The 68239-nt window shown below is 44.4% G+C and overlaps 1 protein-coding gene across 1 annotated transcript; it reads right to left on the reverse strand.

The window, feature by feature from the left end:
- Nucleotides 1–21455: 21455 nt before the first annotated feature.
- On the reverse strand, nucleotides 21456–60405 carry LOC146809830 (uncharacterized). Its single transcript, XM_085614912.1, has 4 exons — nucleotides 60273–60405; nucleotides 25263–26401; nucleotides 24504–25214; nucleotides 21456–21461 (listed from the first exon to the last, which is right to left on the reverse strand). Exons 1-4 carry the CDS (start codon nucleotides 60403–60405, stop codon nucleotides 21456–21458), a joined length of 1989 nt encoding a protein of 662 aa, XP_085471038.1.
- Between the last annotated feature and the right edge of the window lie 7834 nt (nucleotides 60406–68239).

Consider the following 68239-nt stretch of genomic DNA (forward strand, 5'->3'; position numbering starts at 1 on the left):
GGGCACATAACAAAAAGGGGCACAGGACAAGAACGCAGATAAATAAATAAAAAACATAATTCGAAAGTGACACTACAATACCTTAAAATGACATAACCTAAAATAATGACAGACCCTTAGATGGGGTCAACACCTAAACTAAAGACGAAACCGATAACAAAATACAAATAGTGAACACAAAACATGGATAAATGTTAAAAATATTAAAAAGGTCAATTCCTAAAGGGATAGCTCGCGCCCCTTTCATACCACAGATGGTCCCTAGTGCTACACCTGAGAGGGAACTGGTCACATAAGAAGTAGATATAGACACGTCTTGTTATGCGTGTCCAAGGGAATGGTTAGCGTGTGGCCAAAAAATATAAAGAATAAGCGTTTATAATAAAAAGGCAAGCATGGGCCTCCCAAAGTGTACCTCAAGGGACTGTGTGTTCAGAGTCCATCGTGTACTGAAGGTTCTCCTATGTGTGCTCCGTGTTTGAGATCCAATTGCTAAAAGTAAGTGAGTCTAAGGCACATGCGCGGGGCGTCTGAAAGGATCATCTGAGAGCACTCCAGCTCCTATGTACAAGTGGACCCAAGTCAAGGCAGATCTGTTTAACAGTAAAGTGGCAGTTCTAATGCAGCGCTCTAGTAAAGGTGGTGGAGGGGACAGTGACACATGGTCACATTGAAAGCTGGTGCAGTCTGGGTGTGTTGACGCACAAGTAGGCGCTGTGTGTTGCAAAAAGGTGGTTGGCACACAGCTGTAATGAGATCCAGAATAAAAATCTCTTCCAGTGAAAAGATCACAAATACTACAAACAGAATCACCAAAGAGACAAGTATTAAAATAGTTGAAGGACACGTTTGGGGTCACCAAGTAGTAACGGGGTACAGAGGACATAACTGGTAGATCAAGACAGCGATGTTCAAAAATACATACCGTGTGTATGTGCTGAAGAGCTCAAGCAAGTACCGTAGTGACAAGGTCTCCTGTTAGGGAATGACCGTTTAGACAATGTGGGAGCGGCCACGGGTAGTATGGCGAATCCAAGTGCAAAGAGAGCCTCCTTGATAAGGGCCCAAGAGAAGGATCTGCCAAGGGAAGTAAAAAATGCAGTCAGCCACAATGGGGGTAACATAATGAAGTTCGCTCAACCCGAGAAGGGGTGGAGAGAGCTGGGTGTATAGAGGTAAAGGGAACCCTGATATGAAGCTGAGTAGGGTATAGCCAATGATAGAGCCGAAAAAGATATTGGCAGAGAATGAAACGGAGATGGGAGCAGATAAAACGATAAACAAGCATTGGCATAGCCAATAGGTCTCGCCTTTGGGACCTTATAAGTGTTTAGCCATGCAACAGTTGCATAACTAAATACTTATAAGGTCCCAAAAGCGAGACCTATTGGCTATGCAAAGCGGCCGTGTGGCCGCGAAAGTGAAAGTGATCGCGATCATGATCAAACATCAAAGCGGCCGTGGGGCCGCAAAACCGAAAGTAATTGCGGTAAAGCGCGGCACCCGCGTCCGCGCACATGTACTGTTGCTCTAGGCTGGCCTGGTAGCACTTTTTGGAGCCCTCTCAATAAGTCTCACCAGACCAGCGCATGCGCTGGGTCAGGCGAGACCTAAAAAACGAAAGGATAAAAAAGGGGGAGAGAGCTGTAAAACGGAAGGGGGGGTTGATGAAGCTCCACCTGCGGCTCTGGCAGTTTGAAAAGCCTCCTGCGAAGTGGAAAGGGGGATAGAGATTGCATGCACGGGCACACAAGTGGCGGTAAGAGAGAAACAGGGTGGAAGGCGTAAAATGCCGGCCATCGTGGTGCAAGGCGTGAGGTGCCAGACGTGTCACTGATGTAGAAACAAGGGCTATTGGAGATGAGAAAGTACTGAGAACTAGAAATGACAGAAAAGCGCTGGGCAAATGCCATGGACAAGTAATGTGCGGGCAAGTCGTGACCCCGACTGAGGCTGGCTCACCATGATGCATCCGAAAAGACCAGTGAATTGAAATGGGCTGAGCCAAATCCCCTCTATGTGTGTTTGGGTATTTATTGGTGTGAGAGAAAGAGATTTACGAGGTTTTATAGTTTTACTATGTGATCATGCCGAGACGGTAAACAGCTAAAACTATCTCTAAGCCAGTCCCAAATAGCAAGATGCACTGGCTTTGCCAATACTTATTTGCTTTTTGGCCTAAGGGAGAGCAGGAGAGAGCAGGAGAAAGGGCTATGAGAGACAGATGTGAGGGACATAAGGCGGGTCCTCAAAGTTCCTTGCTGAATTTTATTAAATGAAAGCAAGTAGAAATAGTCAGAGGACTTCATTACTGCCCATATTAAGGAGAGGAAAGGAATCACAACCTTAGTGTCATTCACAAACCATGTTTAAAGACATGCCTATTGAGGATGCATGACAAACCAAGAACAGTAATACTAAAACATGACTCTACGTATTAAGAAATCTAATTTTTCAATTATTATTGTACTAGATGATCCAACCCCCATTACCTGAAGGGAAATAATGTAGAGACCTCACCAATGACAGTAAAGCTCTCCTCTGCCAAATGGGAAACATATGTTTATTAATAACAAAAGGCATCCTTGCCTTGGACCGAGATCTTAGTCAGGCCACCATTGTTTATGTGTTATAGATAGCTCTGTCGCGATTATGTACAAAGCAAATAATCACATTTCCACAATGTATGTAGTAACCTTGTGCATGATGTGTCAAAGTATAATGATAGTGTTCTTGCAAAGTTGGTTTGTAAGCAAGTATAGTTTCCTAGAAACTACTCTGCCTGTCATGCTTGCAAATGTGTGGCAAAGTGTGTGAGAGTGAAGGCAACTTTATGAAGAGACCTGTGTAGATGTAAAAATGGCAGTGTTTCGTTCTAGAGCTAACTGAGACACATGACACCACTTAAGCTGGATGGACCACTTGATTGCTGGTTGAGCAGTAGAATACAGAAATTACTAATGAACAATGGGCTTCTCAAGCTTTTGGGCCCTGGTGACACTGAACCTGCTGCAGTATTGATGGCTATGCACCTAGCCTTCAAGTTTGATCAAAAACATTTATCTATACTCAATGTAAGACTTTGAACAATATTTTTGCCAGTGAAGCAATCCATTTTGAGCACTGTAACAGTAAAGTGTTTCCAATTACATTTGGTTACTTTGCCCTGAAAACCGTCCATTACACTGTTAATTCGAACGATTACAAAAGTAGCTAAGGTTTTACTTAAGGCAGCCAGCTGCTTCTGGGCTTCTTCTGGGCTTCCTTGAAGCAGGCAACAAAGACATAACAAGTTGGGGGGCGTGGCCAAGCCACCGACAAACCTGGCTGCGCGGCGTCAAAGCTCCGCCAGCCGATTCCAGACCAGTAGTGATATCCTCCACATATGCGGCATTAATTGACTGCATCTCGGCGCCATCGGATAGCAGCCTCAGTGGCACACACATCGATCCCACCAGACCGCGGCTTGGTGCTTCCTAGACTGGATTCCCAGCACTCTGGGGATCACAGGGCGGAGCGAGTGCCGGCCTGCACCGGTCTCCCTCTCCACGCAGCGCGGCTGAGGTGCAGACATGAACAGAGGCTGCCGCCCAACTGGGGTAAACGCCTACATCTGCGGTGAGTGCACCGGGCACGGGTCGTCTTCAGTTCTCTCCCCCCGCCGTCTCTCAGACATTGCAGTGGGGATCGGGGGGAGACGGGAGTAGATCCATCACTCCCATCACCCGGTTGCCCCCCTGTATGACCACGCATCCATCCGGCCTACGGCCGTCGGGCCCAACGCTCCGGCTATTGGCTGCGCCACCGACCTAGAGACTGCTACCACCACACCACATCACTCCACGGCGCGGCGGCCTGCTGCACCCTGGGACTCAATTGCCCCGTCACTGCCTGCACCCCGGATTATGCCTTCCCCTGGTCATCTGTATACTAGGGTAGTGGCCCCATCTTTCCTCTGCGTGACAGTTGAAGTCTAGACATCATTTCACCACTGACAGTGCCAACCATCGTTCTTCCTCTGCAAAGTGCCTCCCTCCCTCTATTAAAGTGCTCAGAGTAACGGCTCGCTTGCTCCATCTGTGCCCGGGGCCCTGTCTACGTTTCCCCCTTTTTTCACCTGCTGGTTGACTCTCCTGCCTTGTCTTCTACCTGCACGTGGTGCAGGCATTGAGCTGCTGCCTTCTCCCTCGTGTAGACATACAGTGGCATGGGCCGCAAGGACCCTGAACAAAGGACTCTCCCTTTCGAAAAGGTCAAGGAGAAAGATCAAGTGGGCGGCTCCAACATGGCGGAGGGTGACAAGGGTGCAGACCACATGGATGACCCGACTGCTCAGTCCCCCACACTGCTTCAGGAGATGAGGGCGGGCTTTCGGGCACTGGAAGGGTGAGTTGACACGTTGGGCAAACGTCTTGAGAGCATGGGGGCCAAAATTCAAGCACACGACAGGAGCCTGCATGTGGTTGAGACACGCATATCTGAGATTGAAGATGGCACTTCGCAGTCCCTCAAAAGATTGGACCGCGTGGAGCGCATCCTCAAAGACGTGGCAATTAAGAACGAGGACCTCGAAGAACGCAGTAGGCGCAACAACGTCCGTATTTTGGGGGTCCCGGAGACCACTGCTACTGGCCACCTTGACCTCTTTGTTGAAATCTTGCTTGCGGACATGTTTGGGAGGGAGTCCGTCAACCCGGGGTTTGTGGTGGAGCGCGCTCACCACACTCTGGGCCCTTGACCCAGTCCGGGCTGCCCCCCAAGGCCTATCATCGCCCTCATCATGCACTTTCGAGACCGTGATTCTGCACTGCGCCTCGCCAGGGAGCGTGGAGACACCACATGGCAGGGCTCTAAACTAGCACTCTAGCCGGACTTTACTCTCATGGTGCAAGAAACCTGCCAAAAATACAATTGGGTTAAGGCCACCCTCAGGAACCTAGGTCTGAGGTATGGCATGCTTTACCTGGCCAGGCTGTGAGTCGATGTCAATGGCCGGGCCCGTATTTTTAATACCCCTACCGAGGTGCAGGAATTCTGCTACACGTATAAAACAACAACAACCAGATGATTGCGGACGAGGCCAGATCCCCTCCTCCAGGCAGCGGTTCTAACGCAAGTATGAAACTTTTTTCAAGTGCAGGCACTAGCTGACTTTCCCATACTACACATTGGTACCATAGCTGGATTGGGATATTAACACTCATCACCACGTAATGTTTCAATTGGCTGGCCGACTTGCGTGGCGTTTCCACCCCTCTTGGTGTACAACTTTGGTTTGTTTCTAGCGATATGGATATACCGAGATAGGGTTCTTTCATTCCAGCTCAAAGTCTCTTGGTATATCATGTTTCGTTGTATGATCTGGGTTCGGCCTCTCTTTATTTATCAACGATTATTTATTTTGGTTATGGATGTCAAGACTTTCAGATGGCGCAGTTAGGTAATGTCTGTGGTCCCTCTGATTTGTCCCGGCTATCTTGGAATGTCAGGGGCCTTAATGACAATCACAAGAAAAGACATGTTGTTCAGTATTTGATACGTCACAACATCGACATTGCTTTTTTGCAGGAAACACACCTGTCCAAATCTGACTCCAACCGATTTGCCTCAAGCTGGGGCACACACAAATATTTTCCAGCTTCAGCAGTTATTCCTGTGGCGCGGCAATTATTATACACAAAAGGGTGCCCTTCAGTCTTCGCTCCACCATTGGGGATGATGAGGGCAGATACACAATTGCCACAGGCTCATTATTGGGTCACAGCATCGCTCTGGTGTGTGTCTATGCACCGAACACTTATTCCCCGGAATTTTTTTATTATTTACAGACACAACTTGCATAGTTAGACTCCGTCCCGCTGCTGATGGGGAGGGATCTCAATCTGCTTCTCAACCCTGCCATAGACAGCACCGCCAAATCTCCTAGCACTAAACCGCGCGCTTGCAGAACCCTGCTAGAGCTTTGTGACCAATTATCACTCTACTACATATGGCGCAAGCGCAACCCTTTCACCACTGAATACACGCATTAATCCAGCCACCATAACACTTGGACCAGGATAGACTATTGGCTTATTTCCCCTGGTATATCCTGTTGGTACCAAATCCATCGCCACCGTTCCGAGAACATACTCAGACCACTCCCCAGTTAAGCTTCTCCTTAGTGTGCCCAGACCCGATGGATATGAGCGACAATGGCGCATTCCTAGTCGAGCCCTCAATGAGGTGCACGAGGCCATAAAATAATACTTTACCATCAATACTGGCTCGGTTGACTCTTGGGCAGTCCTATGTGAGGGGTTCAAGGCATATATTAGGGGAGTCTGCATTGCAAACATGCCGGGGTACAGAAGGCTCTGCGAACTACACTCTCCCATCTGAAGCGAAACTTAATGGACATTGACAGCAACACAACAAACAGTCTTAACTCACAGACGGCTACACGCCGACTCGCCCTCCTCACCGAATACAGGGAGACTGCAGACCGTGAGATACTGTACTTAGGCAAATATCAAACCGCACGCCGTTATGGTGAGGGAGAGCGGCCAGGCCGAGTTCTGGTGCAGATGCTTCGCCCACCCATGCAGCAAAGCATACATCACAGAGTTGACATCCTCCACTGGCCAGACACTCACAGCCACCTCACAGATCCATGACAAACTCCTCGACTATTACACCTCTCTATACACCTCTAGAGTAGGGCACGATCCCACTGCACAAGAAGCATACCTATCCGAGATCACCTTGGTCTACCTAGAGAAGAATATGCAGGAATTCTTGGCTGAGCCGATCTCAGTGGACGATGTCATTAGTGCCATCGTGGCCCTTTGTGGATCCTCGGCCCCAGGCTTGGATGGCTTTACAGGGGATTTTTAAAAGATATACAAGGACCTACTGGTGCCTCAACTGATTGAGGTATATGCAGAAGCCCTTGAAAAACAAATCCTACCGCCTACCTTCCGCGAGGCTGTCATTATCCTCCTTCCCAAACCTGGTAGGGGCCCGTCTCTATGTGGGTCATATCGAACCCTGTGCTTACTAAATTTAGACTATAAAATCCTGGCCAAGATTCTCACTATGCGCTTGTCTCTCCTGATGGAATTCAATATTTCTCCGGCCAGATGTGGCTTTGTACCCCATCGTTCTACCTCATTAAACCTTAGGACGCTTTTCTTGATCCTTCATAGGATTAACCCTGAGATCCCAGCGGCCGCCATTTTGTTGGATACTGAAAAGATGTTCGACTCCCTAGCGTGGCCCTTTTTTGTGTCCATTATGCTCCACGTGGGGATGCCTAAGGGATTTATTGCCACCATTGATTTATTGTACAGCCGCCCCACAGCAAGACTTTGCCTGAACCGTACACTATCCCGACCCTGTTCTCTATCCCGAGGTACTCAACAAGGCTGTCCCCTGTCCCCATTATTGTTTTTCCTCGCCATGGACCCCTTAATACGGCATTTCCAGTAGAAACACTTACAGAGGGGGCTCCAATTCAACACTGGCCCTCTGTTGGTTCCACTTTATGCGGACAACACTATCCTTTATGTTAGGGAACCTGGCGTTAACCTGGAACCCCTTATAAGGGAATAATAATTTGATTTGGCCAACATTCTGGCCTGGGCATCAACGGGTGCAAGTCAGTTATCTTCCCCCTAACCTTGAGCACATTGCAGTGGGAATGTGAATTCCCCCTCGAATGGTGCACTGACTCCGTTAAGTATCTGGGCATTCATATACATTTGGACATGGCCCAAATCATCCGTCTAAATTATGGTCAAGCAATCAATGCCCTGGAGGCGCAGGTGGAGCGATGGCAGTGATTGCCACTATCCATCGCTGGTAGAGTAGAGATCATCAAGATGGTGGTGGCCCCCACATTTTTATATCTCTTCAACAACATCCCCATACCCCTCCCTAACAGTTTCTTATTAACATTGCGCTCACACCTTATCAGATTGGTTTGGGGAGGTAGACAGCCCGGGGTGCGCTGGCAAGTACTGACACTTCCGTATGAAAGAGGGGGGTTTGGGGTGCCTGACCTTCCGTTGTACTACTTAGTGGCTGAAAGCAAATATGCCTTTGCTTGGTTCCACCCAGATGCTAGGATCCCATATCTCCATTCCGAGGCAGATCTTGTACTGCCTGAGAAGCTATCCACGGTATTACCCAGGGGAGTACCCAGAGACCCCACCGACATTCAGATGGTCTCTACCACCAGCTAGGCGTGGGAAAAACTGAAGCGGGTCTCCGGCATGTCCACGTTCTACTCCTCGGTACTGCCCCTTCCCAATTCCCCTGGCTGCCGATCATGGGAGAGAGACTGGTGCAGCACACGTTAGCTAAATTTGCCATCACTAAAGTGGGGGACTTGTACCCTGGTGGGCATATCTTCTCTGTGGAGGACGAGCAATGCTTCCGTGATGCCACCTTCATGGATCACTTCGTTCTGGGGCGAATCCATTCGGCACTATGGTAATCTCTGCCTGGTTTTCCCATTGATCCGGATTCGTTCACCCCGCTGTCCATGATCATCGGGAGTCAGGATGGGATACATCTCATATCTAAACTATACAAGGCTAGCTCTGATATCATCCCAGTCAATGATGACAAGATTCGCAAAGACTGGGAAGTAGACTTAGGACACCCCATCACAGATGACCAATGGGCCAAGTGTTTCACAGCAACGAAGGAAGTCTCCCTAAATAGCCGGCATAAGCTGCTCCATTTTAAGTTTCGGCGTAGAACATACGTCACCCCAGCCAGGTCCCACAGGCTTGATCCTTCCAGACCACACAATTGTCGTAAATGCAATGCCCCATATGCTGGCTTTGCCCATCTTACGTGAACATGTCCGAAACTGCAGCCATACTGGGAAGCTGCACACAAAACACTAGGAGACATGACTGAACTGACCCTCATTTCCACTCCTGAGATTGCATTATTAGAATATGTGGTAACCTTCCCCAAAAGAAATCGGAGATTTGCCACCCTCAGTTTACTGCTGGCCAAAAGGGAAATCGCACTGCACTGGGGCCGCAAAACAGCTCCCACATTACAGGGTTGGCTGAACAGCCTAGCTTTCTGCAACACCAACAGTGAATTTAATCTACCATGTTACCTCGATCCTCCCACCCCAAAGACATTTGGCGGCCATTTCGGGCTTATACGGACGCAGGGCGTTGATCCACTGACTCTCAACTTGAACAAAGCATTGTCCCGACCGGGGTGGGAAAGTAGCCTTGTGCTTCACAAGCTCCTGTTTACAAATGCCTTCATGCAGACTCCTGAGTTTAGCTTTCTTGATTGTATGCATATTTCTGGATTTGTTCTCTTGGCGGGAAGGCTGGGTGGTGGGCTGTTGGAGGCAGCCTTTGTATGGTGCGATCATGCCACCGGGACTGTATTTGCAAACATTAACCATCGCTTCCATTTCCTTTTATTTCTTGACATTTTGGCTTTCCTATGGTCTGCTTTCTTTAACTATCCAGTTAAATGCAACAATGACAGTGAACACTCATGTTTGTATTGCAATAACGCACTAAAATGGTAAATAAAGTTTAAAAAAAGACAGAACAAGATATTAAGTGTACGTAAGTTGTTAATATCAACTACATTTACTACCAGGGTCGACTAACAGTACAGACGTAAAACGCAAAGACACATCAGACATGCAGAAGTGCACAGGGGAAACTTTCACTGTTCACCTTGCAGGTCAGACACCTGTTTTCATAATAAACTGCAAGTCCACATGACCCTAAATGTGCAGGTCAGAAGACATCGGTTATCACTACATTTTAGACATACATAATTTAAGTACCATGTTGTCTGTAGTGTCACCCTGAACATCAATGCTTTCACTAAAGATGCCATTCAAACCACCAACATGCCTTTAGGGAAACTGATCTCAGAAGGCAAGCCCAAGGAGGGGGCGAGCGCAAGGTGGAGCAGGAGCCTATTAACATGCAGTGAATGTAAACTTAAAAGGGACACTGAAATGATTATTATAGTGGTGAATGTTATTTTCCATATGTTTCAAATCGTACCTATGAATGTTAAAAAGAACTGTCGCATAAGGTAACATAGTTATGTAGTATCACATGGGTAGAGAGACAGGCTCCACACAAGGCCATCAACCAATAGAAGGTGTTTTCCAGACGTGCTCTTGGTATTACTAAACTCACTCTGTGCCTGGGATTGGAGCAGGGAGCACAAGAATCATGCATACAGTTGACCAAGGAGAGTTATTACAGTCTCTCTTCTGGGCTGCTGTCTCCCGCCAGGATTACCAGGAAGGGACATGGGTGAACTGCAGGAGGATTTGGGGCAGTGCAGTCTGACAGGGAATGAAAAGGGAAAGGGACAAAAGAAAAGCATGCACTGCAAGTCCATTTTCATTTATTTAAAGTGACAGTTGAAATATCTCAACCAATGCATACCAGACAGTGCGCATTTTTGGCCAGACCTACCAAATACCATGCATCAGGCGTTAGACTAACACATATCAGTGTGTTTGTCTGCATCACTGCACTGAAATGCAAACTCACGCATTATAGTGCCTTCTCCGCTGTCAAGCCAGAATGCTACTAAAGCACCATACTGACTGAAAGCTGGAGTGACAGCGCACGGTGCACACTGCTTCCGGCAGGCGTGGGGGCTGGCTCAAGTGCTTGCCACTCTAGCTGCGACACTGCTACAATGTATCACATAATAGAATTGACTCCACACAGCTCAGCATTACTGATAAATTCACTGACATCAGGAGCTAGTGTCTAATGGCTACTACAGAAACAGTGGCAGCCTGTTCAATGACGTCAGGAACCAGTGCCCTATGGCTACTAAGGAGACAGTGTCAGCCAGATGAGGTCAGGACATAGCTTTTTCAGACATACTTCAATAAGCGGGTCCTGCCAGCCACGGCGCAAGAGGGCAGCTGGCAATGGCAGCGCAGCTCGCCGCTGGTGGTAATCTAAATGATCCAGTGACCGGACCCAATCCCCAGCAGCCCAGAGCACACCAGTCATCTGTGCAGCTGAGCCTCAGAATCATGCCCAGTGTTGCCAAGGAGTCCCAGTCACTGGAGCCACCAGACCCGTATCGAATTGCCGCTTGCCTCACAAAGAAGTACCTTGAGTGACGTATCTCCTAGTTGCATCCTAATAAAAAATTGCATTTTTTTAAAGTTAGCAGCGGTCATGATCATCATTCTTCTATCCTCTGAACTGCCTGCCCTGAGTTACAGATGAACTCTGCAGTCACATTAAAGTCTGTCTGCTCACTATTGTTTTCAGCGTTACTAGTCAGTTGCACTAACTTATTTTGGGCCGGGGTGAGCCACTGTGCTGTGGCTCCAACTACTTTACTTTCAGCGCAGAGTTTCACTAAGTCAGCTGAGCCTGTAGTTCTCTGGCAGGCGGCAGCTGATGTGATCTGGTGCTGCTGTGGGCTGGGCAGGTAGCATTGCGCAGACCGGGGCGGACCGCTCAGCTCGGTAATGATTTTTATTAGGGTTCAACAAAACTAGTCCTTTTGAAATAATACAACCTGAGGCTTAATCAATGCGCCAGCTGTTGATTCTGCGAGTCAGCTGTCGACTCTCAGTAGATTAGGCAGAGATTCGTGTTGGGGCCTCATATATCCTGTTTGGTACAGACTTAGCCCAGGTCCCACATGGGACAGAGAGCGGCCTGGTGTCCAAACTGATGCTCTGCATTATTTGATTGAATGTCAGGGAGGAGCTAGAGGGGCCGAGTCAGTGTAGACTGCCAAAGGCTATGCCTCTGAAAAACATGTTTAATATCAAGGTTACACATTTGTTTAACAGTACGATCAGGTTCCAAGGGCACTAGGTTAGTATCCTTCCATTTCCGGGGCTTTGCAGCAGTTTCAAGATGTTCTTAGAGTTTCTCATTGCTCAAATGTCTGTAATTTCTGATATTTATATGTTTCCCTCCACTTCATTGCTTGGTTTTGCTCACAAGAAAGTGTCACTCATAGTCGTTGAATGTCATTCATAATTGCACTGAAATTATGAAAATGTCACACATAAGCAATCTGAAAGCATGCTTGCTATGTGGGGCACAGGCATGTTCATAGCGCTGCAGAAATGATTGTCTTCATATGAAAACAAAAAAACACAAGCATGCAATATGTAAAACAAACAGCTTTGCTAGCATGTAAAATGATTGGGTCAGCAGCCCAGGCGCACTAGGCCTGCACCACAGTGCGCTCCATTTTAGGCAGCTGTGCACATGATCAGGAAAATGTTGTCACTCAGAGTGCAAGGGAACCAATGGATGAAGAAGGCTGATCTCTTGACCTATGCTACATACTGTGGTGAGCAAAGCAAGATGTGAATGACACCTGAACTGACCAGTCAAAGAGGGTTGAATAAAAACCCCTTTATGTATGTATATATGAATGTATGTATTTTTCAAAGCATGAGGCTAAAAACCCCTCTACGTATGTATCTATGAATGTATGTATTTTTTAAAACATGAGGCTGGTGAGACAGCTAACGCGGTCTCTAAGTCAGACCTAAAATAAATCTTTACAGCAACATACATAGAAACTCCTGTTACTAAAACAGTGTAGGTGAGAATTTCTGGAGGCGGACTACTGCTCCAATAGCATTACATTGAAAAGCTGAACCTAGTTTTAGTCAGTGGCAAAGATGAGGCATGCTTATCTGGGCAACGTCTCAATGAAGGCAGGAACATGTGGAAGAGCAAAGCATTGCAACCTCTTTCCATAAGGTCTGAGCATTCAGGTCTGAGCATTCATGAGGCCACTAGCCTTTCTTGTGGACATTTCACAATTCTTTTTAAAACAGTGTTAATTCATCTCAGAGTGCTGCACTTATACACTTAACAGAGGTGTTGTGATTGGAAGTTTGATTCACTCAGCACACGCAAGACATTTTGTGTCTACATTGAGCACTCATTGAGAACATCTTTCTGTTCATGACCATATAATAAGAATGTGAGAATATTTGCACTGTATATTAGAACATCTATATGTGAAGCCATAGAGCCAAAATTGTCAGGCCAGCTGGAATGCCAGACTGTGCACAGTAATACTGACCTACCTCATGTTTTGCTAAGGGCTAAGTCTGATTGCTTATCTGTAATGTCTTATAAGCCAGGAATTATGGGATGCAATGCTCTCAGAAAAATGCCAATGGCTCAGGTTGATTCAAGTATTTCCATATAAAAGTTTCTTGGTGTTCAAGCCAGTCTCCCTAAGTTGGAGAACTTGCTATAATATAGGGACTCACAATGGGGGAGGGATAATTTTTTAATGTTATAGTAGACATGCTTTCAAAAAAATTTGAATTACCAGAATAACATACTGCTTACAATTTCTTGGGATGGCGAACTGCTCTGTAGCTGGAACACTTTTCAGAGTGCGCTGCTGGCCTGTGGCATCTGTTCACTAAGGAATCTGAAAAAATCTTGGTGTTGATACCAGTGATTTTACCAAATTTGGAAAAACCCATCTCTGTGAAGGGCGTGACTTATTGTTACCTTAGGGTATGAGTTATATTTATTTGAGATAGCCATACCTATAACTGGTGAATTTCTGTGTATTTTTTTGTTTAAAACATTATGTTGTTACTGACCATTTCACCTAACTATAACGTCACGTTACCCTTTGGGTTTTTTCAGTGAATATATATATATTTTCACTTAGTCTGTCATCCCTTGGAAGTTTTCAAGGGGGAAGGGCAAAGATATAAATATATATATATATATTCACTGAAAAAACCATAGGTTTCAGGGGCGTTATAGTTAGCTGGACATTTCCCTCGTACAAAACCCTAGAAATTCCCCTGTTATATTTAGTTCAGCTAACTATAACTCGCGCCCTCGCAATGCACTGCTGATGACGTCACATATTACATCACTCATGACATGGTCAGTGACATCACTGATGACATCACTGATGACATCTCCAATGACATCACTGATGACATCACTGATGACGTTATCCATTGAGTATGTGTTTCTGAACAGTTTTAATATGTTTAATATATATAGGGAAAGGCCTGTTGAAGAATAAGTGGGTGTACAAGTGTGTGAATGGGTGATTTTCTAGGTGCGTAACTGACTCTATCAGTGAGTCATTAAATGTATCTTACTGCAGACTAGTGACTAAACTGTGTGAATGTCTGTATCTGTCTGTCTGTTAGTGTATAAGTGGCTGCATGGTTTTGTGAATAGCTATATAAGTGTCTATATGGGTTATTGATTGGTTGTCTGAGTATCTGTATGGGTGCCTGAGAGTATGTGTGGGTGGGGTGTGTGTGACTGTGCATAGATGTATGAGTGGGTGATTCTATGGGTGCATGGTTTTAAGAGTGCAACTGTGATGGACTGTATGGTTGGGTGAGTGTATGTAAGGGTGTGTTAGTGATTGAATGTATATCTCAGTTGTACATGTGACAGTAACTACATATGTGAAACACAGTGTATATGTGTATAAGAGTATATAACTATCTATATGTGAGAGTGTGTGATTGCGGGACTGGCTGTATGGATGAGTGTGTGCTTGTACTAGAAATTGAATAAGAGTGTCAACATTTTTTAGTATTTTTATGAGTAAGTGAACTTGAGTGTGTTTAACTGTATAGGTGAGTCAATTGGACTGTGTTTAATTATTTGCACAACTGACTAGGTGTGTCAGTACCTCAATGGATGATTGGTAGTGTGTGAGTGTCTATATATGTGTATAAATGCATATGATAGTCTTGTACGGAGTGACTGTAAGTATGAGTGACTGTACAGGTGAGTGAGTGGAGGTGCATGTAGATCTAAGAGTCAATGAGTCGGTATGTAGTTATTGGTATTGGAGTATCTATGGTTTTCAAAATGGCCATCTGAAATTTTGAGTTGGTGTATCAACATTTATATTAGGGTGTGAGAAGGTGTACTAATTTATCACATAGATGACGTCATCAGTGATGTCATCAGTGATGTAATTTGAGATGTCATCAGTGATGTCATCAGTGATGTCACTGACCATCTCATGAGTGATGTAATATGTGACGTCATCAGCAGTGCATTGCGGGGGCGCGAGTTATAGTTAGCTGAACTAACTATAACAGGGGAATTTCTAGGGTTTTGTATGAGGGAAATGTCCAGCTAACTATAACGCCCCTGAAACCTATGTTTTTTTCAGTGAATTTCTAAGGTTTTTTAAATGCCAATTCCTAACTATAACGCCCCTGAAACCTTTGTTTTTTTCAGTGAATTTTAGGCCTGGGCAGCAAATTCCGTTCCGCTCGCGGAATTTGCGGAATTTCGGTAATTTCGCATTCCGCGGAGAACGCGAAATTGCCCAAAATTCTGCTTTCCGCGACTTCGCGAAATTTTTTGCTTGTTCGCATTCTCAAAATGCGTGTTCGCGAGATATTTCTCCCCGAGCACACAAACAGCAACTGTGAACAGGAAAAAAGCATCGCGAACAAGCATTTCCACGTGTTCGTGGAATTTCTGCATGTTCGCGGAGATTTTTTAACGTTTCGTGGAGATTTGCGTAACGCGATTACGCAAATTACGCCCACCCCTAGTGAATTTCAAAGGTTTTTTAAATGCAAATTCCTAACTATAACGTGCATGAAACCTATGGTTTTTTCAGTGAATTTGAAAGGATTTTTAAATGCTAATTCCTATCTTTAACTTATCTCTGAAGATATCATGTTTAATGATTTTGATTGGATTTCTATATTTTTCAAATTCTGTGTGTCAATTTCATTAATTATTTTTGTTTAAAAAAATACTTTTTTATCGCCATTTTTTAAACATATTTTTCAAATTAATCCTTTTAAAAATTTTAAAATATTATTTGAACTTAATGGGTTTTTCAAACATATTTTTTTATATTTTTCAAAATATTTTTTTAATAATGTACAAAACTTTATTTTAGATATATTTTTTTTCAATGTTTTTGGATCCGCGCACCCTATGCGCAGCGTTCACGATCCATACGCGATAGCATCCGCGCATGGTATGCGTTGGGTACGTGTTCAGTGCACGATCGCTATGCGACCTATACGCGACTCCCAGCCTATACGCGATACGTTCGAAGTACGTAACGCAACGTTTACGCGCTGCCGCGATGCGTCATATGCGTCTATGACGCGGTAGGTGCGCGAATCCCACGAAATATTTAACATTTAAAAAACATATATATATGTATTTTATGTGCATATTAATTAAAGACAAACTGTAAACTAGTCTTAAAACTAATACATTTTTACATCTGTAGAAAGAGCTTTTGCTTGGCCTCTGGGTCTAACTCGCACTATCTCTCAGGGACTGTTTTAGCTTTCAACAAAAATATGCACTGAACTGTTGGGATTTTTTACGCTGCTGTTCTTAATAATTGCTATAGCTGCTGTTCATTTTTAAACAAGTATTACCAATTTTGCACAGGTTTTTATGTTATTGGCATTAATTTGCACATTGCTTGTGGCACGTTAGGAAATCTTACCGGGAAGGTGCCTTCGTGCACTTCTCCCTGCTTCAAATCACCGACCATCGACGCAGGCGGACCCGGCTGTAGGCAGCTCCGCACCGCACCTGGGATCGACGTGTCAGATAGGGGGCGTAACCACTGGTAATAAATATGGCGCTGGGACGGCCGCGCAGCGGGCGCGCCAAAGGCGCGCCAAAGGCAAGCCCGTCTGCGCCCGTCCGCGCTCGATCCTCGCCCAGCGCCAGGACCCCTGCCCTTCGCCATTTGATTTGATTTAGCAGAGAGGAATTATTAGACCTGAATAACTCCACATGCAGGCCCCATGATTGGGATGTAACCCAGAGGGTCTCTGGGTTGACATCATGCCCCAAATGCGCTGTCCAGCCTTGGAACGATGTTTGGGAGGATGGACGGCAGCCTCCCGCCAACAGACGGGAGGACGGAGAATATATGACTGAGAGCATAGTAGTCCCCCTTATTCCTTCAGGCCATAGAGAAGTGAAACGCCTGATCCGACCATGGTCTCAGGTTACTGCGGAGAAACTACTCCCCATACTGGCCGCGTCACGCCCTGTCTACACCAATGATATCTCCGTGGCGTCAATGCGCTTTAACGATTGGTTGGAAGCTGCGATAGACAGGGTAGTCCCTCAGAAGCTGCTTGGATCCAGGAGAACTAAACCAAGCTCACCTTGGTATAGCATTGAGCTCAAGACCTTGAAGGCAATTTGCAGAAGGGCGGAGCGGTCCTGGAGAAAGGATTATAGTGCGGAGGGAAAATCACAGTATAATGCTTCCCTCGCAGCCTATAAGCAGGCAATAGTGGCAGCCAAGAGCGCCTATTTCTCGGCCAAGGAGCTGTTTAGGACCATAACAGTTCTGGCTAAACCGCCGCAGGAAAATAATTATCGTCCGGATCAAGAAACTTGCCAAAAGCTGGCAGCATATTTCCAAGAAAAAGTCCAGCTCATCTACGATGAGTTTAGTAGTAGGCCTTCCAGCACTGGGGGGAAAGAGCCAGCGCCAGAAGCAGATTCCTGGAACAACACGGGTCTCAGGGAGTTTACCCCAATCACGGCGGACGAAACTAGGAGGTTGATTATCTCAACAAACTCCGGATCTCCCTTAGATCCCTGCCCTCCATCAGTTTTTCACCTGGCCGTTGATGTAATAGCAGAAGAGCTGACCCAGGTAATTAATACAGCATTGCAATCCGGATGCTATCCCTCTTGCTGGAAGAGGGCTATAATTAAACCTTTATTAAAAAAAGTCACGTTAGACCCCCTGGTTTTAAAAAATTATCGACCAATTGCCGCCCTGCCTATGGGGGCCAAGATTCTGGAGAAAGATTTGAACCGTGCCCTTACGACACACTTGGCGGCCCACAACTTACTGGACTCTTCTCAGCATGGCTTTCGTGTACAGCACTCTACAGAGTCAGCACTCCTAATGGCAACTGAAAAGGTGCGGGCTATGGTAGACGGGGGAGGTCGTGCAGTCTTGGTGATGTTAGATCTCTCGGCTGCCTTCGACACCGTCAATCATAAGGTGTTGCTTCGAAGGCTTCAGGAGTTTGGCGTACAGGGGAGGGCATTGGCCCTACTAGCCTCCTTTTTGGAGGGTAGAGACCATAGCCTGTCCTGGGATGGTCTACAGTCGGACCCTTTCCACCTACCATGCGGGGTGCCACAGGGCTCCTCTTTATCACCAACACTCTTTAACATCTATGTAGCCCCTCTAGCCAAGCTCATCAAGGCACATGGCTTTACTATAATCTCCTACGCTGATGACTCACAGCTTATAGTCTCTGCTGGGCAAGAAACAAATGACTCAGCTACTAAGTTTCATAGCTGTATGTCAGAAATTATGAAATGGATGCGAGAGAATTTCCTCAAAATCAACACAGAGAAAACCGAGATAATTGAATTTGGCCCGGGAAAGCCCGCATGGAATAGCTCCTGGTGGCCGGCCGAGGCAGGCGAATGTCCCACCCCTGTACGCAAGGTTAGAAATCTGGGAGGGGTGTTCGATGACCAGCTCAATTTCTCGGCACACGTTAGCAATCTCGCCTCTTCCTGCTCGTATTTAATTAGGATACTGCGGAAGATTTTCCCTTTCATCAACCCTGACCTCCGCAAGAATGTGGTGGTGGCCTTAGTGCTGTCCAAAATGGACTACTGCAAAGCACTTCTCCTGGGACTGAATAAGTCCCTGCTGAAGAGACTGCAGGTTCTGCAGAATGCAGCAGCCAGACTTCTGCTGGATGTACCTAGAGACCAGTCTGTTGCTGAGGGAATCAAGGCATTGCACTGGCTCCCTGTCCAGCAGCGGATAGAGTTCAAGGCGCTATGCCTAGTTCATAAGGCAGTGTTTGGGGGGGGAGCTAAGGAAGTGGAGAAGCTCTTTACTCCTTACCGCCCGGGTCGGACACTCAGATCCTCTACCCAAAGTCTGCTTAAACTTAACCGTGTGAAAAAAGCTAGATGGGGAGGTAGAGCATTTTCGTATCAGGCGGTTAGCCGATGGAATGATCTCCCAGGCTTTGTTAAACGTACTGACAGTCATCAAGTTTTTAGAAAATTGATAAAAACATGTCTTTTTGAGGTGATCCACTCTTAGTGGAGTAGTCTCTTTCTATGGACCAGCGCCAAGACGTCTCGGCATTTGTTCGCGCTATACAAGTGACTATCCTATCCTATCCTATCCTAATGCTATAATTTTTTTTAATTCAATTTTGCGGATGCGCGCTGGGTGCGTGCTGCGTATGCGCAGGGTGCGCGGATCCCATGTGACCTGCAAAAAAAGAGATTTGATTGGTTCATTACACTTCCTGTTCTAACTACTGAAAGACCCCACCCATTTCAATCATTCTTCTTTGAGCTTCTTTGGAGAACCATCTCTTTGGAGAGAAGAAGATTTTTTTAGACTAAGTATACACTTAGTTCTAACTTTTTGCAACCAAAAATGGCTTCAGGACAGCAGGCATCACCTGCATCACCTCAAACCTCTGAGGATGAATTTTTGCCGGAGGAACCACGCAAAAAACGTTTTGCTTCAGTAGTGTGGAAATTTTTTACTTTTCCCGAAGGACAGAATAAGACCAATGCCACCTTGGTCACATGTAAGATTTGCAAAAGAGTCTTATCAAGAGGGGATCCTTCCAAGAAATACTCTTGCGGCACGGCAAGTATGATGAAGCACATGAGGAGCCTTCATCCAAACAATCTTGCACGTGATGAGTGCTGACAGATGAGAGACACTCCTGCTCCTGCGCCATCCACCTCATCGCAGCCGAGCACGTCAAGAGTGCATCCATCAGACCAAACCTTGGACATCCGTCCTCAATTTCAATTTTTAAAAGTGCTCTGCACTAAGTGCAATAAGACTTTGTGCTATGGCGAGCAGTCAATCGACCTCATCTGCCGCCGGCAGGAAAGTCATATTTGCTATCTTTTTTTTTTTTACTGTTCCCTGAAGTTCATTGTTTGGTTTCTTCTGTTTTTTTTTTTGTTCAGAAAAACCCAAAAAAACACAAAATTGTTCACAAAACCCCAAAAAAATTATAAAAGAAGAAAGAAGAAAAAAAAAAGTTATTTTAAGAACTAACTTTCCTGGTTTAAAAAAAGATCTAAATTTCTTTGTTAGTGTGTGAAAGTTTAGATGAATGTATGTGTAGTATGTAATTGACTGAATGAATGCATTAGTAGCGTATGGTGAATGTATAAGTGCAGAACTATAAGGAAGTGCTGCAGCATCACACAGTAACCTCTTTAATTGTAGTGTGCTGTAGTACTTCCGAAGCACAGGGATGCAACATATGTACATAAATATGTTGCTAATCTATGCTTCTCTCTGCACGGCTGCTTAAACTGCAGCCATGTGGTGACACAGGCACCCTTGCACAATAGTGCAATGATATCTATGTCATGTGCTGTTTGTTTTTCTACAGGAAGACACACCTTCCTGCACAAAAACGATGAGAAAATGCATTTTTCTCCTTCAATGTATGCTGAACATTTCAGCATGCATTGAAGATATAAAAATGTGGAGAAATTAAAACAAGTCTCTTTGTTGTGCTTTCCTACACCAATTGTAGAATGGTGCACCATTCACACACATATCGAGATTTACGATTTCTAATAAATCTAGACATGTGTCTTGTTCTATGAGTATTAAGTGCAATCATGCACAACAACACTTATAGTACACCCTTTCAACCGAAAGTGGTCTGCATGATGAGGTTATATTTTCATGGAGTATAAAAAGTGCACAGAGTGCCTTTTCCTCTCTTTGAAAATATGAAAGAGTATCTTACACAATAACTATGTTACAAAAAGTGACATATTGCCGTTTTTAAATTTCCTTGCGAATGATAGAAGGTAAGCACAGAATTTTGACTGCAAAGATGTTCAAAGAAGAATGATTGAAATGATTGCGGTCCTTCAACAGCTAAAAAAATGAAATATTATGAACCCCTCAAACCTCTTTTTTTGCAGGTCACTTGATATCTGATTATGGTCAGATTTCAAAACTACATAAACAAAGTGTTTTAAGAAACGTGTTTCAACTTTGTAGATTCTTGCAGGCCTCTTCATTCTGTATATTGAGACTTAGTTAAACTTACCTTCACAGTAATAGGAATAAAAAATGTTATTCATTTTTGTCTATTTTTCGTTTAAATATAAATTCTTAAAAATTGCTCATTTTAAAATTTGGATCTGTGAAAGAAAATAAAATAAAAACTATAACATATAATAATACATTTTTTATAACACAACATAATTTTACAAAGTAATTTGTTTGCCTTTTTTGCTGTTCTCAGAATATATTGAATTTCACTCGAAATAGTGATTTCAATGGTACTCATCACTTAACAGCGGGCAAAAAAAAACCAATCAGAAAGATTGTTTAAAAAAACCCAACATACTATTCTCAGTAAAATACCAGAAAATACAAATCATACATATATGAAATGCTTACACCTTACAAAAGGTTATAACTTTAACTTATAAAAACTGTAAATGTTGCCACATTAAAATAATCACCGAATAAATGACCACCAAAAAGTCCATAATTGAAAAATATACCTTTCCTTGAGGCCAAATGGTATTTTTGCACTTCTTCCTTATGTAAACTATCCAATGGTAGTTCTATTAAATTATAATAATGAATTCCTCAGAGAGTGAATTAGCTTCCTAAAACTTTGGCTTCAAAAATATTAGGTAGGAATTTTGTAATTCCCTAGGCAAACGTTGTTTGAAAACCAACTGGGCATCATTACAAAGTGTCCAGCCTTTGTCACATTTTAGATAGGCAGTGTAATGTCCAGATGTGGTGGAAGGACCATCATGGAAAATTATTGCAATTGCTACAAAAGTCCTTCCTGATATTGATATTTGTGCTGCTACAAATTGTTTTATTAAAGTATCCAATTTTCTTCCATCAGCTGTACAACGTTGCATCATTAAAATTATGTATTTTCCATATTTTGTTAACAATAATGTGGATAGCATTTCTGATTTACATTGACTACACTCCATGTTTTGAATTGCACCTTTCACTAATTTATTGAAAGCCACTGATTTACAGTCTGGTAATGTTAAATGCAGAAATCGCTCAGTGTCTACATTGGTGCTACATGTATACGTGCAATTTTCACAATGATATTCCCATTTGTAAGAAAGGCCAAAAATATTTTCTATTTCTACACCTTCATTTTCAAAAATGGTAAGCATATACATTAAAAATTCCTGAGCATCATGTTGAATATTTGGAGTAAATTGTGTAGAACCAGAACACACATCCAAAAGATTACGTACATCTGAAACAGATTATATTTTACTTCTAGAATGCAACAGAGAACAAAATCTTTTTTGCCGATTCTCCATAATTTGATCTTGCAAACCTTCAAGATAAAAAACAACATTGACCACTACATTAGCATAGCAGTTGACACCAGAACTATTTTCAAACTGATTACCAACAATCTCTTCAACAGTGTCCAATTTCTTTTTACCTGCAATCACAACATTATCGTGTTCTTTTCTTTTCTTGATACCTTCAGAACAGATATTCTCTAACCTTCTTTTTTGACCAACCACACGCTTTTCAAATACAGGATATTGACCTAAATTTGGAGCATACACCCTTCTTAACCTATTATACTCTTTTACACAGTTTGCATCTGCAGTAACCTTTGTCTCATCAAAATCAATCAAAAACAAACCAGATAATGTTCTGACTCGCCACAAAGCAACATGTGCCATACCCTCTTTAAATACAGTAGATCCAATGTTCACCAATGCACTGTCTACACTTAATCCTTGAGATTTATGAATAGTCACTGCATATGCCAGAGAAAATGGAAATTGTTTCCTACGGACATATAAATCTTTAACAAGCAAAAAATGAACTGAACAACGACGAATTTCTTTAACTTCATCAATCTGATCAAATTGAATTTTTAAAAATTCAATTCCTTCTTTTTTGTGATAATTCACAAAATCCACCACTTTACCCATTGCACCATTAACTAAAGCTTTCTCTACATCCAAATTACGCGTTAAAATTACCCGACAGTTTACACACACATACAGTGTCTTTTCCAAACCAGCAGTTTTAGATATTTTTTTTTCTAAACAATCTAGTTTTGATCTCAACTTACCCGTTAAAATAATAGTGATTCCTTCATGTAGTATTTTATCGGTGGCTTCCATTTTGACAATTTCTTCATTTTCCAATTTTAATAATTCTTCGTTGAAAATTGAACACTCACGCAGTGTTGGCATTAAGCAAATCACTGACTTATTTTTAGCAATTTCCACGTACACTTTTGCAGCAACTGCATTTTCATTTGGAAAGACATTGCAAAGTAATCGACTCTCCAAAGCTTCTTTCCCTTTTTTTGAAAGAATTCCAATTCTTATATCTTGAAGAATACTTACATATTCAGCATCATTTGCCTGTCGCATATTTGTTGTCAGTTCTTTCTATTCAAAATTACTCCAAATGTTCACATTACCAACACTGCCAAGAGACTTTCTAGTATCTTCATGGGCAAGTGTTTTAAATACCGGTTGTCCTTTTACCGATGTCAGTTGCGGTAGATCTCCAAAAACTATGACGTGTTTTCCTCCAAATAACACGTCATACTCTGTTTTAAGAATTTGCTGCATTCTTAAATGCACAAAGGCAAGCATCAAGTTTGAAACCATGCTCACCTCATCAATAATGAGAAGTTTCATTTTCTTCAGCACTCTTGAAACTTCACAACAAGCTTCTCCAGATAGCTTGTGGTATTCCAATTTGTTCTCATGCTCTACTGGCAGCATTAGTAAACGATGTAAAGTAATTCCTTTAATGTTATGTGCTGTCAACCCAGTTGGAGCAGTGACAACACAAGACAAATGCGACTCAGTTGTTTTTTGCAGATAACTTGTAATTACTTTAATTAAGAAACTCTTTTCTGTTCCAGCTTGACCACTCACATACATTCGGATAGGTTGAAATGATGTACATGAGCAGTCTTTCTTTTCATGAAGTAATCCATGGTCAATCTGCTCTTTCACTTGCTGATATATTTGTTTCTGTTCAACATTTAGTTTCTCTTCCAAGTTTCCTAACTGTATTGCATCTTCTTGTGCTTGATACATTGCTGTTTCCACCTCATTCATGACAATCGCTGCTTCATTTTCAACAATTGGTTGTCCAAGTGGATCTTGCCTCAGTACAGCAGAACTTTGACTGTCTTGAGAACTGTCTCTAGCAATCTCAGCTGCAATTGTAGCCTCTTGATCAATTTCATCATTCAACATTTTCACATAATTTGCGAAAGCACTGCATTGTATGCCATCTTTACAAGCATTAAATGAATCTTCATAGCTGGGAAAATTTCCAAGTAATTCCAGTTCAGAACGCCATGGTTTGAACATTTGCAAAAGGGCTAAATAGTAAAATTCCCTTTTGTCAGCAGTGTCGCAACTCAGTTTTCTGTGATTAATTAAATTTCCTTTCCTTTGTTTCACCAGACATCCTTCAGAACCAATCACTCCATATTTTCCATCGTTGATGTTCTCTGTAATATTCCGTTTAAAAGTGTAGTTTTGCAACACTTCATAGAGACACATGTTCTCAAGATGATGACTTCTCTTTGGATAGTATGTGTCCAACATATTGGTTTTCAAAATATCTGTACTTTCAGGGTCATTTTCTGCTAAATATTCAATTTCTTGAACAGATTTCAGTACCCGATTTCGCATTCCTGCAAGACCTAGACTCACCCAAATGATTCTTCTACTTTTGGAATATAGACTTGCAGATGATAACCGATCTGAACATTCATATGCTCCAATTTCACGATGCGATAACATCTTCAAACTGAAACTGTATAATTTCTTACTTAGACTCTTCTCGTGAGAAATCTCTTCCCACATTTCTTTCAATTCAGTCTTTTCTGATTTAGTAATGTAAGACGTTACATATCGAGCAACAGCAATAGAATTGTCCGCAACATACTGAATATCCATGTTAGCGTTCCACATGGATAAAATAACTGGGTTGTAGTCATTTATGTATTTTGATTCTTCGCTTCTTCTTAAGTTGTAGGTGTTTTTCGGAGACTTTCTTGTGATGGTATGTCGTACAGCTGACATGAAACTGTTCACTCTTCCTTTGGCTAATACAGGACGTGGAAATCCAAAACGACATTTGGTATAGAACTTATCCTTTGACTTGTACTTTCGTCGACAGTATTTTCCACACCTATGGCTTTGAAATCGTAAGACTTGTTCTTTTAAGTTTTTGTCTTCTCTGCTATTTGGTACAGCACATGTAGCATAATCTTCAATGAAAGACAAAACACTTTCATCTGAATCTGTTCCAAATTTGGGGGCATCCTTGACCCATAACAACATATGTATGTGAGGAGCACCTCTTGCTTGATACTCCTTTCTCCAAAAGAAATCCACAACTTCTCCAAGAGGAGGATTCTTTTTATTGCAGATGAAAGACATCATAGCTTCAAATCTATGATTGAAATATCTGCATACATTGACAGGATCCAAAGAGCACAATTCTCCAGGTGTCTTGTATTCAATATTATTTATATTGGAATTTGCCTCTCGAAGAAATTCAAGTAAATCATCCCAAGCATACTCAGCACAGCTTAGTGTAACAAACCATGTAGGAGTTCCCAAGTTCCGTAGCATGCATTTCAGTTCTCCATGTCGACGGTACCAATATTCATTAGTCCCACGCTGACATGCCATCAGATTAATCAACTGAGATTCTAAATGATCATCTCTCTGATGCACTTTATCCATAAAATCCTTTGCAGTTACATTTTGCAGATGCATTCCAGTTTTTAAAATGTGATTTACTGCATATGAAAGTCCAGACAAGTCACTTTCAAATAGAAGATGAAACATATAAGGGATACATTGTCGAAATCTTGGATCTTCTGCATATAATCTTGTTGTCCGATATTCAGATGCAGGAATCTGCACAGGACGTTCATCATATCGTCCACCTTTTCCTGTTGGAAACAACTGTGGGAAACAACGAGCTTCCAAACTCTCTTCCCATACACTCATGGGACTTCCTGTTGCTTTTTTCATTTGAAACAACTCAATTGTATTCCCCATCACCTCTTTGGAATTAAGTGGATGTACACTGTAATGTTCATAGATCTCTTCAGATCTGGACATGTCCACTTTTTCAATTTGTCCACTTAATGTTTCACTATCTTCTGCTAAATCTATTTCTTCTTCTCCAACAAACACAGTTCTATAGTACTCATTATTTTTTATCAGATACAATGATGCCTTTCGCACTTTTCTAACATCCACTAACTCTTGCCAGATTTTCTTATTCTTAGTAGGAACACCATTAACTAGAATGACTAGTGGCTCATTTTCTGCATGGTCTACACCAATAGTTTCAACATTTTTCCTTAAATCTAATGGTAAATACACAACTCTTCCTTTCAATCCTCTTTGCAACTCTGATGGAGGTAATTTACTTGTTTTGGGCTCCATACGAACAATAGCCTGAAATGGGTGAACACATTGTATCAGAATAGACTCATACGTATTTAAATCTATCAGCTCTGGAGGAATAGCAACCAACTCTAGATTATTATGAACAGCTCTAGCAGGCAATTTATTCTCATCTAATTTATTATAACAATATTTGCAAATACGCTGCTCACATCCCAAATCAAAACAATCCTCTACCAACAAATAAGTTGCAAATTCCATCCACTTATCATTATCTTCTATTTCACTTTTTAACTACAGATTGACACCCTTAGTATGACTTTTATAGTGACTTTGCCGACAACAAATACAAGAAACATTTGGTCTTTCACCTGAAATTACCTTAAACTTTGTAATTTCATCCTCAAATTTTTCTGTAATTACAGGTTCTACATTGTCTTCAACATTTTGTTCTCCTAATGTGCCAGTTTCTTCACTCTCTTGCTGAGGCCCAAAGTAACAAAACTCAATATCCTCACAGACCTGCTTCACGGCTGAAACTGACCCACGCAAAAGAGCACTGTTCAACTCACTTAACTTTAGTGCTGGACTTTTTGCATAATACAACCTTCTCACTAACTTCCGCATTTGAGTATGATGTACTGCCAGCATTCTGAAATGGTGAAAAACACTTTCACAAACTTTCCTAGAAAGACAAGCCAGAGAATGACCTTGCAAACCAGTATGTTTTCTCACTCTGCAAGGGTCTAGTCCTTGCAACAGCTTAATCTTTTGTTTTACACTTTTTTTAGTATAGACTCGTAAAAAACGACATAATTTTTCAATAGATTCCTGTCGTACACTACAAACACTACTGCAATCCCAGGGTTTTTAGCACGTCTCCCTAAAACTTCATCAGCTATCACTTCTTCTGCATTTCTTTCAACCATTTTCTCTATCTCCATTGGACAACCATCACTAACCTCATAACCTCTACCACTGGTGTCAACTGCATACAATAATTTTTCACTTAGTGAATAACTCTCTTCATTAAAAAAAGGCTCTGAACTAGAACTGTGTTTCCATTCTCCCCAAAAAAATCACAATTTTTTTTTTATTGATAACTCTTTTCCTCCTACTTTTGGCCTTCATTACATGGATTGGTTTATCTAGTGATCGAATTCTGTTTAATACTAAAATGAATAGTTTCCTTTTTACTTCAAAAGCCTTTTCCACAATGCTTTCAATATGCTTCTTCTTTTTATAAAATAAAGCTCTCTTTTTATATTTCTTCACATCTTTCAGCAAATTATGCACTACTCTCTTGTAAAATATTTTTTTCCGTAATTCCTTATACTGATTTTGTCTTCTTTTACCATACCTTATCTCCTTTGACTGAACATTTGCTTTTTTACTTTTCCTCTTATTTTGATTTTTTTTCTTACTTAAAAAATTATTTGAAGTTGCAGCATTCTCTACATTGTTTGTTCCTACAAACATTTTTAATAAATTGCTTTGTGATCTTACCAGAAGATTTTTTCCTTTTAGCCACATTATCTTTTTCATTCAATACTTGTGGTTGATGTTTCTTCAAATAATCCTCCTGTCTCTGTTCTTTTCTTTTTCTGGCATACTTTCTCGATTTTAACGTTGAAAAACAGTATCTGCAAAAAAGAGTCACAAATACATGTATATTAATAACTTTTAAATTTACAATATTCCATTACTGTACAAACACATTTTTTATAAAAACAGACTAAAAAACTATAGCCCTGAACCACAAGTGTGACAATGATTAAAACACTACATACATAATGCATACTACTTTGAAGCAGTTCATGCCCTAAAGCCTACCTCACTAAAAGACTACATGCTAACTAACTGAATGATTACAGTACTAAAAAGAGACACACTGGGTGAGTAACAGGGTGTTTGTTAGAAGTGTATGAATACTAACTGGGGAATTGAAGCTGCGAAAGACAACTGTGTAGCTCATTAGAGAACTGAATGCATACTGGATAGGCATTTAAAGCAGTCCATGTGCTAAGGTCCGGCTCACTGCATGAGTACTTGGGTACTGACTGAATGATTAGACTACAGCAAGGAGACTGCCTGGATGAATTTATAACTGGTAGACTTTTTGCACAGGGAATGAATTAGTACTTGGTACTAAAAAGATCACTAAAAGACTGCAAAGGGAGTGACAAGATGTTTGCTGGACTACTTGGATGTTGACTAGGGAACTGAAAGTATAAAAGACAAATCTCTAGGTGGTTAAAAGACTGCATGCATAGTGCATAGGGGTTTGAAGCAGTCCATATTCTAAGTCCTGACTGAATACTTAGACAGTAACTGAATCATTAGAGTACTGGAAAGAGAGTGTCTTGGTGAATTTATAAATGTTTGGGTTTTAGCACAGTGAATGGATTAGTACATGCTGTTGAATGGGTCACTAGAAAACTACAAAGAGAGTGATAGGGTGTTTCCTTGAAGTGTATGGAAACTGTCTAGAGAATTGAAGGTGTGAAAAACAACTGTGTAGGTGGTTAGAGAACTACATGCATACTGCATAGACATTTCAAGCAGTCTATTTGGTAATGAATAAATCCTCAGACTACTTCTAGGACAGTGCCTGGGTAAACATTTTAAATTTTAAGTTCTGGGGCATTAAACACAATACTACATGGTACTGTACTTTAGTGTCAAAGCATGACTCATTTTATCAACGCATAAGCAAAGACTGGCTTCTAATGCTACTAAAACTTGACAACATGACAGGTTTCAAAACAGTTTTCTGTCAGCAAATGCACAATGTTACCAAACACTTCTCTGACAGTGGTTCCCAAATGCACACAGGATCACAGTGTGATTCTAGACAAGCACCACTATCCCTAGGAGTTTCCCAAAACTCATTCACTACAGTGGAAGTGATAAGGGAACTGCACACAATCTACATATTTCACGACTACACTTTAGTGTCAAAGCCTGACTCATTTAATCAACACATAGGCAAAGACTGGCTTCTAATGCTACTAAAACTTGACAACATGACAGGTTTCAAAACAGTTTTCTATCAGCAAATGCACGATGTTACCAAACACTTCTCTGACAGTGGTTCCCAAATGCACACAGACTCACAGTGTGATTCTAGACAAGCACCACTATCCCTAGGAGTTTACCAAAACTCATTCACTACAGTGGAAGAGGTAAGGGAACTGCACACAATCTACATATTTCACGACTACACTTTAGTGTCAATGCCTGACTCATTTAATCAACACATAAGCAAAGACTGGCTTGTAATACTACTAAAACTTGACAACATGACAGATTTCTAAAACAGTTATCTGTCAGCAAATGCAAGATGTTACCAAACGCTTCTCTGACAGTGGTTCCCAAATTCACACAGACTCACAGTCTGATTCTAGACAAGCACCACTATCCCTAGGAGTTTACCAAAACTCATTCACTACAGTGGAAGTGTTAAGGGAACTGCACACAATCTACATATTTCACAACTACACTTTAGTGTCAATGCCTGACTCATTTAATCAACACATAAGCAAAGACTGGCTTCTAATGCTACTAAAACTTGACAACATGACAGGTTTCAAAACAGTTTTCTATCAGCAAATGCACGATGTTACCAAACGCTTCTCTGACAGTGGTTTCCAAATGCACACAGACTCACAGTGTTATTCTAGACAAGTACCACTATCCCTAGGAGTTTACCAAAACTCATTCACTACACTTGAAGAGGTAAGGGAACTGCACACAATCTACATATTTCACGACTGCACTTTAGTGTCAATGCCTGACTCATTTAATCAACACATATGCAAAGACTGGCTTCTAATGCTTCTAAAACTTGACAACATGACAAGTTTTAAAACAGTTATCTGTCAGTAAATAAACGATGTTACCAAACGCTTCTCTCACAGTGGTTCCCAAATGCACACAGACTCACAGTGTGATTCTAGACAAGCACCAGTATTCCTAGGAGTTTACCAAAACTCATTCACTACAGTGCAAGTGGTAAAGGAACTGCACACAATCTACATATTTCACAACTACACTTTACTGTCAATACCTGACTCATTTAATCAACACATAAGCAAAGACTGGCTTCTAATGCTATTAAAACTTCACAACATGACAGGTTTCAAAACAGTTTTCAATCAGCAAATACACGATGTTACCAAACGATTCTCTCACAGTGGTTCCCAAATGCACACAGGCTCTCTGTGTGATTCTAGACAAACAACACTATCCCTTGCACTATACCAAAACACATTTCTTCATCTACCAGGAGTACTACATTTTACTGCAGAAACATAACTCATTTCACAAATTCATAAACAATAAGTGGTTTCTAAATCTACCAAAATATAAGAACTGCATAGTTATCTGTCTACAAACACATGAAAAAACACAAATCCTTATCACAGAATGGTTTCTACATGCACACACACTGTCAATAAGATTGTAGAGAAAAAAATTACTCCCTACACTTTAGCAGAAAAAATACATTAGTCTGATTACAATAAAAATAGTCTACATACATCCCCTCACAATTAAATAACTCACCTTTCAAGATGTTTTGTAGATAAAGAAGTATATCAGTCACACACCAGATATCAGTCACAAGCCAGATTTTCTGATACAGAATCTCTGCGCTGTGCACCTGTCAGCAAAACCAAAGAATGGCAAAGTTTCCCTCTCATTTTCCACACATATACATGTAAACATCAAATCACATTCCTTCCCACATAAATTCAAAAGCAAACAGACATTTCTATTGGTTAAACATTTCAACCCTTTCCAAATGACATAAACTTCAACCCTTCCCCCAATCTGCCTTCTGCCCATTACCATAGAAACAGGTCATGGAACACTGTACTGAGCACACAGGTCACAAGTTCAGCACACACAATGTTGCTAATCAAAACAGCAAGTGTGCTTGACTTCTCAACATATCAGCTTATCATATATAATGTTCCTTGCAATCTGTTTTTGTTAACCAATAAGAATCAAGCATTTAAAAAACAGAAACATGCACCCTACCTTTCAGTGTAGAAGGTTGTCAAACAACCAATGATTTCTTGTCTTTTTTCAAAATTGCATCTTAGCCACCATTTTAGAAATATCTTACTTTCCAAACTGCCATTTCATTTACAGAGCCCATCTGAGTGCATCCAGACCTCCTTACAAGATGCTTACAGTGTGGATTGTGGGACACACCTACATTTTTTGGAGCCAAAGGTATGCAGAAAACAAAGGCATTCACAAAGACCTAGGTTTGCCAAATCTAGACATTAAATGGATTGGACAGAGAGGGTTAAAGTGGCACCAATTGATGCCACTGGTGAAATCCTTCATGCAAATCCAACACCCTGACCTCATAATAGTGCACTGTGGTGGCAATGACCTAGGCACTTTGACTGGGGTAGGTCTGGAAATGCTTATGAAGGACACCTTTGCACAACTGATTTCACTTTTCCCTAAAACTGCCTTTGTGTATTCTAACATATCCCAAAGGCAGAAATGGAACTGGTCCGATCATTTTTGTCCACAGATTGAGAAAGCTAGGAAACATGTGAATAAATCTGTTTCTGCTTTTCTCCGTGTTGGACCCGGCCTCGTGGCGTGGTCTTAACCCTCTTGGATTGTGCTCGTCCCCCGCACCGGCCTACACGGGCCGCCCTTTCAGGCCGCCAGGGACCCCTCCTCCCTTCGAGGCCCCCTTTGGATTGTACCCGTTCTTCTACACCCGCCTCAGCGGCCCCCTTTTCCAGGCCGCACAGGGACCCCTCATCCCTTCGGGGTCCCCCCCATGCTTGCTCCACGCACCAGCCCATGCAGCCCGGCTCCCTCCGGCCTCGGCCCCAGCGAAGCCCCGACATCGAGGCACCAAGATCTGGCCAGGGGGCGCCGCATGGCCACTTCACCACTCCCGGAGGAGGAGAGTTTCGATGGGACCCCCACCGTCCCTCAACACCTAGGTGCGATCGTCCTCCGGCCTCCCCGGGCCTGGCGCCTCTCCCGCTGGGCGTCTGGCCTCTCCCAGCCCGGCCTCTCCGCCCCCCCAGGCGCAAGGGTCCGGACATCAAAGGGCTCCAGACCTATATCTGGGGCAACCCCGCAATGGGACAGTAGTTGTATCCCAGAGTCAAGAGCCCTGCTGATGGAATCGCGGCTGACCCTACGGAGAAGAACTCTTGCTTGACACTATACCACGAGCCCTGCTGACTGCGTCGCGGCTCCACCTTATTGAGACAAGGATTCTCACGGAACATCGGGGCCCTGCTGATGCTGTCGCGGCCCAACCTCGCTGGAACCTCCCCCGGAGCCCTGCTGACGTCGTCGCGGCTCGAGCTGAACTGAAACACCTTAAGAGCCCTGCTGACTTAGTCGCGGCTCAAGCTCCACGAACTGATTGCTAAGAGCCCTGCTGACGCCGCCGCGGCTCGACCACTCCAAGACCCGGAGTCCCTCCAGCTTGAGGATCAAGAACTGGGCCTAAGGTACCCTCGTACCCAGCTGCTACTAAAGACTGTCCCGCTACCCCGCCCTTACCAAAGACTTTGAGACTCTTGCGGATCCCTCGATCCCCCCTTGTATATATCGATAACCGTAACGTCCTAAATGCTGATAAAGAACTGCTCGTCTTGATAAACAACCTCGAGTCCTGTGTGGTAGTGTTACTGTGCTAGTACGGTATAGGAGAAGGACCTCTCCTAGGAGGCTTCTCAGCAGCGCTCGGCTACTTCGTACAGTGTGGGGGCCCCCCTGGGTGGTCTCTCCGACCCCCCCGAGGTCCGCCTTCCAACATTTGGTGGCCAGCGACGGGATCCGAGCCGAACGCAGATCGTACAAGCAAGTAACCCACTCGCTATCCATCCAGACGAACAGAGACCATGAGCAACCAGGAAACCGCCGCAACCATGGAGTTCCAACCAGAACGATTGGAAGAGTACACGCACAAGGAGTTAAAACAGTTTTGCAAGGACAAGGGCATTGCGACCACCGGCCTAGGTACCAAGGAAGAGATGTAGAAAGCCCTGAGAAGCTGGATAGAGTCCGAGGCGGGTCCCTCCCGGAGTGAAGGTCCCCTGCCCCTGAATGCAGTCACGCCACCAGCACCGACCCCAGCGAACGGAGGGAGAAATAGCCTGGAAACCGGCCTCTCCGCGGAAGAAATACGAGAGTGGGAGAAGGTCCGGACCCATGAGCTAGAGCTCGCACGACTGGACGGCGAACTCCTGCTGGCCGAAAAGAAATTGGCCATGGAACAGCTACGGCTACAAGAGGAGATAGAGGAGAAGAAGCGGCATCGAGAGCTGGAGGAGAAAAGGCTGATCCTCGAACACGAGCGGGGCCTCAAAGAACTCGAGCTCAAGGCCCAGAAGGGGGAGACCGGCACCCCCAGCAATAGAGACGCTCTGCCGCCCGCCGAAGCCAAGGTCCATATTCCCAAAGATGTCGTCAAGGAGTACTATAAAAACGACGACATCCAGCAGTAGTTTAAGGCGTACGAGGTGGCCATGACCTCCCATCGGGTACCCCGGAAGGATTGGGGTGCCAGCCTATGGGGTCGGTTCCTTAGCGAGGGCCGAGACACCCTGATCCAGCTCCCGGAAGAGGTGATGACCTCATATGACCATATGAAGGAGGCCCTGCTCACCCGTTATGGACTAACCACGGAAATGTACCGCCAGCGTTTCAGAGAATGCAAGAAAATCCCCGGTACCACGTGGGTAGAGTATGTTGACTTTTTCAGCCGGGCCCTAGAAGGTTGGATCAAGGGGAGCAAGGTCACCACCTATGGGCAGCTGGTCGACCTCATTATTTGGGAACACCTCTCCAACAACTGCTTCGTGGAGCTAAGGCAACACCTCCTCGACAGCAAGCTGACCGAGCCGCGGAAGCTCGCCGCCGAGGCCGATCGATGGGTCAACACCCGAGTCCCCCGGAGCTCGATGGGGGAGTACCAGCGAAACCCCACCGGACCCCCCCGCCAGCGCGGCGGGGGAGGAGGGTCGAACAGAAATCGGGACATCCTAGCCGGGCCGCCCCGGAGTCCGCCTCGGGGGCCGCCTCAGCAACACACCTCCCCGAACCTAGCCCGAAGAGGGACGACGCCAGCCAGAACCGGACCCCGGCCCCCGATAACCTGCTACGGCTGCCAACAAACAGGACACTATGCCAGCGACCCTGCCTGCCCCATGAACCGACGAAGTGGGACCAGCGGGCCCCCGCCCCGACAACTCGCGGCTGCCGCCCTGGGAGAAGGGGAGGAAGAGGAAGAACCCCTCGACGGGGGGTCCACGGAGTGGGAGCCGGCGGCCATGTCCCTGGTCTGCCTGGGCAGCCGAGAATTGGTGCCCCGAACACCCATCCCGAGCAACACCCAGAAGTACCAACAGTGGGTCACTATCAATGGACGACGGGCCGAAGCCCTCCGTGACACCGGAGCCAGTGTCACCGCTGTCCGCTGCCACCTGGTGGCCCCCGAACAGATCCTGCCGAATGTGCTATGCCCCGTCCGGACGGCCGACAACAGCGAGAGCATGTGCCAGATGGCCCAGATTCCCTTCGAATGGGGAGGGGTGACGGGCATACTGAAGGTGACTGTCCGCGACGACGCTCCGGTGGACTGCCTCCTGGGGAACGACCTCGAGAGTTCCCCCTGGGCTCAAGTGGAGTGGCGAGAGCATCTCCGAATGCTAGGACTACCCGAATGGGCCTGCGCCACCACCCGGTCCATGGCCGGCCAGGACCCCGTTCGTCCATGGCCTCCGACACCGTCTAGCCCGAGGGGCCCGTGCCACCACCTGCCTCCAGCGAGGAAGAAGCGGACACCGATGCCAGATCCACGGTGCCCCCCCGGACGGGATCGCCTCTCTCGGCACACTCCCGGAGCTGGCCCAATGGCGCCACGACGGGGGCCCCACCAGAGAACAGTTCGTACAGGAACAGAAGACCTGCCCCTCCCTTGAAGGAGTCCGGCAGCAAGCGGCCTCGCAGGCCAACGGTGACCAGACCGGAACCCACTGGGTCTATTGGGCCGAAGGACTACTGTACAGCGAGCAGAAGATTGCAGAACTGGGTGCCAGTCGAGTGCTGGTGGTCCCCCTCCGATTCCGGGAGTTCCTCCTTAACCTGGCACATGATGTGCCCCTCGCCGGCCACCTGGGGCAGGACAAAACCTACAGCCGCCTGGTGACCCACTTCTACTGGCCCCGGATGCGGAGGGACGTGGACAACCACTGCCGGTCCTGCCAGACCTGCCAGGCCAGCGGCAAGACGGGGGGACGGGTCAAAGCCCCTCTCCAGCCCTTCCCAGCAGTCAACACCCCGTTCGAACGGGTCGGAATAGACATCGTAGGGCCCCTGGACCCCCGGACCGCCCTGGGTCACCGCTTCATCCTGGTCCTCGTAGACCACGCAACCAGGTACCCTGAGGCCATCCCGCTTCGAACTGTGACAGTCCCCGTAGTGGGCCGGGCCTTAATGGGGATCTTCTCGAGAGTGGGGTTCCCCCGAGAAGTAGTGAGCGACCGAGGTACGAACTTCATCTCTAAATACATGCGGTCCCTGTGGCAGCAGTGCGGGGTCACGTACAAGTTCACCACCCCATACCACCCTCAGGGGAATGGACTGGTCGAGCGGTTCAACAGAACCTTAAAAGGCATGATCAAGGGCCTGGAAGAACCCCTACGGCGGAGATGGGATGTCCTGCTGCCGTGCCTCCTGTTTGCCTATCGGGAGGTCCCGCAGAAGTCCCTGGGGTTCAGCCATTTCGAATTGTTGTACGGGCATCCAGTCCGAGGACCCCTCAGCCTGGTCAAGGAGGGCTGGGAGACGAAGCCCCTCCCGACATCTACAGATACCTCCTGACCCTACGAAACCAGACACGGAGGTTCCAAGCCCTGGCCGAAGCCAACCTCGAGGCCAGCCAAGAGGACATGAAAAGATGGTACGATCAAAACGCCTCTACCATCGAGTTTGAGCCGGGCCAGCAAGTCTGGGTCATGTCACCGGTTGACCCCTGCGCCCTCCAGGACAAATGGACAGGGCCCTTCAAGGTGGTGGAAAAGAAGAGCCCTGTCACCTACCTGATCGACATGGAGTCTCCCCGGAACCCCCTCCGGGTTCTACACGCTAACCGGCTCAAACCCCACTTTGCCCGGACCGAACTAAGCCTACTGCTAGCGACCAACGACGGGGGCGAAGGCGACTCCGAGCCCCTACCCGACCTCCTGCGGACCAGCGACCACGACGGGACCATCGAAGGCGTCCAACTCGCCTCCTCCCTGACCCCGGAACAGCACCACGACTGTCAGCAACTGTTGCAGCCCTTTGCGGCCCTCTTCTCCCTCACTCCGGGGGTGACGCCATGGTGTGTCCATGACGTCGACACTGGGAACAGTCCCCCCGTGCGACACAGAGCCTACAGAGTACCCGACCGGGTGCGGGCCTGCATCCAGGCGGAGGTGGCGAAGATGCTGGCCCGTGGGCCAGTCCTGTCGTCCTGGTGCCAAAGGCCGCCGCACCAGGCACCCCCCCTGAGCTACGATTTTGTGTGGACTACCGGGCCCTGAACGCTGTTACCAAGACCGATGCCCATCCTCTTCCCCGGGCCGACGAGCTCATCGACCGCTTAGGGGCAGCCCGCTACCTGAGCACTTTTGACCTCACCGCCGGGTACTGGCAGATCCAGCTCACCCCTGGTGCCCAAGAGAGATCCGCTTTCTCCACCCCTGATGGGCACTACCACTTTCGGGTGATGCCCTTCGGCATGAAGAACGCCCCGGCCACCTTCCAGAGACTAGTGAACAAGGTCCTGGCCGGGCTAGAAGCCTTCAGCGCGGCTTATTTAGATGACATTGCCGAATACAGCAGCCACTGGGCTGAGCACCTGGGGCACCTCAAAGCAGTCCTGCCCGCCCTCCAAAGGGCCGGGCTCACGATCAAGGAAAGCAAATGCCAGATAGGCCAAGGATCGGTGACCTATCTGGGCCATCAAGTAGGGAGCGGTCAGGTGGCTCCCCTCCAACTGAAAGTGGATGCCATCCAGGCGTGGGAACCCCCCACCACCCAGACAGCTGTCCGGGCCTTCCTGGGCCTCACCGAATACTACCGGCGATTCATCAGAGACTATGGGAGCATTGTCGGCCCCCTCACAGAGCTCACGTCGAAAAAGCAGCCCAATAAGGTACACTGGACCCCCCGCTGCCAGACCGCCTTCGAGACTCTCAAAACGGCGATGTGCACTGCCCCCGTGCTACAGGCCCCTGACTACAGCAAGGAGTTCGTGGTGCAGACGGACGCCTCCGAATATGGAATTGGGGCCGTCCTGTCCCAGGTGGATTCGGAGGGACTCGACAGACCCGTGGCCTTCATCAGCCGACGGCTGTTGCCCCGGGAGCAGCGGTGGAGCACCATCGAGCGGGAGGCCTTCGCTGTAGTGTGGGCCCTCAAAAAGCTCCGGCCCTATCTCTTCGGCACCCACTTCCGGGTCCAGACCGACCACCGGCCCTTGCGGTGGTTAATGCAAATGAGGGGCGAGAACCCCAAGCTGCTGCGATGGTCCATCTCGCTGCAAGGGATGGACTTCTCTGTTGAACACCGGCCCGGCAATGACCACGCCAACGCCAACGGCCTGTCCCGCTTCTTCCGCCTCGACGAGGAGAACCCCCAAGGAAATGGGTGACTCTCCCTGCCTTCGGCTGGGGGGGACGCCTGTTGGACCCGGCCTCGTGGCGTGGTCTTAACCCTCTTGGATTGTGCTCGTCCCCCGCACCGGCCTACACGGGCCGCCCTTTCAGGCCGCCAGGGACCCCTCCTCCCTTCGAGGCCCCCTTTGGATTGTACCCGTTCTCCTACACCCACCTCAGCGGCCCCCTTTTCCAGGCCGCACAGGGACCCCTCATCCCTTCGGGGTCCCCCCCATGCTTGCTCCACGCACCGGCCCACGCAGCCCGGCTCCCTCCGGCCTCGGCCCCAGCGAAGCCCCGACATCGAGGCACCAAGATCTGGCCAGGGGGCGCCGCATGGCCACTTCACCACTCCCGGAGGAGGAGAGTTTCGATGGGACCCCCACCGTCCCTCAACACCTAGGTGCGATCGTCCTCCGGCCTCCCCGGGCCTGGCGCCTCTCCCGCTGGGCGTCTGGCCTCTCCCAGCCTGGCCTCTCCGCCCCCCCAGGCGCAAGGGTCCGGACATCAATGGGCTCCAGACGTATATCTGGGGCAACCCCGCAATGGGACAGTAGTTGTATCCCGGAGTCAAGAGCCCTGCTGATGGAATCGCGGCTGACCCTACGGAGAAGAACTCTTGCTTGACACTATACCACGAGCCCTGCTGACTGCGTCGCGGCTCCACCTTATTGAGACAAGGAACCTCACGGAACATCGGGGCCCTACTGACGCTGTCGCGGCCTAACCTCGCTGGAACCTCCCCCGGAGCCCTGCTGACGTCGTCGCGGCTCGAGCTGAGCTGAAACACCTTAAGAGCCCTGCTGACCTAGTCGCGGCTCAAGCTCCACGAACTGATCGCTAAGAGCCCTGCTGACGCCGTCGCGGCTCGACCACTCCAAGACCCGGAGTCCCTCCAGCTTGAGGATCAAGAACTGGGCCTAAGGTACCCTCGTACCCAGCTGCTACTAAAGACTGTCCCGCTACCCCGCCCCTACCAAAGACTTTGAGACTCTTGCGGATCCCTCGATCCCCCCTTGTATATATCGATAACCGTAACGTCCTAAATGCTGATAAAGAACTGCTCGTCTTGATCAACAACCTCGAGTCCTGTGTGGTGGTGTTACTGTGCTAGTACGGTATAGGAGAAGGACCTCTCCTAGGAGGCTTCTCAGCAGCGCTCGGCAACTTCGTACAGTGTGGGGGCCCCCCTGGGTGGTCTCTCCGACCCCCCCGAGGTCCGCCTTCCAACACTCCGAGACTACAGAATGGGGTCCAGTTACAATAACAATCTGTGCTTTCATATGCAAGAGATGTATAGGAGAGATGGAGTACACTTTACTGATGAAGGAAACAGAGTCTTCCTCAACAACTTTAGACTCTGTATAGGTACTTACTTATAAGTACCAAAAACTCTCAATGAACACAAAAGCTCTTTTTAGAGCCACTCAAGAACAAAACACTTAAGCTTAATCTTTGTCTCCCAACAATTTAATTTTTTTTCCCTTGGATCCGCGCACCCACCGCGGGAGAATCCGGGCATCCAACGCGATAGGATGCATGCACCGTGCGCGCATTTCGCCGCTTTTTTTTTTTAAAAAAGGGGGGCCCCAGGGAGTCCTTCTGGGACCCCCTAAGCACCTCTAGAGGGTCAGAGTATTTCCACTCTGCCCCCTTTATATATTTTACGCACTTATTCCCCTTGCTTCTTCAGCCTCGCTTCTACCGAGGCAGAAAAGTGCCGCCAACAGTTCCTGGTTTCGAATGTAGAGAGACGCTCGACAGCCAATTAGCATTCAGCGCGCGATCGGGAGGGTGCACGCTCGTTTCGAGGAGGGTTCGCTTACGGTGCGGGTACAGTCCGCGGATCCTCCCCTGCCATAGATATCACTAACTTTTTTACCCTATATTTCTCAGGAACTACTGAACAGATTCACACCAAATATGTAAAAGGCACGAGTCCGAACTGAGGACTACCTCTTTGCCAAATTTGGTGTCATTCCGTTCAGCGGTTCGGGCTGTTGCTGCGACAACAGATCCTATGGGAAATTGCATGGGGAAAATGTGTTTTGAGACCCCCTTTTTTCTCGGCCCCCGCTTGACGAATCACCGCAAAACTTTCAGGGTAGGAGCAGAGTGGAGCTGGCCAGAAGTTTGGAGAATTTCACAAAGAGTCCTCATTCGGCCCCAAAGATATTCCCAATAGAATGTTGCGGATTTCCTATGGAAAATAGGTCCTAACTATAACTATCTACTGGCGACCGCCAGTAGATAATATATATGGGCGAGGTGAAGGATATCATGGTGGAACATGCTGTTATGTACTTAAGGTTTATTGATGATTTGATTTTTATTTGGAAAGGATCGGAACAGAGTGCACAGGCATTCGTGGATAAACTTAATAGCAATTGCTTGAATTTACATTTTACATCAGCCATAAGTAAGAATTCTGGGTATTTTCTAGATGTGGAGTTATATGTTGAGAACAGCAAATTGGTTACAAAGCTATATAGAAAGCCCACTGCTGGGAATACAATCCTTCATGCCTCCAGTCACCATCCGCAGCACTTAATACGCAGCATCCCGTATGGCGAGATGCTGCGTATACGACGGGTCTGTAGTTTAGATGCGGACTGCATTCGTGCACAAGAGGCCAGTAAACTTCGCTTCTTGGCAAGGGGCTATTCATATAAAATCATAGACAGTGCGATCATGAAAACAAGAGGCTTATCCAGATGTGAAATTTTGGTCCCCAAAATGAAACAAGTTACTTCTAGTGAGGATACTTCAAGTGCCCAATCCAGGATTATTCTAACCTTTAGTAGACAACATCAGGAGCTAAGGAAAATCTATTCTCGTAATTGGAACTTGGTGCAGGGGGATCCCATTATTCGTGACCTAGTAGCTAATAAACCAGTTCTAACATTTAGGAGATCAGCTTCGATGAGCAATAGGTTAGTCAGTAATTGTCCTGAAATAGCCACTCCTACAACTTGGATGGCACAAATTAAGGGCTTTAAAAAGTGCTTCACTTGTAAGGCTTGCAAATTTGGACAAAATAAGACCCATTACATCAGTCCTTTTAAATATGAACCCATCCTGATTAAGAAAAGAACGACATGTAAAACAGAATATGCTGTGTATGTGCTGGAGTGTCCTTGTGGACTGAAATATGTGGGTAGCACCAGGTTACCGGTCCACAAAAGGATACTCCAGCACATCAGAGCTATTACAGGGAGGGATCAGGCATATCCCGTCGCTAGACATTTTGAGCTGTTACATGACAGTAACCCCAATTTTCTCCATTACTATGTAATAGACACGGTTACGCCAATGAAACGGGGTGGTAATCGTGAGGGCAAATTGCGCCTTTTGGAGACACGATATATTTTGGAACTCAACACCAAAAATCCGGCTGGATTGAATGCTAGTGAAGACTTTTTTACCTGTTTATAGTCTCTGCACGTTCTTCATATGATGGGTATTATCATGACATATGTGAGATGTGGGACAGCTTTGTTTGACAAACAGCGAAAAGAATGGGATATATGAAATCTGAGGGAATTAAATAAACAACTATTATCAAGAGATAGCAATATCAAATATGAATATAAATCCCATATATCTTTTAAAACTGTTTTAAATGGGGAAACTATCTGGTATCTTTTTAAGGGGAAGGAAATTATCCTTTGCACAATTTTGCACTATTTGCACAAACTCTTTGAGTGGTTTTTAATTTCAGATATAGCAATGGGATGTGTGGCTCACAATGATGGCCCACTTGGGCTTTATTTTTCATTTGATAAAAAAGAAAAAGATTGATTGTTATACTATTTGTGGAAGTGTTAGCAACATATTGACTCGGAATTTACTAAAAATGAATGCGAACAATTTAGGGAGGTCTACTGAGACACCTAATAAATGTCGCAAACGGATATCTATATTTGTTATTATAAATAACAATAACAAATATCAACTAAACACAGGAAAATCTGTTTTTATATATATTCAGGTTTTTATAGATTTATATATTTTTGTATGTATTTATATTATATATTTATACATTGATGGATCTTTCTGTGATTTAATGTTTACATGATGATATGTTTCAGTATTTTTTCTATGTCTATGTAGTTGCAATAACACCTGAAAGCCATTTCCTGTTCACCTCTTTAAATACCACTCTTTCCGTTAGCAATGTGTCATGTGATCAAGACCCGAGTGGGGGTCGAAACGCGTTATGACGGACTGGCTGGGCAACTAAATAAAGCACTTTGATTGGCACAAATCTTCTGGGTCCGCTTTTTGTCTCCATGCCCAAGCGAGGCACTGGCAGCGGCGTTTCGCATTTATATATATATATATATATATATATATATATATATATATATATATATATTACCTACTGGCGGTCGCCAGTAGGTAGTTATAGTTAGGACCCCTTTTCCATAGGAAATCCGCAACATTCTATTTTGAATAACTTTGGCGCCGGTTGATGAATCCTCGCGAATTTCTCAAAATAGGTGGGGCGCTACGCTCCGCTCCTACCCTGAAAGTCTCGGGGGGATTCGTCAAGCGGGGGCTGAGATAAAAGGGGGGTCCCAAAACGCATTTTTCCCATGCATTTTTCCATAGGACCTTTAGACAGAGCTACAGCCCGAACGGCTGAACAGAATTACTAGAAATTTGGCAGAGAGGTAGTCCCTAGGTCAAGGAAGTGCCTTTTGTAGGTTTGGTGTAAATCTGTTCAGTAGATTCTGAGAAAATAGCCTTTAAATCAATATATATATCTGAGCCCGCTTACGGTACGCTTACCGTACGCTTACCGTACGCGTACGGTGGCGTGCGCGAGCGCGATTCTGATTGGCTCTTAGATCTTAGTAAACATTCGAATCGGCCGAAACCAGGAAGCGGCGTCCGCCATTTTGTCTCTCGCACTGAGTGTTATTTATCAAACATGATGCCCAAAAACATGTTACGGGGCTGTTTTGACAACTCCCTCCCACACAGTCATGTTGAGGGAGTCCCCAAACATCCCCCAAGAGCAAAAACGTTTTTTTTTTTTTTTCGGCAATTTCGGCGAGTACGGTTAAAAAAAAAATAAAAAAAAAAAACACTATCCACACTTACCCCACCCCCTGTGTTTTTGGTGGCCGCAGGCCACCAAATGTACAGGGCTTATTAGACCTGTGAAAAAAAACTAAATTTTGGCAACATGAAATTATAAAATCGAAATAAAAAAAACACTATCCACATTGACCCCACCCCCTGTGCTTTTGGTGGCCGAAGGCCACCAAATGTACAGGGCATATTAAAGTTGCTAAAAACCGTGCACGGAACGAACTGCGTTAAGTGGGCGCGCACGCCTCGAATGGCGTAAAGTAACTTAGCATTTAAAAAACCGTACAAATTCACTGAAAAAACCATAGGTTTCACACACGTTATAGTTAGGAATTAGCATTTAAAAAACCTTGCAAATTCACTGAAAGAACCATAGGTTTCACACATGTTATAGTTAGCGGAAATTTTACTGATAAAAAACCAATGAAATTGCCCCGTTATAGTTAGTGCTGGCAACTATAACTCACGCGACCGCAATCTTCTGCTGATGACATATGTGTCTTTATAAAAAAAAATATTTGTAATATATGTATAGCTAAAAATGTATGGAAGAAGACATGGGCAAATAAGTGTCTAAATACAGTATTAGCATCAGCAGAGGATTGCGGTCGCGTGAGTTATAGTTGCCAGCACTAACTATAACGGGGCAATTTCATTGGTTTTTTATCAGTAAAATTTCCGCTAACTATAACATGTGTGAAACCTATGGTTTTTTCAGTGAATATATATATATATATATATATATATATATTCACTGAATGTTTCAGGCATGTTATAGTTAGGAATTAGCATTTAAAAAAAACCTTAGAAATTCACTGATAAAGGCGTTATAGTTAGCTGGAAATTTCACTCGTACAAAACCATTGAAATTCCCCCGTTATAGTTAGTCATTTGAGATGTCATCAGTGATGTCACTGACCATGAGTGATGTAATATGTGACGTCATCAGCAGTGCATTGCGGGCGCGCGAGTCATAGTTAGCTGAACTAACTATAACAGGGGAATTTCAATGGTTTTGTACGAGTGAAAAGTCCAGCTAACTATAACGCCCCTGAAACCTATGGTTTTTTCAGTGAATTTCTAATGTTTTTTAAATGCTAATTCCTAACTATAACGTGCCTGAAACCTATGCTTTTTTCAGTGAATTTCAAAGGTTTTTTAAATGCTTATTTCTAACTTTGCCTACTGAGATAGGATATGTGAAGAAAGAAGAAAAAACGCATAGAAAAAAAAAAAAAAGAAATGCAGAAAGAAGCAACAGAAGTCCTCAAAGAAGAAGAAAAGTGCAGGAAGAAGGAGAACATGAAGAAAGAACAAACAGAAGAGCAGAAAGAAGCCTTGTTGCAAAATCATCCTGTACCCTCAACTTTTTCAGACGGATACTGGTGGTAACTGAGTCTGACTAACCAGTCCTAGAGCCAGTGCTATGTTAAAAGACACTCATAATACAGTGAAAACACCTACATACACTAGGGAACACTATGCGTTGGGGTCCCCCTGTGATTAGCATGCCCTCCTCTGTAAGCCCCTAATATATAATAGGGCAGGGGGATTAAAACTACCTCTTAAAACGCGCCACAGGGCGTGTTTGCACACATCACCTCAGGCCCCATCCCCTCCCTTCCCTGTGGCCGTTCTAAGTTGAGAGATTAAGTCCCCTTGAATCCTAAGGGTCCCTAGGGTCAAACTAGCCCACTAGGTACCTCCAGTAAGCGCCACAGAGCTGCGTTGCAGAGAGGTGTAAAAAGGGGCGTGGCCTCAGAACACCTGTCTACAACGCAGCTCCCTGGCGCATACTGGAGATACCTGTTGGGCTAGTTGGCCCTCAGGGACCTTCAGTATTGAAGAGGAATGAATTCCCCAACTTACAACTGGCCAGGGGACGCGTTTGCAGAGTGCTGCAAGGAGGGGGCGTGGCCTCCGGCGCGATGCCGGTCTTATATTTATTTTATTTTTTTAAGAAGGGGGGCTGTGTGGCCCCCCTTCGTTTTCTAATTTATTGGCCCCTGGGACCCCAACCCACAGGGCCTGCCCCCTAATTTTTTGGGGGGAAAATCATTTGGAAGGGGGCCACATGGCCTCCCTCCCAAGGCCTTAATCGGCCGCAGGGACCCCATCCCCCAGGGCCGGCCTTTGTCTTTTATTATTTTAAAAAAATATATATTTATAGAAACACCTAGGACATGCTGGACAAACCGTATGTACCTATCACCATGACGATTTGCGTGATATTCATTAAAAGGCGACTATGCATAAAATGAATCCACGTGGAATGTATTTACACCGCTAGTGAAGCTCTGACGTGTCTGACGCCCTACCGTGCCTAATTCCAGCGCCCCCGCCGGTGGGTACTCTCCAAGTAGACACCCTTGTCGTTTATTTATACAAACATGGGTAGCTATTGATGGACACATTTAATACACACGCACACCAAGCCATTCAAAGGGGATTCGACAAAAATTCGACCAAAGCTTTGCAACAAACCCCCCTCACGGTTAATAAAACACACATCCACTGCCGGATGTGTAATACTTTTTATTTTACTCTCTGGAAAGGAGACGAACCTCACTTGAGAGTCACAGCGTGCTCCTGGCTGAGCCCAATGCTGTGTTACACCCACCAGTGCTTGCCGAGTGCCACACACCTCTGTGTTGTATTCCACCAGCTAGTGCATATGCTATGACACTCTCTAGCCCATGTGCACTGTAACACCACCCTGTGAATATGTCATGCCACACTTGCCTTCGCACGGGTTATATTGCCCCATCTAACGTGCCTTCCTCAATGCCTATGTTATAACGCACAGCGCTATGCCATACATATTACAATCTGGGATCCATATTTTTGTCACAGTGCATATGCAACGTTACACTCCCCAGCACATATTTTATATTACAACTTTAGAGACTAGTTAGGTTACACAACACTGCCCTGTGCATATTACACTCCAAGGCGCATATCGCATAGCAAGCGCTAGTGCCTGTGCTATCTCGCGCTCTCCAATGAATCTATCATTGCGCACAATGTATTGCATATTTTAGCCCCGGTTCATCTTATATCACACTTTTTGGTGCATAGTTTATACCATACACTATATCTAGTTTTTATTTTCAATGGTGCTCTCAGGACTATGGTCTATATAACACTGCGTTCACCTACCCTTTTCACGGGCATTACATTTTGTGATGCGGGGTGGAGGGTCAGGGGGTGTTTCTGCCAAGTGAGCCCGGAGTCACAGTCACAAACGTCCTCTTCTTCCTGAAAAAAAATGAGATTATGCTGCATACTTGTTCATATTTTAAGTAGTTCGCACAGACACACATTTTAAAAACAATAAAGTTCCTAATACCCACCTTCTCTAAACAATTAGCTTGCTTCCCCATCCACCACCTCCCTATCCTCTGTTGTCTGAATCCATGGACTAGCCTCCTCCCTCCTGCCATGCATGGTCTGATGTGCTGCCACTGCCTCCATTTAGCATGATGTACCAGTCCACTCCTCCTGCCCTCCATTGCCCAATTCTATGCTCCATCATTGACCTCCTGCTTAGCCTCTGTGCTTAGCTTGCTGCCACTATTCCCCTTCCCCCTGCCCTCCGATGTCTTTGTGCATGGCCCTGCTCCATCCTTTTTGCCTACCATGTTCCATGGACCTGCCACTCCTATCTACTCTGAGTGTTCTGTTGAGCTGCCACTCCCCTCCCACCTGCCTAGCCTTTTCAGATGACTGTATCCTGTCCCTGCCACCTCCACCCTGCCTGTCCACATGCCATTTTACTGCCACACCCTTCTGCCCTCCCTGGTCTGTTGTGCTGCAACTGCTCCTCCTGCCTGCCCCGCGCGGTCTGTTGTGAGGCTCCTTCCCCTGAATTCTCTTGTCTGTGCCCAGGTCCTGACCCTCCCTTCTATCCTCCATGGTCCTTTGTGCATGCCCCTGCACCCTCCTTCTTGCCCATCATAGCCATTGTGCTGCCACTAACTCTCCCGCTTGCCATGCATGGTCTTCTGTGCTGCCACGGCCCCTCCCACCTTCCCTGTGTAGTCAGCTAGCTGCCCCTGACCCCCTCCGACCTTCCCTCCATGGTCTGTGTGTATGCCATCATAGTCTCACTGTTGCTGTCCATGGTGTGTCTTGTTTCTAGTGCCCATCCTGCCTGACCTCCATGGTCATCTTGCTGCTCCTGCCCTGCCCCCTTGCCCCCAGCCCTCTGTTTCCATGTGCAGACCCCTATTCCCTCCCTCCTGGCTTGTCTGTTCCATTGTAATGCCCCTGATCCATCCCTCCCGCCCTTTATGGTCTGTTATGCTGCAGCTTTCTCTCCTGTCTGTCCATTATGGTCAGCTAGCTACCATTGCCTCTTTCCCCTCTGTTCTCTGTTGTCCATGTGCATGGTCCTGTCCCCTCCCTATTGCTGTCTATGGATTGTTGTGCTGCACTCCCGTCCCGCATGCCCTGTGTGGTGTATTGTGCTGCTGCAAACCCTGATGCCTGCCCTGTAGGGTCAGTTTGGTGAATTTCTCCATGTCCCTCCTGTCCTCTGTTATCCGAAAAAATTTCCCTACGCCAATTCCTCCTGCCTTTCATGATCCAATGTACCATACTTGCGAACATTTTGAACTTGGAAAGAGGGAAATTTTGAAAAAAAACTGGGGTATTGATTTTCCCCTTTGAGTTACATTGAAAAAGAGGACATTGTAGACAGGAGACAGATCAAATAAAGCCCATTTGAGCTTAAAAACATTGGACATTTCCTGGCTGAATCGGGTCTGTAGACATGTATGGTTGTACTACCACTGCCTCTTCCTTCTGCCCACAATGGTCTATTATATTGCCACAGCCTCTCTTGCCAGTCCTGTATTGTTGGTTTGTTGCTATAAGGAAAAGGCTCCCCCTAAGTTAACTAGAAGTCCAAGAGGAGGGGGGAAACAAGGGAAAAACAGTAGAAACCTCTTTCAGGACCTATATTACTTTTACAAAGACCTATACAGGTTCTCTCCTGCCAACAAGGATCTGTGGTTAAAGACACATAAGATACAAAGTTATTTTTACATTTATTTTATTATTTTACCACTTTTTTCAATTTTTTAAATTCATCTTCAAAAAATAGCATCAAGTTCTTTATATACGATGGACATATGTTACAATTAGACCACCAAAGACAAATGTCTTATTCAAAAATGTAAACACCCCCACCAATTTAAACACAAAAGAAATCTCATCATACTCACTACTCCAAACATACATCAATCATCCTCATAATATTAAAATAACAAAAACATTCAAAAATTGTACAAGGTCCAATGAAATCAAATGGAGAGAAAACAAGCACTTTAATGATTGTTTCTGATGGTACTGAATCTCCTGGGACCTCTCCTCTATAGTGATGGTAGTATTTAGGGTCTTGGCCTACGCGCGTTTCGGTGGAGAACCACCTTCCTCAGGACCAACAATAAGAGGGAATAAACCCTTAAAATGAAGGGGGGGTATCTGTAGAAAATAAATACGATTTAATTTTATGGCAAGAAGAAACATATTTAGTAATACATACGACTTCATATCTCCCAGATGAATCACCAGTACCCATTAATTGTATCACCAATAAGATACTAGACACCCAACGTGTTAGGAAGAGTGAAGCAAATGTGTCTTAGGTATAGAAAAAAGAGAGAAAAAAGAGAAAACCTTCAACCGTGTACAGAGATAGAATTGAGTCACACTAGATCTAAGAAAAGGTTGAAAGCTAATATTCTATAAGTGCCTGAGTAGACTACCTGAAGTGGATACAACCAGTTATTTCAGCTGTGCATGCTGGTCGTTTTGATAGTGTCAAAAACACTTATATTTATCCAGTTCCCACTGAGGCCAGTCTAGTTCTAAATGGTAAAACAATATAAGAAACCTCTCATTTGGGTTCACAAACTTATTTAGACTAGAGATCACGAGGACATGCTTACCCTGTTTTATTTATTAGGATAGAAAAGTGTACTGGCCAGTCTACAATTAATAAGAGCAGCAGCCTCTGTCAATTTCCAATGGGGTAAGTTGATGGGCTGTGTGTAGAGCGATTCAATATCACAACAGCTAGACAAAAAAAGGGAAAACATCTAGTGAGTTCATAGATATTAGTGTCAGGGGCTAAACACACAGGTAGTTATTAAAAAGAGTAGCAGTATGAACCTTTGTTGTAGCTCACTGAATGGAATAATAATAATGTGACATTGAGGTATACAGAATTTAGAAAAAGGTTCCAAACAAACCTATTTACATCCCAGCCATCATCAACATTGTCTAAAAAAGCGGCCAGGCCACGCTGAGAATCTACGAGGGTAACATAACTTCGACAGATAAAGTTTGATTGGCAAACAATATATCGTATTAATGGGACAATGTTTAGTAAAGCAATGGTGACACGAAATCAGGCTGCATAATATGAAATGGTAGTCCTATAGTTATATAACAATCACCTTTTTCAAATATATTATATTATATATAATATATTTCTCACCAATATATTGTTTTACCATTTAGAAATAGACTGGCCTCAGTCATAACGTTTTTTAATGTAATTGAGTAAATATAATTTTTATCAAATATTTTTGGTGTAGATCGGTACTTTCATGGGTAAGGAAAAATAGACAGACTATTAGTCTATGGTTTTTACTCCCAATCCTGTGATATCTAATACGCAAGTCTGAAACCACTGATTCACTAAAAAGTTTATAAATTACTGCACATATAAACACCTCTCTAATGTCATTAATGATATCAGTGTAAATATATTTACAAGCATATATAAACCACCTTATATCTTTTTTCTAAAAATGTACCCATTTTACCAGTTTTGCGAATACACATATTTATGGGCCACATTTGCGAATTCACTCAACAGCACACCCAAATCTTGCCTTCTAATTGGATACATTAAGACCCCACCCTTCTACATGGAAAATCACCCCCAAAAACAGTAACTTCTCCAGTGAAGTATCTAGAAGGAGGATTGAGAACTAGCAGTGCTTTGCTTTTACACAATGGCTGAAGCTACATATCCGTCCAGGATGAGCATCCACAACCAGTTAAGGATGAAGAGGAAGACACACCAATTAGCAGAAAAGAAAGAGATGTGTGGAAGCCCTTTACTATACCTCTGGTAACAGCACAATATGTGCAGTGTAATATTTGCAATAAGCAGCTATCCAGAGGCACTGCAAAGAAGTATTCACATGTGGAAGCACAGAAAAACAATTTATCTCCTGGGACTAGAGGTACACCTCTTTAGAGCATCAAACCAGGGTAGACAAAGCAATTATGTGGGCATGTATAGGGGCAGCCTAGAAGGCCATGGCTGCCAATTGGAAGTAGAAAGAGGCTCCAGTTTTGGCACAATGGCATTCGCGCCTGTGGAGAATACTCACGATGGAGCAGATGTTTGATATCTTCAGAGATGAATATAAGAGTTTTGAGTATAAATGGGGCCCTCTGGTGTCCTATCTTCCATAGGGGCTCCTGCTGGCGGTGTGCCCACCCATGTTGAGAGGACTACACTTATTCCAGATTTAAGATCTATAGAAGGGTGAGCATAGACTGCATTCATCAACAGAAGGAAGGGAACAACCTAGAGGCCACATGAGAAGAATCCACTCCACATGCCGGAGTAGAGCAGTAAGCAGGGACTAGACGGTATTGCTTCTCCACCACAGGGGGGGAGGGGAGGGAGTTTTGAAAGTTGTAAAAAGTTCATTTCAATGTGTCATTGGCTTATTTTATGCAACAGATGGTGATAATTCCAGCACTGTAAGGCACTGAGAATGATTTAGCGGGGAGGGGGGGCTAGCAGGATTATCTATTTGGCAACTGGCCTTGATTGTATGGAAATAAATCAAAACGTTATATCAATAAACAGAAGTTTGACAAAAAAGACCCTTTTAGGGAAAAACTGTTCTTGATACAACCACCATCTACTCAAACAAAGAGCTAACTCTGTATTTTTAATGTTTCAGTGACTGTATCATTGTGAGTGGGTATGTCAGTGTGTGCATAAGTGTATCCTTGGGTGTGTTTGTGTATGCATTAGTGAGTGCCAGGGTGTGTCAGCATATGCATCAGTGTGTGCCTGGGTATGTCAGTGTATTATATTTGGCTGGGTGTGTCAGTGTCTGCAGTGGTGTATGCCTGGGCATGTCAGTGTCTGTATTTTTAAGTCCCAGGGTGTACAAGTGTGTACATCATTGTGTGCCTGGTTGTGTCAGTGTATACCTCAGAGTCTGCCTGGGGTGTGTTAGTGTATGCATTACTGTATGCCTGGATGTGTTAGTGTATGTATCAGTGTGTACCTGGGTGTTTTAACATATGCAAGAATGTGCGCCTGCGTATGTTAGTGTATACGTGAATGTGTGCCTGGGTGTGTTAGTGTATGCATCATATGTGCCTGGGTGTGTTGGCATATGAATCAGTGTGAGCATGGGTATGCCAGTCTATGCCTCAGTGTGTGCATGAGTGAATTAATGGATGCATTACTGTTTGGCTGGTTGTGTCTGTGTCTACATTGCTTTATGCCTGGGTTTGTCAGAGTCTGTATTGTATGAAGACAATCTATGTCTCAGTGTATGCATCCTTGTATGCCTGGGTGTCTCACTGGATGCATTAGTGTTCAGATAAGTGTGTCAGTGTCTGCATTGCTGAATGCCTGGGTGTGCCAGTGTCTGCATTGGTAAGTCTCTGGGTGTCTCACTGTATGAATCAGTGTTTGTCTGGGTTTGTAGATGCATTAATGTTTGGCTGGGTGTTTCAGTGTCTGCATTGCAGTATGCCTGGGTGTGTCAGTGTCTTCACAAGTCCCAGGGACTGTCAGTGTGTGCATCAGTGAGTGCCTGGTGTGTTATAGAGGGGAACAACCTTTACAACGCAACTTTTACAACGCACTACACTTACAACGCATTTTTTACAACGCAACATCCATTACAACGCATGCCATTACATCGCAGGACACTACAACGCATTTTTAAAAACTACCTTTACAACGCATTCCATTACATCGCATACTACCTTTACAACGCATACCATGACAACGCATAATATTATATTAAAACCCCTACACTATCCAACACTTACCCTACTGTTGCACCCCCTGGAGTTAGAATAGTAATTTTTACCCCTATACTATCCAACACTTACCCTACTGTTGCACCCCCTGGAGTTAGAATAGTAATTTTTACCCCTATACTATCCAACACTTACCCTACTGTTGCACCCCCTGGAGTTAGAATAGTCATTTTTACCCCTATACTATCCAACACTTACCCTACTGTTGCACCCCCTGGAGTTAGAATAGTAATTTTTACCCCTATACTATCCAACACTTTCCCCACTGTTGCACCCCCTGGAGTTAGAATAGTAATTTTTACCCCTATACTATCCAACACTTACCCTACTGTTGCACCCCCTGGAGTTAGAATAGTAATTTTTACCCCTATACTATCCAACACTTTCCCTACTGTTGCACCCCCTGGAGTTAGAATAGTAATTTTTACCCCTATACTATCCAACACTTGCCCTACTGTTGCACCCCCTGGAGTTAGAATAGTAATTTTTACCCCTATACTATCCAACACTTACCCTACTGTTGCACCCCCTGGAGTAAGAATAGTAATGTTTACCCCTATACTATCCAACACTTACCCTACTGTTGCACCCCCTGGAGTTAGAATAGTAATTTTTACCCCCATACTATCCAACACTTGCCCTACTGTTGCACCCCCTGGAGTTAGAATAGTAAATTTACCCCTATACTATCCAACACTTACCCTACTGTTGCACCCCCTGGAGTAAGATTAGTAATTTTTACCCCTATACTATCCAATACTTACCTTAAATGCAATGTAATATTATGCGTTGTAATGGTATGCGTTGTAAAGGTAGTATGCGATGTAATGGAATGCGTTGTAAAGGTAGTTTTTAAAAATGCGTTGTAGTGTCCTGCGATGTAATGGCATGCGTTGTAGTGGATGTTGCGTTGTAAAAAATGCGTTGTAAGTGCATGCGTTGTAACGACGTACATCCGTTATAGAATACCTGGGTGTGTTAGTATCTGTATTGGTATGTCCATGGGTTTGTTAGTGTATGCATAAGTGTGTGTTTTGTTGGGTGTCGATTTAGATACCGTATATAGGTTACCCAATTTATGTCTTTATATAGGCACAATTCGCATTGCCCATATTTAGGCATAGAAATCCTACCCTTATTTAGGCATTATCCATGCTAACCAAATACAGGCATGGCCACCTTCATCTGTACATCTACGTCACAATGAGTACTTGGAAAACCAGACTCTTAAGCCTTTAGGACTGCCCCTTGCTTGGATATTGATTTCTCCAAGAACTCATTTATTATGCATGAACATCTATTCCTTAGGGGTTCATTCATGACGTTCTTCTGCCTTACTTTTACGTCAATACTGGCATTCCTAAACACCTTCAAGGTATAAATATACCTTCACTTACCATGGCAAACCACGGTTCGGCTTCCTACTTGCACAATGCGGCTCGCCACAGCAAGTTTGGAGGGAAGCCAAGCTCCAGCCTGATGCACTGACCAGACGCTGTCATCCTCCTCGCAGAGAATCCAGCTCCAGTGTTTCTGACTCCCCTTGCGGGGTGTTAGAGATCGAGACTCGGAAAGAGATTCCAACCTCACTTATTCTAAGGTATGGAGCGGACTAGAACCTAGAGGGACTTTTGGCAAATCTTGGCAACTATAGCTAAACTAGACTATAGACAAACAGCACCTACTTCTTACCTCATACTACACTTAGGTTAGGTACACTGGGGTAGAACTAGCTAGAAGCGTCAGATGAGTATTACCATTTTAGCCTGTGTTATTTATGTATGTATTTTAATGAATATCTGTCATAGCTATAAACCATGCTATTGCAGTAATATTTTTTCTTATTGCTAACGCTGTATGTATTATACTTCGCATTCTGCCTTACAATTGTAGCAGTTCATATCTCTTGCACAAGAAATACGACTGTTCAATAAACCCTTTTTATTGAAACGCCCGTCTATCTATTTCTGTGTAACTCTGTAGAAACGAAGCATGCACGATTGACTGAGTGAAACTGTTATCTATTGTTATACGATTCTGAGATTGTTCCAATTCTAAGGGAAACAAAGTTGTCATGTTTATGCGGCTGTCAGAAACTAATTCCTTCTTGTTTATTCAAGATGTTTCTAGTGACCTCTGAGTTAGCTGGCACACACAAGTAATTAAGTTTAATGTAATCGATAGAGAAATACTGACCTCAGTCCTATGTCAAAACTATATATTATTCCAATGCGCAGAGCCTATCAGGAATATAGGAACTACACTACAGTCTGAGTGTGTCAGTGTATATGTCAGTGTCTGCCTGGGTGTGTTAGTGTTTGCATTAGTGTGTGTCTGGGTTTGTTAGTGTATGCCCAGTGTGTGCCTGGGTGTTTTAGTGTATGCAATAATGTTTACATGAGTGTGTTAGTGTATATGTGAATGTGTGCCTGGATGTGTTAGCATATGCATCAGTGTGAGCATAGGCATGTAAGTGTATGCATCAGGGTGTGCTTGAGTGTGTTATTGGATGTATTATTGTTTGGCTGGGTGTGTCTGTGTCTGCATTGCTGTATGTCTAGATGTGTCAGTGTCTGTATTGTTATGTCCCTGGATCTCTCAATGTATGCATCAGTTTGTGCATGGGTATCTTATGGGATGCATTAGTGTTTTGCTTGAATTCTCAGTGACTTTATTGGTGCACAGTTGGGTTTGTCAGTCAATGTTTCGATATGCTTCGAGGTGTGTAAGTGACTCTATCGGTGTGAGCCTGTGCGTGTTAGTACCTCCATATGTGTGTAGCTGGGTGTGTGAGTTGCTGTATTGATGTGTGCCTCAGTGTGTTAGTAACTGTATCAATCTGTCCTTGGATGTGCATCCTTAAAATCTAAAGCTAGGAAGCAACACTGCAGGAACTAATTAGTACAGTACATTTCTCCAATAGATGGTGCCATAGATCTGCATAGAAAGAAAATACAGAAATATTTATACGTTTTACAATTAATAGAATTACAAAAGTCGCTTACAATTTCAACAATGAATAAATACATAATTCTAAGAAATTACTAGACATTTCTCATACTGTAAAGGTATATATTAATATAAATAAGCATTTCATTTTTCCTTATTTACTGTTCTCAGCTTCTTTAATCATGCACCATAAACGAAAAAAGAAAAAGAAACCTGCACACTAGCTCATTGCACTTAAGGAACACTGTGCATTGCACTCACTACAAATAAATACACAAACATGACACAACTTATTTAACTATTTGCAAATACAGTTTTGTGCACAACCACTTTAAACACATGCAGCTACATATCTACACCAGCAAGCACAAAAGAAAGTGAAGTCTGCAAGCATTTTACAATACCTTCAGGGGAAAAGAAGATTACCTCTCTAAATTTGTGCAGTGTAATATTTGCAGCATACTGTTACCCAGCAACAGAGCAAAGAAGTACTTACATTGAACAAGTTCCAAATGAAACCACTTAAAAACAATTCATGAACGGGTGTACAACTGAATGATGCAGGAGATACTAGGTGCAGCAGAATGATACATCTTCTCAGCACTATTGAGAAAACATTCATGATGTGCAGTCGTCATAATACCAGCAGCTTGTGAAGATTTGAGTGAGATGTTTACTCACTGTGCAAAATGCCAAATGTTTGAATGTGCAGGGTTTCTTTTGGAGTGGATGTGTGACAGTGTGTGTCAGTACCTGTGTGAAAGACTGTATTGGTGTGTGAGTTCATGTATGAGAACCTGTATGGTTGTGTTTATGACCCTTAGCTTAATATTTTTATAACTTTACAAGTATATTTTCTTAACATATTAGAATACAATTTAAACCAATCAGTTAACAAAATAACATAACACAACGTATTTTTTTTTTTTTTAGATCACATGTCTATTTTTTTTTTTTTATTTTTTTTTATTTGCAGTTTGAACACATCATTACAAAAAGAATCAGCACAGATACAAATCCAACCAGCACAGAATACAGTACATAAGATTAAGGAAGAAACATAAGAGCAAATTTAAAAACTTGTGACCCTAGCTCGACTGGGTACTGACCATTCCTCTCCATGTTGATATCGGGGCCCACAATCTATTTCCAAAATTCGGCATTTTTTTACTCTTCTGCTCATACAGACATCTCTCGATGTTATGTATGCTCAGCAGTCTAGAGAGCCACATTTGAAAAGAAGGGGCCGATGTATCTTTCCAACCCGCAGAAATTAAAATCCGGAGCACTGCCACAGACATAAAGAGCAGCGCTTCTTCAGCCTGTACCAATTTCTGCTTATGATCACAGCCCAACAACATCAGGGTAGGGGATAGATCGATCTTATGACCTAGCAACCCCTCCCAGAACTTTCCCACTTCCCTCTGTAATGAGGACAGTGAGCTGCAATAAAAGAACATATGCAAGAGATCGGCTTGCCCAGCATTACATCTTGGGCATCTATCATCTACCCTGACCCCCCAAGCGAATAATTTGGCGGGAGAATGATATAAATTAAATACAGTTTTATAATGCTGGGCCCTCAAATTTGTAGATGTAAATACTTTTTTATTCAGGGTGAGGGCCAGATCCAGGTCTACATCAGGGTCCCCCAATTTCAAAGCCAAAGCAGCCTCTGTTTTTTCCATATCATCTTGCAATTCTGCAATTAACTGCTTATAAACCCATTTCATCTTCTTACACCCCCCATTTAACAAGACTATTACGGGGGCATCCTCCATTAGCGAAAGTTTTGGTCTCAGTGCCTTTAATGACCGTGCTACTTGACCATACAAAAACCAATGATTGACTGGGATATCAAACCTTTGTTGAAGGGCATCAAAACCAAGCGGTTCGAGGACAGGATAGACAGGATAGAAATTTGTGTCAGAAGACAAGACCAATGATAAAATCTCAAGTTTGGTAGGGCCAGCCCTCCCCTTTCCCTGGGAAGTGACATATGATTTGTAGAGCGCCTGACCCTACCATACTGCCAAATAAATCTTATAAAAATAGAATCCAAGCTATTAATTAATTTTTCCTCCAAAAATAGGGGTATGGCTCTAAACAAATAAAGGACTCTAGGAAATATTGACATTTTTAAAACATTTACCCTCCCGATCAGAGAAAGATGTAACACGTCTATCCTCTTTAGCTCTTTTTCAATGGATTTCAAGAGTGGGGGATAATTCTCAGCTATTATTTCCTCCACTGAAGCATTGATCTTAATCCCTAGATATGTTGCTGAGTCCACATATCTCGTGTCGCTTTTAACTATATTCCCAGTGCGAATTATTTGGGTTTTGGATTCATTTAAAAGGTAACCCGACCACTTGCCAAACTCCTCTGCTATTACGACCAGGGCCATGAGTGCCTGTTGAGGGTTGGTTGTAATAATTGCCAAGATTTTACTAATGTGGCCATTGCAAACCACCGGACTAATCCAGGGGGACCCTAGTATTTTCTGGATGAGTGGGTCAATGTACAAAGCGAAGAGGATCGGGGAGCCGGGGCAGCCTTGACGGGTGCCTCTCTTTATGACTATCTCCTCAGAGCTCTCTCCCATAACCACCACCCTCGCGACCGGATCTATATACATAGCTTTGAGAGCTCCGATAACTTTCTCCCCGAATCCTCTCCCTACCAGCACACCCCAAAGGAAATCCCAGACGACCCTATCGAAGGCCTTTTCTGTGTCAAGCAGGATCATGGCCATCTCCCCTCCCCCTGCTACCTGGGCATCGAACAGCGCTATTGCTCTTCTAATGTGGTCCGTAGTGCTGCGGCCCGGGATAAACCCATGTTGCCAGGGGGAGAAGAGACCACCAATGATCCTGCCCAACCTCTTCGCCCAAATCTTTGAGTATAACTTAGTGTCCGCATTAATTAGCGAGATTGGGCGGTAGGAGCCTAGTTTATCCCGGGGTTTCCCTTTCTTATGAAAGACTACAATGTTGGTTTCTCGCCAGGAGGCGGGAACCACTCCTGTACACAATATTCCATTAAATAGATCCACTAATAACGGTATAATCACTGGTTCTAAACATTTATAGACCTCCAGAGGGATCCCATCCGGGCCGGCAGCCTTACCAGGGGCTAGCTCGCGCAAAGCCTCGATTATCTCACCCCCACTGATATCCCTGTCCAGTTCATCCTTCTCCAGAATATTGAGGCGGGGACCATTATCCACCACCTCAACCCCCTGATTACCGTCCTGTGTTTCCTCGTCATACAGGTATTGGTAGAAGTTTTTAAAAGCCTGTATTATCTAATTTCCCTGAGTGAATTCCTCCCCATTTTCTTCAAACCGGGAAATAATATTCCTAGCTTTCCCCTGTCTTATTTGCAGTGCTAAAACTCTGCCGGCCTGCTCTCCCGTTTCGTAACGCTTAGCCTTAGATGTTTGATACTCTCCCGAAGCCTTCTGGGTAATCGACTTCTGTAATTCCGCTCTAATTTTCAGCAGTTCGCTCTGACTCTTACTACTGTCCCCTCCCATAATTATATCTCTCATATGCTGTTCTTCTGCATCAGACAGAATACCCATTAACCTCTCCACTTCCCTCTTATCCTCCTTTCTTATCCTGGCCCCGAAACTTATAGATTCCCCCCTTAAAGCGGCTTTGAATGACTGCCAAACGCCATTCATAGAAGTGCTAAACCTGTTGGCTGCAAAAAACTCATCTACCCATTTCAACAAATGCCCGGTGAATCTTATATCCGCCAATAAACGCCTCTCAAATGTCCACCTGGTCCTGACCCTATCAGGTCCAGATATTTCATAAGACAATATCAAAGGATTGTGGTCAGACAATAATTTCGGGAGTTTCGTTATTCCTACTCTGTTTATTTCAGTAGAAGAAATAAAAAAATAGTCCAACTTAGTGTACTTCTGAAAAGGACTTGAAAAATATGTAAAACCAGGCTTTAACGGTTCTTTTGCACCCCATACATCCTTCAACCCATGGGAGTTGATAAGGGCTTTTATTGCCCTGAAAACTCTTGGTTTTCGACCCTGATACACAACAGAGTCACTCCAGTCAGAGGAAATATTTAAATCTCCACACATTATTATGGGGGTTGACCAGGTAGCTAGCTCTAGTTCTAGGATGTCGAAAAGCTCCGGATCATCTTCATTTGACCCATACACTACGCAAAGTGTCAGGCCCCTTTCGAATTCCACCAAAACCCATCTACCATTGCTATTCGCCTTAGTCCCCCTGATCCATCCCAATTTTTTAAAAAATAAAATCGCAACTCCCCTGTTTGTTGAAGATTGGGTAGAACAAGCCACCAACTCAAAACCGCTGAAAGACATAAGGCCCCTTTTAGACCAAGGAAGGTGAGTCTCCTGAAGACAGAGAATATCGATTCTATTATTCTTAACAAAGTGAGCCAGCCTTAGACGTTTCCTCCAGTCGTTTAACCCACCTATGTTGACAGAGCAAACCCTAATGCATGCCATCTTGACGCACTATTTGGACGCAGCAATAAACCTGCTCTTTAGACTCCTTCGGAATCCCTAAAACCATAATCTGACTAAAAAAATAAACAAGATGAGACAAACTGCAATTTTTTCCCTTATTTTTTCGCCCCTTGACCCCCAAACCCTTACCTCCCTTCCTCCCGCCCCGATCTCCCTCCCTTCCAGTGTGAACCCCTCCCCTTTCGCTGTCCCTCACCCAAACACTCCTTGGTGAAGCGCTCAGACCTAGTCTGTGCATATGATGGAGCTGCAGTGAGCAAGTGAGGACAGGCACTGAAAAAACAAAGTAAATGGTACCCTTTAAAGCCCCTTGACTTATTTTACATATTTGCTCCTATCAGAATGACTAAGAACGCAACCACACCCAATTCCTGTGAGATTATTTTACACCCCATATCCAATCCACAAACTAGTCCACCTTCTTGCCCAGCGAGACCAGATACTCCTTGGCTTTAATTTCTGACGAGAAAAAGAGAGTCCTCCCTTCGTTGATCACTTTTAACTGAGCCGGATTTATAAGATAGGCTTGAATCCTCTTCTCCTGAAACGGTTTAATCATTTCCCTCAATCGCCATCTTCTCTCCACAGTCGCGTGGCAGTAATCAGGGCGGACAAAGAAGGAAAACCCGTCGCCGCTCCTCCTAGCATCCGGTCTGGCCTTTTCTGCAATGGACTGTCTCAATATGAAGTTGCCAAAAAATATCAGTACTGCTCTGGGCTTATCCCCTTCTTTAGCATTGGACCGAATCTTGAAGGGGCGCGGTGGACTCGTTGTATTTCAATAGACCAATTCCAGCTTGAAAGCTCTGGAAATGCTTGCTCAAAAAGCTTGATGATAAAAGCCCTAATGTCCGAACCTTCCACCCCCTCCGGGATCCCCAAGACCCTCAAGTTATTCCTGCGGAGCCTGTTCTCCATCTCCTCCATTTTCCACTGTAAGTCCACAACCTGGGAGCATTGGGCATTGACTTTGCTAGTAGCCGCGGCTACCTCAGCCTCCGTGGATACCACCCGCTCTTCCAGATTGGAAACTCTGTCCGCCGTATTGGTGCAAACTTTCAATAGCTTCCTTACCACTCCCTGCATCTTCCTCATTGCGGCCTGAGCCTTACGATTATCCTGGTGAGTTTCATCTCTGTGGGCAAGTATCTCCTGATGTATGGTCTCCAAAAGTGAACGATGAGTGCTATCCACCGCAGATCCTCCCTGCAGAGCTAAGTCGGGAGAGTGATCCCAGCTCAGTTCTCAGGAATAGTGACCAATTTTCAGAGGCTGACTCTTGGCCACCGGAGGCTGCACTATAGTTGCCGGAAGACCGTCCTCAGAGTCAGATTCTGAGCCTAAATAGGAGCTACGTTCTTCTTCCTCAGACCACTCTGCCCCATCAGAGACAGAAAAGTAATATTCACTCTGCACTTTTTCCTTCTCGGTAATTGTACCAGTAGGCAACAGATCAGCTTTCTGAGGCTCGGTGTTTACTACTGTTCCTAACCCTGGCTGACCTCCCATGCAATCAACCCCAGAGGTCTGACCCAAGATACCGCCACATCCTTTCCCCGTATCTAAGGGTGCTGTGATGACCTCCACAGGGGCCGGCTCATCTGGGACGACTTCCTTCTCTACAGGGACAGATGACGAGCTTGGGATATTGGCTGAGGATAAACCAGTGGGGGTGGTAGAGTCATAGCGTTCCTCGAGAGACAGGGGAGAGCAGGGGAGAGTTACCAGGAAGAGTATCCACCAGTAAGTTTGCACCAACCTCCACACCCTTAGTCCCCTTCTCCTTCTCCTTACCAACTTTAGGGAAGATGTCCACGATTGAAGCTGCCGCAAGCCGGGTCCTGCCTGTGACCTGTTGTCTTTTCTTCGTTTGTCCTCCTAGTATTTGGGGTCCTCGCGAGTCCTCATCACCCTCAGCCTCGATCTCGTCCCTCTGGGACTTTTTCCTGTGGAGCACCGCTTTAGCACCAGCCGCCGCTTTGGGGGCCATGATGTCCCTCTGCGTTCTCAGACCCAGTGATCGCCTGCCGAGACTGCTGAGGCTACCACTGTCAGACTTCCCTGGCCGTGAGCTGCACGCCGCCACTCCCCGCTGCCTTGGAGCCTGACTTCGCCCCTTCTCGCTTCCGCGAAGCTCGCGGAGTCCGTGGGCGGAAGAGAGAGCCGCGAACGCGGCCAGCGCCAAACGAAGAGCCTGCCTAGAGAGCCTGCACCCGGTAAGTGCCGCCGGCATCGCCCGTTTTCCGACCAATATTGATGAAATCGGGTAGAGCCGCATCTGCGAGCTGCGAGCCGGATCTCCTTGGGGCTTGATTCACTGCCCTCACTGCATTACTGCGTCAGCCTCCGTTACGGGGCCGCCATCTTGCTTCCGTGCCGGACACACTACTTATTTAACTATTTAAAATTATAGAATCATATTGAAACTTGAACTTTTGATTAACTACTTTAGGAACTCACCCGTTTACTTACACTGCTGCCGTCTATTTACTTTACCTCTCCAAATTTGTAATGGAGGAGGTGTAAGTTAGACATCTACTCCGGACCGCTACTTTAATGAAGAAAGCTACTTACAAGACAATGAATTAGAGTATGCAGTTGAAACAACTGCCCAATGTTATAAAGTAAAAGACAGTAGTACCATTGCAAAAGAAGCCATGATTCCTAGAAATGTAGAGGAAGAGATAAGTAAAGAGGCACAACGAAGACATAGACATGCCCTTGTGCAAAATGAGAGTGCAGTAGTATTGATATTATTTGCCAAGAATAAATTGATAAAATAAGCCCCCACCCATGTACTAACATTGCTGCTGTCTACTTACTTTAGCTCTGCAGATATTGGGACAAATGAGTACTGGCATCGTGGTCATGTTGTTTTTAAGGTCATGTTGTGAAATTTAGAAACACTAACTTTGTTTCTAACCCTGAGTTGTGCAGAATATCCATGGCATCACTAACATTACTTTCTGAGAGAAGCCAACTCTAACATAAAGGGTATCATCCATTAAGCTTCAGAAAGGGCTTAAAGGTACAGTTGTGAATTTTCCTTTAGATGGTAAACACAATATTGAAACTGTGGGTGTGGAGAGAGATTTGGAAGAGCCTCTTGTTATTCTAGTGAATGGTGTGCCCACGAAAAAAAATCTGTCAGGAACTAGTAGATGTAAATAAGGTGAACAAAGCTACATTATATCTTGAATACAATAATGTGTACTATAAAGATGTAGATGTTGTCTAACATGCCGGTTGCATGGAAGAAGAAATGTTGCCTTCAAGTGGACAGTGTGAAAAAGTGGATAGAAGTAGATCTAATGAAATATAAGGGCATTACAGTATCCATCAACTACATTCAAAAGAGGTTCTGGGGATGCCATTGAACCTTTATCTCATGAAACCAGCTAAAACAACTCCAATGCACATCTGGAGAAAAGCAGTAGTGATACAGTTTCTGACTAACCGTGACTTTCAACCTGCACTCCTCTGGGATTAATTAATACTTACTAACAAGGACCTCCTTTATAGCGGGATACCTCAACCTCTTCCCCTTCTCTAGAGACAGTATGTTGTCCATCCCCTCCCCACAAATATGACTCCAAAGTCACCTCTACAATCCTACTCAGAGATCCTCTTGTACCTCGCCAGCTACTTCTATACAAGAAATAACCTTTAATTTCACCTCCTTGACACTCCATCCAAAAAGACCCTCTCCTCCTCCAAGGCTCTCTTAGCTTCACCTTCTCCCTCCGCAGCACCCAGCTGCAACAGCTGTGGCCTCAGGTCCACTCAGCCAGTCTGTCCGTGAGGTCCTCATGGGACTGGGCTGGGAGGGAACAGTACTTCCTGCAACATATCCAATTGAGAAGGAGCTCTCTGGGCGATCACCTCTGTCCTCTGGAGACTTCACCCAGTTATTTATCCACGCCTCTCCCTCCTTATGAAACCCACTACCCTTTGGGCCTCCTATTCTGAGGTCAATTATAATCAGGGTTCTCCCTATTCAAGAGTGCTCAAGTAGTCTTCTTCAAACTGTTCTTGTGGTGCAGGTTGCATTCTGCGGATGTCCCCGCAAGCTCTAAGGGCAAACTAGCACTCAAACATAGACATACACACGAGTTAATGGATGTGTGAATGGTCTTATGAATGTGTGAGTGAGTGTGGCAGTCACTATCCGATTATATGAGTAATAGCTACATAACTGCTTTTGTGAGAGTGTGACTAGGTCTGTAAGTGCCTCCCTGAATGTGCGAGCATGTGCAAATTACATACTTTTAAATTACATACTATAAGCAAACACCCAACTCTAATTTCAAAAGCATTCATTCATACTAGCCAAATACAATTAGTATGCATTCAGTATAGCACTTCCTCTTTCTTCTCTCCTGCTCTCTTTATTTTTAGCCTTTTACTTTCGCTTCTAGTATACTGTCTAGAAGCTACACATTTTCTTTCACCTTACATACACTCACAATTGTTTTTCTAAATATACTTGTATGTACGACAGCCTAATTAACATACCTGTAAAAGCTCTTTGCTGCTCTCTCAAGTTTTTTATTATGTCTGGTAACATCTGTTTTCATTTGAAATCTCCAGTCAGAACTCCTGTAAACCTCCTCCTTTCTCAGTACAAAAGCAGGGAAAATGGCTCTCCCTCACCATGTGCTCTTACTGATGCTGCTCTAGTTAACAAATCACAGGCTTACTTTCATCTTTCTTTTTTGTTATACCACTTCTATATGGTCAGTATTCCTTTAACCCTGTCCATGTTTCCTGCACAGAAGCCCAATTTGGTTGGGTTTTGCTCATGAATCAGTGGATCCACCGCGATGCTCAGCGTGGAGCCCCGAGTAACTTCACAGCGAGGTTTGCAGATTTACACGGGCCGCAGCGAGCCTGAGACGGCTCCCCAAATCTCATGTGCAGCCCAAAAAAACTACTTTCTGTCATTTTACTGCAGAGTACACATGCTTTACCTACACAAGGGGTCAGGAAAGCTCTCACCTGACCCCTTCATTCACTAAACAAGCAATAAGCAACTTTTTACCCCCCTGTGACCGTTTCCCAATAAATCAAATGGCTGGCGCAACTTTTCTGTGAAGGTTTGGTCAGCCGGCAATCAAAAGTTTACTTTAGCGTGTGGGTATGTGAGCTGTACAAATTTGGATTTTGGTTACTATCTCTAAAGCTGATTTACACCAAATAATAAAAAGCATGCTTTCTGGACCAAGAGCTAGCTTTATTGCCATATTTGGTGTTATTCCGTTCAGTGGTTCGAACTGCTGTCTTGTTCAAAAACTCTAAGGGAATTAACATGGAGAAAACGCGTTTTGGGACTCCCCCATTTTCTCAGCCGCAACTTGACGGATCATCCCGAACCTTTCAACACAGCAGCTGATCAGAATGTCATACAAATTATGCAGATTTTGTGAAGATTTGTCAAATGGCACCAAAGTTATTGGCAAAACAAAAAATGCTTTTCCGATGGAAACTAGGTCCCAACTATTACTACCTACTGGCGACTGGCAGCAGGTGATATATGTGTCTGTGCGTATATATATATATATGCGAATAGTTTCCATCCAATCCACACCATCACTAGTCTCCCCTACGGCGAATATTTACGCATACGCCGAGCATGTAGTGACTCCAATGAGTTGGTTCGCCATCAAAATGAGGCCACACAGAGGTTCTTAGAGAGAGGTTACAACCCTCATAAACTTCAATCTGCTAAAGACAAGGCCAACAGTAAAGACAGACTATCTCTACTAAGCAACAATGTAGATTTAATGAACACAACTACATCTATTCCTATAGATGATTCTCAGTGTAACCAAGTTTCTTGCAGGCTCATCACCACATATAGCAAACAGGCCAAAGAAATGAAGACCCTTATCAACAAACAATGGCCTATTGTTTTGACAGATTCCACCCTTAAGCAGGTTCTTCCCAGCAGGCCCACCATTACTTTCCGTAAAGCATATTCTATGCATAATGACTTAGTTAGATCTAGTCCAGAATTAACATCTAAAGGCAGTTGGTTATCTCCCAAATTGGGATTTTACAAGTGCAGTTCTTGCCGCGCCTGTAAATTTGGGATCAATACCAACAGCTATACCACTGCTTTCTCTACGGAAAGTCATTCGATCAAAGGACACTACACTTGCAGAACCGAATATGCGGTATACATGTTAGAATGCACCTGTGGACTGAAATACATCGGCAGCACTAAGTTGCCGGTTTATGCTCGCATTCTCCAGCACTTGCGAGCTATCGTCAATTCAGATCCCGCATATCCGGTGGCCCGACATTTTAAAAAGGTACATGCTAACAATCTTAATTGTCTCAAATATTGTGTCCTTGACTCTGTACCAAGCCAGAAAAGGGGAGGTAATCGCGAAAAGCGATTACGTCAATTAGAATCTCGCTACATTATAGAGATTGATACCAAGAACCCCCAGGGTCTCAATATAGGTGAAGATATGCATCACTTTCTATAATTACTATTCTAGTTCAACACACGAGGTAAAACAATCAGTTATTCGTTATGCCTCTATATTTTATGGCTAATAACACATATTTCTGATTTATAGATATCTTTTTATCCTTGCTTTATGCCTGTGGTTACCCTGTCACTAGAACACCCACACTGATCTAATACCCAACAACATCGGGATGTTGACTTGTAATTTAGCTATCTTCCATAGTATTACTGTTATGGTCTATTTATCATAATACAGCAGCACATTCATTTTCAGTTTTCTTAAAAAACCTTTTGGGTTGTTTTTAAGGGGGATCCCTGTGGTCAATTATCAGCCTTAGATATGTATTCTGTAAATTTGATTCAGTACCCTTCAGTCCCTCTCCATTTTGGAGTCGGTGACTCTTTGGCTGATACTTAGAATTTGTAATTTTAATTACCAGCACTTTTCACACTTTTTTTACACTTCAGCACTGAGCACCTGCATCATGACGGCATACTATGCATGTCACTCATGGACATATCTTTCCCACACGTGAATTGCATTACCAGTATGAACTATGCACAATATATCAATTTTGCTGACTATTCCAAATGTACTATACTTTGTTTATATAGCAGTTTTTTTTTTAATTGGGTATTTGTACCCAGTATTTTAGACTTCCAGTCATTGTCAACATGATAATAATTTTTTCTTTCTCTTTTGTTGTCTTTACACCAAGCATAGAAGTTTCTTGGTGACTTACACCCATGGACAGATTTAATCCATTTATACTACGTATATATTCTTCGTCAATTAGATGACCATTGAGCATATCATTTTTGTGCAATGTTGTATCTGGTAATTTTAGTGTAAATATGAGATGTTATAACATTGTTTTCCATGATTTTGTTGGGACTATGATATTTAAATGTATATACTATGAGTTAGCACGCAATATTATTTTTTTCCATTTCCTTTGCAATGCCATCTAATTGTTTACAGGTGCTGGGTGGTGTTTTTTATTTAAATGCACTGTTATGCACGTAACTCAGTCATGTGAGCAAGGGCCGAGTGGCTCGAAACGCGTCATGGACTAGGCACGAAATTTACCATTAATAAATACTATTTTCCAGCATTGGCGACTGAAGTTGTCCGTTCCTGTTGTTGTGCGTGACGGCACAATTTGGGAAGATTCTTTGATATATATATATATATCTATATATATATATATATATATATATATATATATATATATATTACCTACTGGCGGTCGCCAGTAGGTAGTTATAGTTAGGACCCTGTTTCCATAGGAAATCCGCAACATTCTATTTTGAATAACTTTGGCGCCGGTCGACGAATCCTCGCGAATATTTCAAAATAGGCGGGGCGCTACGCTACGCTCCTACCCTGAAAGTCTCGGGGGGATTCGTCAAGCGGGGGCTGAGATAAAAGGGGGGTCCCAAAACGTGTTTTTCCCATGCATTTTTCCATAGGACCTTTAGACACAGCTACAGCCCGAACGGCTGAACAGAGTTCCTTGAAATTTGGCAGAGAGGTAGTCTACAGGTCAAGGAAGTGCCTTTTGTAGGTTTGGTGTAAATCTGTTCAGTAGATTCTGAGAAAATAGCCTTTAAATCAATATATATATCTGAGCCAGCTTACGGTGCGCTTACGGTGCGCTTACCGTACGCGTACGGTGACGTGCGCGAGCGCGATTCTGATTGGCTGTTCGATCTTAGTAAACATTCGAATCGGTCGAAACCAGGAAGCGGCGGCCGCCATTTTCTCTCTTGCACTCAGAGTGTGGATTAAAAAACAAAGGACAAAAACATGTAAAGGGGTTGTTTAAACAGCTCCAAAGCACCTATCCATGTTGAGTGAGTCCCCAAAGATCCCACAAGGCCAAAAACGGAATTTAAATTTTTTCGATAATTT

This window comes from Triturus cristatus, chromosome 7, assembly GCF_964204655.1.
Source record: "Triturus cristatus chromosome 7, aTriCri1.1, whole genome shotgun sequence".
NCBI lineage: Eukaryota > Metazoa > Chordata > Amphibia > Caudata > Salamandridae > Triturus > Triturus cristatus.

Coding starts and splice junctions, on each gene's coding strand:
- LOC146809830 (XM_085614912.1), bottom strand. CDS start 60,405: ATGATTAAACCGTTTCAGGAGAAGAGGATTCAAGCCTATCTTATAAAT. Junction 26,402..60,272: donor GGAGTATCTGGTCTCGCTGG/GCAAGAAGGTGG, acceptor CTATTGGTGTAG/ACCATGCAGAAAATGAGCCA. Junction 25,215..25,262: donor ACAAAAACTTAAAAGAACAA/GTCTTACGATTT, acceptor TGTCGACGAAAG/TACAAGTCAAAGGATAAGTT.